Genomic DNA, 72,089 nt, shown 5'->3' on the forward strand with positions numbered 1-72,089 from the left:
ATTATTTGATGTAAGTTTCTCTCCTCAGAAAATAAACTATTTTCTCGCAACTATTAACTCGCAAAATTCCAAGCAATTTCATAAGTGGAGTGATTATTAGGCTTGTGTTCATCCATCTAGAGGAAAATCAGCAAATTTCGGTTGAAGGGCTTGAGCAACATTTGCTCAGAAAAAAAAGTTGCTGAGACGATTAAGCTGGACACATAAATTTCTCCAGGTTTTTCAAATTTTTCATCGTTTTTTTTGTAGCGGCCCACCCCCCACTCCCCCATACCAAAAGGCCCCCCTGGTAATGGGCGCTACTGTTCTCAGCAGCGTCTGGCAGCAGAAACAACAATAAAAAATCTAATACGCGAGACGCGAGCAAAACATTACTCGTGCTGAGAACTCAAAGTTTATAGTTTAATGCGAGGATATGTGGCGATAAAAGTTAAACTAATTTATACTTTGAATCTCAATGGAAAGAGATTTCCTTTAAAGAGATTCATTCGGCTTGATCCTCCATATGTCTTGAAAAGACTTTCGCAAGGGTAGCTCAGCATCTCAAATAGAAAAATTGTAAAACCTGGATGCCCGGTGAAGACAGCGCCTTTAAAATGCGGAATTACGAAAATCACACTACTTATTTCGCTTCTGGTCTCGGACCAGTTGATTCCTTTTCGGTTTGAACATATTTTAAAATACTCATCTCATAAAAATATGTTCTTTACAGCAATTTTCGGGCAAAATTAGTGAAGCTGCATATAAGAGAAGCAACGTCTGATCCCTCTTAAAATAAAATATGTGGCAACATCGCCGAAATCTTGGACAAAAAAATCACTGTATTCTGGCTCAATGTTCAAGCTCTAAAGTGAACGCTACTTTAATCCATTAAAACAACAATTCGATACCCGAAGGATCGCGATAAACGGTATGAATGACTTTAAACTTTTTAACAACCAGATAGTTTTCTAAATAGGAACACGATCCACCAAAGCAGTTAAAAAAATTGGACCTAATCATAAATTCATATGGCGAGCTTCAAAATTATCTGTTTGAACTACAACAACAATCACAACACTCTCCTTGATTGAGTTTTCAATAAGAAAGGTAAAAGCTCTACGACAAAAGCTCGGATCGATTGGAATCGATTTTGACAGTTCTTTTGTATCGATTGGAATTTTGTGCTTAGAGACGTCGCTTCTCTTACATGTATGTAGGTTCACTAGCCAAAATGTACCTCTTCTACGCGGTGTCCGTTTTACCCGACCATTAATGAAAAGTTTAGTTTGCAGGCATGTTTGAGATTGCTATGAAAACAGCCTTGATGAAGTAAATTTAAAGTAAATTAAATGGTTAATGCGATAGCAAACAACCTAAACTGCCTATCTGCAATAAAACTACCATTAAAATTAATAAATTTGGCTGATGATCTGTGGAAGATGCAAATCGAAGAGGTAACGATTGGCACATCTCACGGCTAAATATGCCGAAAAAATCCTACAAAAGCGACCGGATTTCTTCAATGGTACTTTCAAAGGTTTCTCAAAATTGATACTCTGTTATGAATGGATCTGGAACCGTGCCGGTAAGCGGAACCGGTGATGGAGTGAAAAAAGTAATAATGTAGTTTTCTTGCAGAAGGTAGACAATTTGCTTAATACCAAGTTCACTGGTGTTGGGAAAAAGTGGTAGAAATTTTGTCACTTTTAGCACATTTTGAAAATTTTACGACCGCAAAAACATTTTCAAGATCTGTGGCCTACAAGTTTTTTAACAACACGTGTTGTAGTTTCGCATGCTGTGATGCAAAAATAGCAATATTTTTATCACACTGGAATAGAAACAGAGCTGTAAAAAAAAAACAAAGCCCAAAGATCTTGAAAACATTTTTGTATGCTAGAATTTTCAAAATGCCAAAATTTCTACCACTTTTCCCAACACCAGTGAACTTGCTTTAACTTGTCATAATTTCGGTATAATAGAAAATTTATAGTTATTTAAATTTTTTTTTACGAATATTAAAAGGTTACTGATTTTCGAACTTTTTATCATTCTGCATTTTCTGATACTATTCTTACACCGAAATTCGACTTTGCCCTGGGTGTTGTGTATGTTAACGTAAGATGCCTTGAAACAATAAAACAAGGACGGCAATTTCATTCATCAAAATATGAACTAACGATCCAATTACCTGACAGCTAAATTTCTGATGATCCTCATCCAGGCGACGATTTTAAATTCTGTCTTTCTACCAAGCCAAATCGACAAATTTACAAAGCTTAAATCGAAAGAAAAATCAATATATTGTACAGTGTACACCGAATAATGAAGTCAATAATCAAAGATTGTTATCTTCCAAAACATTGGTCTTGTGTGATGAGCAAAATAACTCATGAAAACCGCAACACGTCGTTCAGTATTAAAAGGTTTAATTAAAGTCTTTACTTTTATTCCTGACGATCTTTAGGCCTGACGACCTTAAACTCGGGCTTACAAAAAGCCCTACGCCTTATAAACTAATGTATACTACAAGCATTGCAGAAAATCCGTATTAAAACAAGTATGTACTGACGCTTCATGCGAATTTTTCGGAAAATTCCACCACAAAGTGGAACCCATTCTATTCCAACGCGTACTCACCATCAAATCATGTGGCCACATGTATTTCGCTGAGTCAATATAAAACCCTGCTACTCCCATAGCGATAAGCTGGTTGAGAAAATCCACTATTCGCTGACGTACTCTGGCCAAACTTTGGTTTAAATCGGGCAGTCCCCTCAATTGACAGGTACGAATTTCATGAATATCATCATCCTCAACGATCGAGCAACCATAATTAAAGTCGGTACTGGTGAACGGCACTCCGGGATAGTCCAAAGAATCCGGAATAGCGTACGATCCACCGGTACCCATTATCCGACCACTTCCATCGGCCATGTTGTTCAGAACCACTTCGACAAACACCCGAACACCGGCATCATTGCAGTTGGATATCATCTTGCGCAGCTGCTGTTCGGTTCCAGATCGTCCAACCATTCTGTAGGAAACTGGTTGATAACGCTCCTGCCACGATCGCGGTTCCATGACGCGAACCTCGTTGACCGGAGAAATCTGAACCGCACCGAACCCATTCGGGCCCAGATAGTTGGTACATTCCGAGTCGATGTCCTCGTATCGCCACTCGACCAGATGTACGATTCCGGTCCTCCCGTCAGCAAAGTAGGGATCGAATTGTCCCACCGCTTTGTGGAATAGCGAACATATGATGAACCTATAGAAGATCCACATTGCACCAGAACTAATGAATCGCAACTATTAAAATTGAGTCGATGAAGCGCGCTAGCGTGATGAAATTATCATCTGCAAGGTTTCATCTGCCACTGGATCTAATTCAGATGATCTTGTGAGGTCGCTTAAGGTAAATGGTTCAATGTTTTTCTTTTTGATAAAGATATTTTTACTAAAGAGATGTTCGTTTGGGAATAACTAAGTGTTATTAAGTTTGATATTGTTATTTAGGAGTTTCATACTGCAAACATAACAATTGTAACAATTATGTAGTCAGTTACATCCGTTATATCTAAATGCTCAATAAATCAATTAACTTTATTATTTAGGCGCCACCCTGTCAGCTACCTGTCAGTTTTATGAAAAAAAATGTTTATCAATTGACATTTGTAGCAACCTGACTTACTACATTGCCCCTAATTAAAGGAGAAAATTCCATTTTCTATTGATATGTTTCCAAACAGTTGACGGTAGGTGATGCAAGTGAAGTAATAATAACTGCGAAATTCGACCAACCATGATAGGTAATTAATTGCAAAATCAGTGCGATGGTTTGACATGTGAGGGTTGAATTATGACATGGTATGTATTGATAAAATTTTTACCACTGGTTTCAACAAAGTTGTCACGCCCTGTTGTCGCTACGACAATGTTTTTACAAAAAGCCGCACAATGTTTTTCATTCAATTTTCATTTCCCATCGGATTTCTTCTAGCTAAAACAGGAAGAAATTAATCGTGCAGTATTAATATCATTCACTCATCATTGACTACCAACTTCGGTAATATTTTCTGTCGAAGAGTTAGGATTTTGGTCAAATCTTCGCGTCCTACTCGCGTGTATTTTGTGGATTAGGCCAAAACTGAAGAAAAGCAGTTTTAGTTCATTAACCGAGTGGGGAGAATCGAGACTAAGAATACGCAGTTTGCAAACTTATTAAATGTTGCTCTCAACTACGGTCCACCTTCGACCCTTCCTAGCCAGTGGCATAATGGTTACACTCCGTGACAGGTCCGAGATAATCAAAATTGCTCAATGGGCCAAATGAAAGATTGCTGGGAACAAGCAATAGTTTTGAGCGTCTCATACTTCAAATGAATCAATAACAATGCCGTTCAAATCCATGTAGTCTATAGGGGGACGAGAAAGGGAGCTTACGTGATGATTTGTTGCTCTGAGATCGGCTGTACGTTTTGCAACCGAAGCCCAATTACTCACATCAGGTAAAAGAAGAGTTGTTGAAATGAAAAGTGGTGACTTAAAAAACAATTAATGAGAAAAAAACGGGAAATATTTCAAAAATCGATAAAAACTGTGACGAAACATGTCTACATACATTTATTTTCTGAACGAAAAGATATATCTTTTCAGCTTTCGTTATTTTCTTCAACATGATTGACCAAAATTTTCTTCGCGAATTAAACTTTTTGTATATTTTCTGAGATTGACAGACAGGCGTGATTGAAGTAGGCGTGTGCCGAGAAAGACATGTTTTTTCATCTACCAAAATTAAGCAAGCGCAAAGTTAAACCTGAATTTTGATCTCCAAGCGAAGGTAATTTTCTCAAAAATTGGTTCCGTCATGGATGAACTGGACTCCCACGATATGCAGTTTTAAGGCTAGGATTCTGCCATGCAGTTTTTCTGTCCAAGGATAAGTACACATTAAGTTTTTTGATACTACCAAATAGGTATTTAACGAGGTGCATTTGTTTCTGTACTTATTTTTTCGGAAAATATGTGTCCTTTTCGCTCCACCCATTTTATCAATGCGAACGTAACTGATTTTTTTTGATTGACCTCGCGTTTCATGAATACTCGCTTCGTGAAATGTATTGACCAGTGTGGCATTAGCATATGGGGTTTATTTTTTATTATCTGACGGGTTTGCGCCGGGGGTCTTCAGATTTTCCCCAAAATTGAAAAATTGGTTCATTTTTGCGACTTAAAAACACATGTATTTCTTCAGATTTCTAACATTTTTATTTTTTGAGTTAGCTTCGGTTAGATTTTTTTGTCAATAAAAAATAACCATTTTTCAAAGCTACATAACTCTGTTATTTTTCAACGGAAATTATAAAATAGCACATCAAAATGCATTGAAATTTTATCAACTTTCCAAATAAAATAGTTGAAAAAAAATAAGTAAAGACCTTCAACATGAAAAGTTGTAAATAAACTTTAAATGGCGTGTAAAAGTATCGTCTACACCACCGAATATTTTGCAAAAAATACCATTGAATAGCTCAATTTATGATACAACTTTCATCTCAAGACACCAAAGTGGGCCATCAACTCCTTGAAGAGTTATGAAAGAAATAATGACAACAAATCTCTTTTTTGCATCGAAAACAAACAATGGTCGAACACCGGCACTCACGTATGGAGATAGCGCGCACTTCTAACATGGAAACAAAAGAACTTATCAAAGCAGATAAAAAACACTTTTTTGTGCTTTGTAGACTGCCCCTACTCGCATAACAGTCCCATATGAATTTTCGTCATTTTAGGTCAACATAGGGATTCAAAATAAAACACTAAAAAAAGAAGATTTGTTCTACAAATTTGGAAAAAAATATCAATTTGTGGCTGTCCTATATGAAATATACCCGAATAACAGTTCCATATGTGAAATACCACGGATTTGGTTACTTTTCAATGCTTCTTTCGGCGAAATAGTCTTTGATTTATTGCTTTGAATCATTTAAAAAAATTAACTCACTTGATGTCGAATGATGCACACGAGTTTCCGAAGGCAGGTCTGACTTTCTTAGGAATGACTTCCTGAGCGAAAAACTATCGGATGCAATCAAAAATCGTAAAAAGATTCAACTTATTTACAATGTGGAATTTACGATATTTTCCAAAAGTATGTTTCTTTTTCTTAAAATTGCATTTAGAAGTTCAAGAATGATCAAATTTAAGTCTTAGAAAGTAGCTTGGTGAGAAAAAAATATTCTGTATGGCACTGTTATGCGAGTTGATTTGAAAAAGGTTTCAAATATGGTCGATGAATTGTCCCATAATGGATAAAAATAGTGCTCTCGACCTTACCAATAACCCAATTTCAAAAAGTTCAGGTCTTACGATTTATTATGACAACCTAGAAACGATTTTCATTTATGCTGAAAGTGGTGATCACAATTTAAGAATGTATTCCAAAACAGGAAAAGCTGATTTTCTCGCTTGCTTGTTTTTGCACATGGGACTGTTATGAAAGTAGGGGCGGTAGAGTGTTGCAGCTAAACTGACTTCATATTATATCCAAAAAACTAATAACGTATTCGTTTATACCCAGTTTTGCACCAGGTCACAACAAGTTTTGCAAATTATACTGTTATTTTTAGAGCAAGTTCACTGGTTGAGATGGAGTTGGAAATTTCGAAGGTTTACATCACATCACAACACATTTGCCGTCCACGGGTGTTGGGAAAATCTGATATTCGAACAGTTTCGCGCTGCAAAATTTGTATCGTATAACACTTTTTGGCGGAGGGTGATAGAAAAACACGATGTTTTGCGACACCGAACCGAGTGATAGAGTCGGCGTTGCAATACAGTATTCGTGCATGAAACGCTTCGGTGCTTCCATCTAACTAATGCTCAAAACCTCAGTTGAGGGGAAAATAAAGGAAATTGAGCAATTTCAGGATTTAAACATAAAGTGATATTTTCTTTTTTTTTAATCTTTTATCACTTAAATTGATACGAATTGCAATGAAGTTAATCAACTCTTTCAAACTTACAGCCAATTTTTTTCATGCCCTTGCCAATCGAATACATTTTGAGGCGCAGAGATGCCAGATAGCTGGGAGAATAAATAAATTATGTTTGTTTGTTTTGTTTGAGCGGTTTTCGGGAGTAGGAAATTGTTTCGTTTTTTATTTGAAAAAGATATTCCGTCGGAATGTCCGATAACAAGTTCGGAACGCCGCCTTTAATGGATCCACCATCTTTAGAAAACGGAACCCTCGCTGTTAATTCGATAAGTGTCAATCAGATCAAACGTAGGCGTCGAATCGGGAGTAAAATTCAGCTTGTGTCTGAATTACCTATACTTTTTATACGTCACTTGCTTGATTATCACTTTGAAAATGATTTAGGAAGAGTTCAAAAACTTTATCAACTCGTGTAATCAAATGCACTCCAATACAAAACTCCTAATTCTGCAGAATACAGTTTAATATTGGAATGCATTATAACTTAAACAGCACTTGTTCATACATATAAATAATAAAATTTTCATATTTTTTTTTTTTTTAATAATTCGTTTATTTGACACGGCTCAAACCTTTCAGTATTACGGAGCCAAGTTTCCGTTTTGCTTAATACATCAATAGCTTAAATCTATTTTACATAGTATCATTTCACACTATTTTCATTGGGAAGGTTTATACTATTGATTTAAGGATTCTGGTTTTTTTTATCTACAGTTCATTATTTAAAGAAGAAGGAAAGTAGGAAAAAGATACTTAAATACGGAGATCGATAGATTTAAGGTAAAGAAATATTTCGGTCATATAGTCAAGGTCTACCGCAGCCAACACATCTCTCACTGGAACGTTGGGTGGTCTATTTCGGGCCCGAAGGGAGTCTATCAAATTCGCCCTGGCGATAAGATGGTCCTCACAAGACCATACAACATGCTCGATGTCATGGTAACCTTGGCCACAACGACACAAATTGCTGCTAGTGAGATTTACACGATAGAGTAACGCATTTAAGGAACAATGATTGCACATGAGACGGGAAAATGTTTTAATAAATTCCCGACTCAGGTCCAATCTATTGAACCAGGGTTTAAGGCTTACCGTTGGGATAATCGAGTGAAGCCACCGACCGAACTCATCCTCGTTCCATTTGCGTTGCCAGTTGACAAGAGCGTTTTTCCGGACCAAAAAGTAAAATTCGCTAAAGGCGATTTGACGCTGATAAATTTCGCCTTCAACCGCACCCACCTTTGCAAGTGAGTCTGCCTTCTCATTGCCCACTATTGAGCAATGAGAAGGGACCCAAACAAAGGTGATGATAAAGCAGCGTCTCGATAAAGCACTCAACGTTACCCGTATCTTCTCAAGGAAGTACGGCGAGTGCTTTCCTTGCCTTAATGAACGAATAGCCTCAATCGAGCTAAGACTGTCCGTTACGATATAGTAGTGTTCCACGGGTCGTGAGGTTATGTTGTCTAGAGCACAATGAATAGCTGCTAGCTCCGCAGTATACACTGAGCATGGAGATTGGAGGCTGTAGGAGGCACTATAAATTTGGTTGAACACTCCAAATCCGGTACATTCGTTTATCAGGGATCCATCAGTAAAGTACATTTGTTCAGCATTGACGTGTCCATATTTTGCATTAAATGTTCTCGGAATAAAAAGAGCACGATGTTGTTCCGGAACTCCAAGAATTTCATGCTGCATGGACAAGTCAAACTGGACAGAGGAAATGTCGTAATCAGTGTGTAAAACACGAATTGGAGAAAACGATGAAGGATTAATTTGCATAGACATGAATTCATGATATACAGCCATATATCTTGTTTGATGATTTTGCTCAAGTAGCTTCTCGAAATTTGCAATCACCAATGGGTTCATGACCTCACACCTGATGAGGAGCCGTAAAGATAATGAATAAAATCTATCTCTTAGAGGGAGTACGCCTGCCAAAACTTCGAGGCTCATGGTGTGTGTTGAGAGCATACAGCCCAGCGCTATTCGGAGACAACGATATTGAATACGCTCAAGTTTAATGATGTGCGATTTGGCAGCCGATTGAAAACAGAAACTTCCATATTCCATCACTGAAAGAATAGTTGATCGATATAATTTGATAAGATCTTCTGGATGGGCCCCCCACCAGGTGCCGGTAATTGAACGGAGAAAATTTATTCTTCTCTGACATTTTCCTTTCAGATACTCAATGTGAGCTCGCCAGGTGCACTTGGAATCAAACCAAACCCCAAGATACTTAAAACATCTTGATTGAGTGATCGTTCTGCCTAGGAGTTGAAGCTTAGGTTGAGCAGGTCTATGTTTCTTAGAGAAAACAACCATCTCCGTTTTCTGGGGGGAAAACTCAATCCCAAGCCCCAAAGCCCAGGAAGACAATCTGTCTAAAGTATCCTGTAAAGGTCTGTGCAGATGAGACTCAGTAGATCCTGTGACAGACACCACGCCGTCATCCGCAAATTGTCTTAGAGTGCAGCCTTCAGAGAGACAGCTGTCGATATCACTTACGTAAAAGTTGTACAAAAGTGGACTCAAACATGAACCCTGCGGGAGACCCATGTAAGAGGTTCTTCTAACTGCAATATCTCCGTGAGCAAAGTTCAAATGTTTCTCACAAAGCAAGCTGTATAAGATATTGTTCAATAGAGGAGGCAGACCTCTGGAATGCAACTTGTCTGACAACACCTCTATTGAGACTGCATCAAAAGCTCCCTTTATGTCTAGAAACACTGAAGCCATTTGCTCACGTTTTGCGTACGCCATTTGTATCTCTGAAGACAGCAAAGCAAGACAATCGTTTGTCCCTTTACCCCTGCGGAACCCAAATTGAGTATCTGAAAGGAGACTATTTGTTTCCACCCACTTATCTAATCGGAACAAAATCATTTTCTCCATCAATTTCCGTATACAAGACAGCATCGCTATAGGGCGGTACGAGTTGGATTCGGACGCAGGTTTCCCAGGCTTTTGAATAGCAATCACTCTCACTTGTCTCCAATCTTCAGGAACAATGCTATGCTCCAAGAATTGATTAAATAAATTCAACAAGCGAAATTTTCCAACGTCCGGGAGGTTTTTCAACAAGTTGAACTTAATTTGATCCACACCCGGTGCCGAATTGTTACAAGAGAGAAGAGCAAGTGAAAATTCTACCATTGAAAAGCTTGAATCTAGATCGTGTCTATTTGAAGGCGCATTCCGGATGATTTTTTGCACAGGTGCGGAATCTGGGCAAATTTTTCGTGCAAAATTAAAAATCCACTTATGGGTATGTTCTTCGCTTTCATTCGTTGAAGATCGATTACGCATGCGTCGTGCCACCTTCCACAATGTATTTAAGGACGTTTCACGCGACAAACCTCCCACAAAATTACGCCAATACGCCTGTTTTTTACCTTTGATCAATTTTTTGAATTGATTTTCTAGAGATAAATAAGATTGGAACTTGTCAAGTGTCCCATGCTTTCGGAAGACTTTAAATGCTTTCGATTTTTCGGCATGCAATTTGGAACACTGGCTGTCCCACCATACATTGGGAGGTGTTCGACGAATCGATTGATCTGGGATGGGTTTCGTTTGAGATCGAACTGCACTTTCATGTATCAAGCGAGCAAGGAAGTTATATTCCTCTAAAGGAGGTAGGCCATCTACAGAATCTAAAGCTGTCATAATCTCATCCGCATATTTTTTCCAGTCGATGTGCCTTGTAAGGTCATATGTCATATTTGTAGAAATCGAAGTGCTGACCCCATTGGTGATTGTAATTTGAATAGGCAAATGATCACTACCATTGAGATCAGGGATTACCTTCCACTGGCAATCCAATGATAGTGAATTTGAGCAGAGTGAGAGGTCAATTGCACTTTGTCTTGCAGGGGGTTTAGGTACTCGTGTTTTTTCACCCGTGTTCAAAAGTGTTAAACTGAAACTGTCGCAAATGTCATAGATAAGAGTAGAACGACTATCGTCAATTTGTTCTCCCCAGACAGTTCCATGTGAATTGAAGTCACCCAGGATCAACCTTGGCTCAGGCAAAACTGAACACAGGTCCTCCAGGTGATTTCGATCCACTGCAACTCTCGGAGGCCAGTACAAACTGACAACACATAAGTCCTTACCTCTTATAGTTGTATGACATGCAACAGCTTCAATTCCGCCTGATAAAGGAAGGTGGATTCTGTAAAAGGAGTGGCGCTTATTGATCCCCAAAAGCACCCCTCCATAAGAATCGTCACGATCCAGACGGATAATATTAAAATCGTGGAATGAGATGTTAGATTGAGAAGAAAGCCATGTTTCGGACAACGCAAAGATATCGGAATTAGTTTTATGAAGTAAATAATTGAACGCATCCATTTTTGGAATAAGACTACGACAATTCCACTGTAAAACAGTGATATCTCTGACCTCTCGTGCTAAATCAGCCATCGAGAGATATAAACACTGCAAGAAGGGGCCAAGTTTGCATCAGTTGCTGAACAAATGTCTTTACAATGGGAAGCATAGAAGTCACAATACTTCTGACAGAGTCAGAAACATTAAATGATGAAAATAATCCATTTATTATGTCAGACAATTTGAAAATCCCCGAATGGTTGATTGACGATGATGTTTCCACGTTGGATATTGGTGGATTTGATGTTCCTGCGGCTGCTGGGTCATTTTGTGATGATTTTTTTACACGGAAACCAGGAGGAATTCCTCCTTGTTTTTCTGATGTTGCGGTTGATTTATTTCCAAAACTAAACACAGGGGGGACCGGGGGGATTTTTCTTGGGATTTTGGCAGAAGACGCTCTGGTGCGCTTTCTGGAGTTTCCTGTTAAAACAAATGGACGCCCTTCATCGGCCGAATCAAAATCCTCAACATCAACTGGCAGCGCAGCAAAAACATTATTAGATGTTGGCTGGGTCGGGGGAGAAGCGCTCTTCAAAATGGCGGCATACGAACGATTGGATCGTTCTTTCAAAGAGCGCCTCTCCTTATCCCAGCGACTCTTAAATGCCTCGCACAGGGAAATATCATGAGGTGAGCCCCCGCAATAGACACATTTCTGTTCTATTGCTGAGCACGCTCCTTCCTCATGAGTTTCCCCGCAACGAGCGCAGCGTGCCTTGTTGCAGCAATGGGACTCCGTGTGCCCCATTTTGATGCACTTTTTGCAGCTCATTGGGCGAGGCACAAAGAGCCGCACGGGAAGCCTTAACATTCCGTCTAACAAAACATAGTGAGGGAGGGCGGTACCCTCGAAGGTCACCCGAAATGAGCTTGACGCTGAATACTTTTTATCTCCGTTAACAGTGGTGGCAAATGAGAGTTGGCGGCAATCCAGGATTTTGACCGAAGTCGAATCAAGGCCTCTGAATTTGCCTACCCCTTTAGATAATACGTATTCATTCGTCAAGCTCATTTCTGAGATCACGCCCTCTATCTCTACGTTTCGAGAGGGAACAAAAACGTGATACTCTAATCGGAAAAAATCACTAGCAACAATTTCATTTGTGGCCTTACGGTTTGCCACAACGACACGTAATTTATTTGGCCTGACCCGAGACACTTCGGTTACGGAGGGCCATCTTGCCAGATCTTTCATTATCTGAATGACATTCAACGGTTTCAATTTGGGCCGGAAATAGACCACCCAAGGACCAGCAAAAGTTGGGTCTTCTGGGTAGGCCCTGAGTCGGGAGGACTTCCCAACAGTTTTGACAGAGTTCTCCGAAACATCCATCAAAACTGCGGGGTTTGACCCCCCGCCTTCGCTCATATTTTACTACGGAGACTAGAAAGTCTGCCGTAATAAAATATGCGCGAAGCTATAAAATATCGAAAAAGATTAAAAAAAGAATGACAGAAATAGGGAAATGAAATATAGATGAGATAAATAATGAACTAATAAATAAAACTAACTTTAATTGCTTCACTTTCTTCCAATGGAGGTCCTTCTATTCTTCTGTTGAAGTAAAGCACAATGGCGGCTACCTCGTGGCGTGTCGGTAGAGATAAGTTTGGCCTTGATCGATTATCCAATGGAGTCGTGGTGTCTAGTGCCTCCGTTACCCGATAACGGCGTCCAAATCCAGATTCACCGGGAGCCCCGACGGTCCTCAAACCCGAATGTAGAGCGCACGAAGAGCACGTTTCTGCAGATTGAGGTGACCTTGGTGCTGGCTATGATGATAAAATCAATTTGCACCAATCGTTTTTTCTTTTCGGCTATTGACGACCGAAGCAGCAAAAAAAAACCTCACTCGGTGGAAGAACTGCACCATCCAACTTTGCTCGAAACAAAAGCACTCTTATACTGTGGCGAATAAAGAACGCGTCCGCACAAGCCGAACGACTGCGATCGAATGAAAATTTTCATATTGACACAAGGTACTATTTCAAGTTAATGATCAAGTAAAATAAATTTGATTTCAATTTTCAAACGGTGAATTCAAAATAAAAAAAAAGTCAGTAAAATTACTGAAAAGCAAATTCACTTGGCATCGCTGGTTGCTTTCGATTTTATACCTTCGTATTCTATCACACCGGTGGACGGCCAACATTTTTGGTCTATATTTCACGATAGAAAAATTCCCATCTGTGCTACAGCTGTCGAAATTCCTACCACTTTTTCCCAACACCATTGGACTTGCTCTTAGAAGTTTATGCGCTAAGTTTTGCATCCGTAATTCCCCAGATTTGATTTAAAATGGACGGTGGAACACTGTAGATTCGTGTGTGAGTGATCGAGGTAGCAAAACACTGACGACGAATTATGTTCGTTCTTGTATGGTAGACCTCGAAACTGGGCGAATGGAGAAAACGAATACGGTAAAAGTATCATATTTTCAATGTCATATTACCTACAATGGGAATGATGCTTTCTACAGCCTGGGCTGGCCATACTGAGCTCTTCGATTATTTCTACATTTGTGCCACACTCTTTGTTTTTGATCAATGGGAAAGGATTTTGATGTCAAGTGCTTAGCTCCCGATATAAAAACTATGTAAAGCACGTCTATATTTCATTTTTCAATCATATTTTTGCGATCCTTAACACAGGGACTGAACCTTCTACTATTGGCATTGATTATGCTTCACAATGATCTTTGATCGAAATGTTAATAAGTTATATAGCATATGACCAGGTTGTAAAAGCAACATTCCCATTATTTGTTATATCACAATTCGAAACTAAGAATTTTAATGTCAGTTATGCTGCAAACACTCTACAAAGCACGAAAAAGTATTGTTTTTTACCTGCTTTGATAAGTTCTTTTGTTTCCATTTTGTAAGAAGTGCGCGCTACCTCCATATGTGAGTGCAGTTGTTCGACCATTGTTTGTTTTCGTCGTAAAAAAGAGATTTATCGTCATTATTTCTTTCATAACTCTTCAAGGAGTTGATGGCCCACTTTGGTGTCTTCAGATGAAAATTGCATCATAAATTGAGCTATTCAATGGTATTTTTGCAAAATATTCGGTGGTGCAGACGGTACTTTTAGACGCCATTTAAAGTTTATTTACAACTTTTCATGTTGAAGGTCTTTACTTATTTTTTTCAACTATTTTATTTGGAAAGTTGATAAAATTTCAATGCATTTTGATGTGCTATTTTATAATTTCCGTTGAAAAATAACAGAGTTATGTAGCTTTGAAAAATGGTTATTTTTTATTGACAAAAAAATCTAACCGAAGCTAACTCGAAAAATAAAAATGTTAGAAATCTGAAAAAATACATGTGTTTTTAAGTCGCAAAAATGAACCAAATTTTCAAATTTGGGGAAAATCTGAAGACCCCTGGCGCAAATTGTCAGATAATAAAAAAAAATCCCCATATACACACTAAGATTGCATTTATTCCGCTCGGGACCATGATCGTCCGAACCACAGAAAAAGTGCTCAAATATCACGAAATTCGAATGAAAACTCACCCGAATCTCGTGAAGCTTCGTTTCTCCTGAAATATGGGATTGAATGTGTACGAGTGCACAGGTTCTCAAACAATTGTCCTGAACGTTGGGAGAGCAATCACCTGTACCATTGGGGCTTTTCAGCTGTCACGCGTTCCTTGTCATGCCGATTCTTTCTTTCCTTTTCTAGCGGATGAGAATTGTCGCATTCTGTCACATTTACTTTGTATGTAGTGCAGTTCTCGAAGCGAAGCTGAAAGTGGCGCTAAGCAGAGGTGAACATGTTGCTTGTGGAAGAATTACTGGACGCGCGGTGGCCTATTTGGAAAACGGTCATGGCCCCAATACAAATACCTGGAAGATGCGAATTCGAGGCTGTTTGGTCAATAAACGGCAAAGCTGCAGGATCTGCATCAGTCCAGATTCAACACACAAGCCGGGCATCATGGAAATCAAATTGAAAAACAAAATCACCCCAACGATCACAAACATTTCCTGCGTGGATTTTGTCAAAAAGCGTGAAAAATGAAGGCAGCTTATTTTCCCAATCGTGTGAAGTGAAGTTTTAAGTACGTATCAATTAATTAAAAAATAAATTTGTTTGAAAACTAAACGCATTTTTTATCAATCATGCATTCTTTTTCGAAAAAAAATCCCAAACCATAATCGATTATTACAGAATTCCCTTAAAATTTCGGGAGGCAACCGTTTCGAACTCACAGGACAGTATCAGAAATCCTCGTTAATCACAGGAGAACCCTGTTTCGAACCTACAGGATAATTTGACAGTTGTTTTCCTGAGCTATTTTTCTGTCCCGAGATCGTCCTGTAATTTCAGCTGTTGAAAATACAGGACGAAATCGTCCCGACCACAGGAGAAAAAATTAAGTGTGTACTTATGCTATATAGCCACTTTGGTGGGATCTATCCATCCGTTGGTTATTATCTTCATTTATATTGTTTCATGATTCCTTTATTCGCTTAGGATGCACATTATTATTAGGATGCACGAACGGGGCCTAGGATAGCAACAACAGTCAACAGATTATATCACTATTTGATTTATGAAGACTTTGTTGATTGTTTACCAACGGAGGGAAATTCCGCTGCATTTTATTGACATGTAACATCGGTTCTATAGCATAAGTTTATAATCTGTCATCCCTCTCTCTTATTTTTCACTCTATGGAATCCGCAATATTTAAGTGATGATGATGGAATGAATTATGAAAACATGAGAATGAAATCAGTTTTAGTTAATATTTCAGGCGGCATTTCAATGACTTGAGTTGGATGGGGGTAGTCAATCAAGCTAAGCTAAGCTATTTTCTTTTCAAGCGTACGGGTTTGATATCATGTTTTAAGACTCCATACATGATTCCAAAACAAAAAATCACTGGGAAACTGTGTTTTCGCTGATTCATTTGGCAACATTTCGGTTTCCTGAATACGTAACATTTGTCAGATTTTGCATACTGCATACAAACCACTTTGACTGTTATATATGTTGCATGTTGATCTGCATCCGCCATGGGTGCATGGATTCATCGCAATTTCTGCCTAAGTATGTGTTCACTCGTATTCTTTAAATAATTAGTTCGACAAATCTACCATGCATCTTACACAATACCCGGACCCACATGGTTTCGTGTGAGCTGTCATGAAATGAATGTACAATACGTGTTTATGTGAGTATATTTTGAAAGAATGAATCAATCAGATACAAAACCAGTAAAAAATTTACAACATCTTCAATGTTTTTACTACAGATATTCCGGCATCCGTGTACCTGGCCAGCTTGAACATGACTGAACAATCATAATAATTCGTTCAAAATGATTAAATACATGTTACCTGTTTGCCGATACATGGATACAAACCCTTCCCGGCTACCAACAATGGCAAAAATCTTGTATCTTCCTGATTTCGTTTCACTGACACCCAGATAATGAACCTTTTTTTCCTAAATGTGCCCCAATACTCAATTTTTCCCATTCACCGTGCTTTTTCATATCGAATTTCGATATCTGCAATGCACTTTCTTCGCCGAAAAAGGTATCAAGTATAATCTGGCAAGAACTTGCAAGTTTTGCAATTCATTTGAATCTATCATTTTTTCATTCTCCGTAGAAAGGCAGTGCAAACCACCATAATTTTTTCTCAACAAACGCAAGTATTTTACGGCTTTCTTTTCCAAGGTCAAATTATTGAAATATAAACATCTCATATTCATGCTCTTTGACCTTCTTCTATAAAATCTATAGTTCATCAAGGAATATTTAAAGGAGTTAGTGTCGAGGCAGCCCTGCTTTAGTATTAGTACATACTGCGACGTCACAATCACGAAAAATCTGTTAATATACTAGGAAATTTGCCTTTTTCGTTGATAATTTGAAGAATTTGCTGGAGATGTTTCACTTTTTATAACTGTTATTCCAGAAGGATTCTTGCTCTTCAAGATCGGTATGAAAAAAGTTGGATTTTCGAGTAATTTTTGTATGAAATAGACCATCGAAGTTAGGAAAAATGGTGGATTTTCCCTACTCAAATTTGCAAAACATTAAAATTTGTTCAAAGTCTTCCATGAAAATGATCAAGTCAGTGCAGTTTAAGATCCTTATTACAAAAAAATTATCAAAAACAAACTTTTATACAAAACCACAATTATTTATTGATACTTTAGTATATCGAGTTAACAATCATCAATTGATGTTAATTGTTCTACATAAGAATTGAATATGGTAAACCAATTAGATAAAAATCATGACAATCAGTTGAACACTCAATAACTACCAGCTAGACCTTTTTAAAGTAGATTTTTTCTTCGTTTTTGAACGTTTTAGCTTCAAGCTGACATTGCGTTCATTATTAAAATGAGAAAAAAAACATAATGCAATCTTTAAAGGACCAGAAAATTTCTTAACATAGTGAAATAGAGGTCTTAATACACAATCAAAATAAAATTGGAATTCATTTTCGTTCTAAAACATGTTTTTCTTCGAAATTTCTGCCATTCGCATATAAATTCTCGATACATTCGTTTTTGTGACGTCACAAAAAAAATCCAATATGGCTCTCGACACTACCTTATTTAAATATTCCTTGATAGTTCATATAGTCTGGCAAAGAGAATGAGGGGAGCCAAACGAACTGTCATTCGTGGGAGCCAATCGAGCAAACTTTCTAAATATTGGAAAATCATGGTCGAAGTATTGTGATTCACAAACCTTTGTTGGCTTTTTGGTAACATTAACTTAAATTATTTAGCATAATTTTCACTAGTTTTACTCTTATAGATTATATTATATTTTTCAAAAGCCATTTGGAGTTTAACTGACAAAAATAGTATATAATTTACGAATCTAATAAACTATTTTTTATTTTGCAACTGGAAAGAGTTATGAAGAGTTTGAACATTATCATAGAATGACAATTCGATTGGCTCCCGTCATTCTCTTTGCCAGACTATATGAAATTATAGTGTCTATACGAAACACCCACCACAAGCAGCAAGAAATTTTAGCAACTTCTTCGAAAAACCATCGCAGCAATCGCTGATTTTCGTGCATAGAAAATCCATAACTATGTCGCATGTTGCCCAGGCAACCATTTGCACACGCCTGGCAACATGCGATATGGCACCCGAACGTATGGACGAAATCTGGGAAATCATGTCCAGACTTGGTTGAAAGTTATGCACTTCGAATGGAAATTTTCATTTAGCAATTTTCGACAACACCTCGTAGAATCTTCTTTTTCCTCATTCGTTTTCACCATTTTCTCACAAACATTCATCAGATCAAAATAAAGCTTATTTCTCTGGTGCCACACAGTTGCAGCGACGACCTTTCCGTTAATAAATATTTTTTATTTGCACTTGGCTTGAAAAGGCTTCCGAATTTTCGAAGAATTTTCTTTTTTTACTTGTATTCTCTTGAATAAATTTCAGGATAAGGCTTCATCCTTTCATATCCATTACGATGACAGACTTATTGAAACTGACTTATTATTGAACCAAAATGTTTTGCAGAATGAAAAAATATAAAAAAAAATGTCACGATAAAAGAAGAAGATTTGTGCAGTATTATAATAATTCAGGCTTGGTTCCTCATATAGAGTCTATTTGAAGGCTGCAGAACTTTTGACCGTATTTGCTACAATATATAATTCTTCGAGAAAGGACATATTTAGGAACAAATGCCTTTTGCTGTTTTGCTCCACCTGCTTGGCAGAAATCAGATGGAACAGTTAATGAAACGCAATGATTGCTGTGATTGACAGAAAAAAAATTTCCAAATATATCTTGATATAGAGAATTCAGATAAATAGCTCTTTCACGTTTAATTTTTTTCACAGTTTTTCAACAAAGAATCGTACGATCATCAATCAAACGAATTAAGGGTTTACCTAACAGAAGAGTAATGAACGATAAACTGAAGAGTTTTCTGTTATGAGTTATTTTTATAATTTCTTTTTGATCAAAAACCATTTTTGAGATTTCAATATTTGGTAAGTTGTGCGATTTGAATGTTCATAGGAATTCTATATTGCGTGTGTTTAAATAATTGTCCCACATACTACATATAAGTGAAGTTAAGTAATTTTCTGAATGAATGTATTTTTTTTCTGGTTTTTTTCTCGCGAATCTATTTGGAAGTGTAAGTTCCAAATAGTTTTCGTGGTACATTAAAAAATATATATATCACCAACATTTTCATTGAGATATAAGCATAGCTATCTAAACGTAGATACTTAGCCAATGCAAATCGAGAAATAGAAATGTGAAAACAGTGGTCTGTTATTAACAAAGCGTGGAATTTCACATTCTGAATCATCATTCAAAGAGCTGTCGGTAGGTATTAGTACTCTCTCTCATCTCTTTTTATCCCATCTTTATTCTTTTCCATAATTTCAACGCTTTGTTCAGAGCACTGAGCGTGGGAGTCCAACAGCAATTGATAAAATTATACCTGTATCTGGACGTTTGCTTACTAGTAAATTGAACAGAAATATAATCATACCAATAGAAATAAATTTAGCCAGAAAGCAAACCTTAGAATCGAGTCAATTATTCGTTACTGTTTGGGAATTCCTCCACTGGTTTCGTTAGTAAACGTAAAAGTTGTTTCCAAGCAATGAAAAATAAATCAAAATTCAAACATTCCTTTAACTACAGATTAATTTTATTCACCCTAAGCTAAAGTTCAGTACTTGTTCACTGTGGACGGTTTGACTATGATTTTGGCTTGTTTATCAGTTGGGACTAAATATGGAAACATCGAGTTTCACAAACTCAACCATCCATTGCTGAGATTCCTTACCGGCTACACACTTTTCCATAACTAGCGTTTTCTCCAATCTGGCCTGGTAGGCATTCATATCCACCGCCAAACATTTCTCGTGTTTAATACTGTAAATTTGATTATTCTTCGGAAGAAACCTCCACGCCTGATTGCCCTTCGTCCGATGGCAACCGAACACATCCGGCAGGTCACCAATTCCAGTGTAATCGATACAATGCTTCCGGTTGTTCAGCTCCTGGTAGTAGTTATGGGCCCAAAACTGTCCCTCCTCTTTGTGATCGCAGGGCTTCATTGCGAGACTGTTCGTCTCAGTTAGATATTCCAGGCAGGTGTTGTTTCCGAGAGCTTTGTTTTTCATCTGAAAAAAAAAATCAAATCGAAACAAATACAAATCATTTATTTGAGAGTAACAATAAGATTCAGAACATGTCATACCTCTCCGCGGAATGCTCCTAAAACCAGAGGATTTTTCATCTCCGGGAAGGCAGTTTCTATGTAAGATCGAAACGTCTTACAGTCGGCCTTTCTCCTGATTTCCTTGCGACGAGAAACATCTCCCAATTCCTCAACCGGATATCTCGGCAGTCCATAGATATCGAAGATCACCTGCTTGTACTCATCCATCCAAACTTCAGCCAATCTCAGCGAGTTGCCCCGAACGACATCCTTCGTGGTGTGACTCAAATAAGGGTGACCAGTTTTCTGGATGTGAGCTACCCTCGAACAAGGAACCGTCACCATTTTCCCTCCACAAATCCAACTCTTCATCGACAGTTCAATATTCTCTATCCCGTAAATCTCGAAACCCTCATCGTACCACCCGAGCACCTCGAAGAACGTCCTGTTGATGGTGAACAATCCTCCGGCCATAGCAGGAGTATCAAACGGTTCCAGCTTGTTGGCAGGTTGGTTTTTCCGGGACCAGCGACCCCACCAGCCAAAGTTCAGATCCCAATCGTAGGCACCGAAATAGCTGGGTGCGTTTTCCGAACGAAGATGCATATCGTGCTCATCGATCCAATCGATCGTGGGAATGGCGATCGTTCTCCAGTTGCGCGCAACCTGATCGACGAGGGCCTCTAACCAACCTGCAAAAACACGTTTTGTAAGCTTCCAAATCAAAAAGTGGTATGTGATTTCAGTATTATAGAGTATAGAAACTAGATATGTAAAATTAACCTTAGCATTTCGGAACCGCCTCTGACTTATTCTTGCCCATTGTGATTGTATCCCAAAGCTCAAAAACATTTACCTACAATGATTTTTTCCCCAGAATGACAAAAACCCGAAATCAAACCCAATAATGAACCATTCCCCAGAAATTTTATTCCCAGAATGCATCATCTACCAGATTTCTTTCCCAGAATGGACAATTTCCCAGGTTTTTTTTCCTCAGGATGGTCGATTTACCAAAATTTGTTTCCCTAGAATGAAACATTTCATAGAATGCAAAAAAACTAGATTTTTTCCTGTGATTTTGTTTTCAATTTTAGTTTAATCTTATTTACTTTATACTCACAATTGTTTGAACATTTCCAACTTATTCAATTTTGAACCAGTATTGTAATTGGTTGTCGCGTGGCAGACGGAGCTAAGGGTTCACTCTTAGCTTTCACGCAGACCAAAGAAGCCACCGCACGTATTAGGGCCACCGCACGATGGGTCCAAATCAAAAAAGTTGGCAAAAACTGAAAAAAAAGCTTTTCAATAAAAAAGAGTATGCGGAAAGTTGAAAAAAATTAGAAACATTTTTTCTAAAATTTTCAAAACAGGTTCTGAGCCTCATAATTGAATATTTTTCAATTATTATATGAACATTCCTGTTAAAATTAAGCATGGGCTCCGAAATTCCTCTTTATCGTGACAAAATTAATTACGAAGATACTATAAGAGGTAGACAAATGGTGTGTGTCTTCAGCAAAAAAGCTCATCAAACCATGTGCTTTAATAATCTTAAATCAAATATTAGAATGTATCATTTCTGAATGATTTACACACAAAATTTTTTTCTAGTAAACAGATAGAGCAAAACTATCTTCTACAAAGTTGTAGCCAATGGTTTTTGAGGCAACTTAAACGAAGACACCACACACAAATGACGTTTTGAAAGAGAATTATGATTTTTTTAAATATTAAAATGTTAGTGTGTCGAAAAAACATTAAGCTGGATCTAACTTTTGTGAATGAACTCATACAATATAAATGTCTTCAAAGCATTTGTATGAAATAGAAATTCGAACATTTTTCTCTCAGCGCAAACTTGTATCTGGAGGCGTTTGTTAGTTATATGTTTTAAACTGCCATATCTTGGATTGGTGCAAACCAAAAAATATTTTATGACGGCATCATTTAGTTGAAATATCAAATATTTATCAAAATTACTCACCCTAATATTTGATTTAAGATTATTAAAGCACATGGTTTGGTGATCATTTGTGCTGAAGACACCATTTCTATTTACTATTGTTTTTTCGTAATTAATTTTGTCACGCTAAAGTTCCGTCCTGAACCAATTTGCAGTTGCGTTTCGACTCGGGATTTCCACGTATCAAATCCTTCCCCCGCAAACTGAACGATTCCAGTCTTCTTCGCACTGGTGGTTATGCTGGTGAGGAAAGATTTTATTACTCCTAAGAGCAAGTTCACTGGTGTTGTGGGAAAGTGGTAGAAATTTTGACACTTGTAGCACATTTCGAAAATTTTACCATGCAAAAATGTTTTCAAGATCTTTGGGTATTGTAGTTTTTACAGCACTGTTTCTATTCCAGGCATATGCGATAGAAATATTGCTATTTTTTCATCACAGCATGCAAGAATACAACACGTGTTGTAAAAACTCTTGAAAGCCACAGATCTTGAAATGTTTTCGCATGGTAAAGTTTTCAAAATGTGCTGAAAGTGTCAAAATTTCTACAACTTTCTCCTTTGCTCTAACGTGTTTCGGGAAAATTTCCACGAGCTGTTATTCTGTCGTCCTGGCTACGGCGCTGGGCCCATAACCTAAAGAAGGCTGTTGCTTGGACGAAGGTTTATTTAGGACTATCTTTGCAAAACTAGGAACTGCTACTTAGATTTCATCTTCAACAACTTTATAAGCTTACTAGCTGATCCGGTGTGCGTTGCAACACCTTCCAAAAATAAGTGAAATTTGAAGAAATTTTTTCAATTTTGTTTTTTTTTTTGTAGGTATCATAAGTGCTCGGTTTTTGCTAAAAAACTTGTATGAAGCCTCCCTTTCCCCTTCCCATCCGCAAAAGCTGGAAGGAGAGAGGGATTCTATGTTTTCGTAATTAAATACTCTTATATAAAATTTGATTATATTGGTTGATACATAAGTTTCAAGCAATAGGTACATCAACATTGATATGTCCCTCGCCTCTCCACACTGCAAGGCAGAAGGGTCTGTGAAATTCCATAGAAACATATCTTGTATTAAAATACCTTCCCAGGTTCAATTTGATGTTTTCCATGATTACAGATTATCAAATAATTATAGAACCATTTCTTGTACCCAAATGATTTCTCATGAAATATTTGGTCATCCCATTTGTTTGATAAGTTCTTGGTTTATGCAAAACAATTTTATGTGAGCTCCCCTCTTCCCTTACTTTATCCCCAGTTGAAGAAGACAGGGTTTCAAAAAAGCATATAACCATTTATCGTATCCAAATGCCCTCCCATATCAAATTAGTTTCCATTTGCTCGATAAGTTCTCGGGTTATGCAAAAAATTGTAACGGAGCCCCCTTTCTCTCCTTCCCCCACTGGAAGGAGGCAGTAGTACCAAATATTCATATAAATATTCCTCGTAACTACTCAAATACCCTGCGAAGCGAAATTTCATTTGCTGGATATGTTCTCGAGTGATGTAAAAATTGTATGAGTGCACCCTTCCACCTTAAATTTACCCACAGGAAGAACAGAGGGTTCTCAAAATATCATCACATTTCTCGTATTCAAATACCTTCCCACGCCAAGATACATATGCTTTATAAGTTTTCCAATTATGCTGGAAAATGTAAAGAAGCTCCCCCCCCCCCCACTTTCTATCTCTCCACAAAAAGAAGAGATGGGCATCAAATATTAATTACCCTTTCTCGTACCGAAATACTCCTCCAAGCCAAATTTGGTTCCATTTGCTCGAATAGTTCTTAAGTAATGTAATAAAAAATGTATAGAAGCACCTCCCTTTCTTGCCTATATCACCACTGAAAAAGGGGAGGGGGCAACAATAACCATAGAAACATTTCTGGTGTTCCAATACCCTCCCAGGCAATGTTTGGTTCCAATATCTTGATTAGTTCTCCAGTTATTTCAAAAAGTGTAAAAAGGCCCCCTCCCCCTTCCTATCTCCCCACTGAAAGGAGGGAGGGGTACCTAATATTCATAGAAATATTTCTCGTACCCAAATACCCTCCCATGTTAAGTTTGGTGCCATTTGCATGACCGGTTCTTCAGTTATACCATCATTAGTCTTTGCTTGGGAGACCCCCTCCCGCCTTCCAGTTAGGGGGATTGGTCTCAAACCATTATAGGAACCTTTCCCGGCCTCCGTTACCCCCACCTGCTAAATTTCACGTAAATCGGTTCAGTAGTTTTCGAATCTATAAGGAACAGACAGACAGAAATTAATTTTTATATTCGACCAGACCGAACTGAACGCCATCAGCATTTTTTCGAGACACTTGAGTTTAATGTACAAATATTTTCAAATATACTCAAAATCTGTTAAACTTAACGACCGGAATGAATAGTTTATAATCCAAGAAACACGTACCATCGAATTGTTTTAGTTTTGCCGGTCTCGCATAAGAATAACATGGGTTTCAAAATCTGCAGTTTTGAAATTTTCTCATGGCGTTCAGTTCGGTCTGTTCGAAGCAAGGTGATATCGAGGATAAAACCCGACGCAAGATGATATCGAGGATAAAACCCGACGTGGTCGGGTTCAAAAATCGCGAAATCGTTAAAAATGGTCAAATTAACCGTGTGTAGCGTCCTCAAACGTTTCCGTGAGATGCATACTACAGCAGGTTCAAGCGTCATACTTCACTAGCCACAATTTTGTAGGCAGTACCCACGTGCTCTCCAACGAATTGAAAAGCCGCAAATTCGACATCGTAGCGCTGCAGGAGGTATGCTGGAAGGGCTCCACGGTACGAACGTATCCAGATGGTCGTGCCATCTACCAGAGCTGCGGCAACACACACGAGCTTGGAACAGCTTTTATAGTGATGGGAAAGATGCAAAAGCGCGTGATCGGGTGGTGGCCGATCAACTCACGAATGTGCCGGTTGAGAATCAAGGGCCGGTTCTTCAACATCAGCATCATCAACGTGCACAGCCCCCACTTCGGAAGTACCGGTGACGACAAAGACGAATTCTACGCGCAGCTGGAGCGTGAATACGACCGTTGCCCAAAACATGATATCAAGATCGTCATCGGGGATTTCAATGCTCAGGTCGGCCAGGAGGAGGAATTTAAACCGACAAGTGGAAGGTTCAGCGCGCACCAGCTGACCAACGAAAACGGCCTCAGACTTATTGATTTCGCCGCCTCCAAACGAATGGCCGTACGTAGTACCTTTTTTCAGCACCGCCTCCCACACAAATACACCTGGAGATCACCGTACCAAACGCAATCACAGATCGACCACGTTTTGATCGACAGCCGGCACTTTTCGGACATCATCGACGTCAGATCCTGTCGGGGCGCCAACATCGAATCGGACCATTATCTGGTGATGGTGAAGATGCGCCCAAAACTCTCCGTAGTGAACAACAAGCGAAACCGGCGCCCGCCTCGGTTAAACATCGCGCGACTGAAGCAACCTGAGGTCGCGGCAGACTACGCGCAATCGGTCGAAGCAGCGCTGCCGGCAGAGGGCGAGCTTGACGAAGCCCCTCTCGAGGACTGTTGGGATACCATCAAAACAGCCATCAACAGTGCGGCGGAGAACGTCATCGGTTATGTGGAGCGATCTCGACGGAACGACTGGTTCGACGAGGAGTGTAGGAGGGTGATGGACGAAGAAAATGCCGCGCGGGCGGCAGTAGTGCAAAGAGGCACCCGTCGAAATGTGGAAAATCACCGACAGCGGAAGAGGCAGCGAGTCCGACTTTTCCAGGAAAAAAAGCGCCGCCTGGAGGAGGAGGAGCTCCAGGAGCTGGAGCAGCTGCATCGTTCCCAAGAAACACGAAAATTCTATCAGAAACTCAACGCATCCCGCAAAGGCTTCGTGCCGCAAGCCGAAATGTGCCGGGATAAGGACGGAGGCATCCTGACGGACAATCGTGAGGTGATCAAAAGGTGGAAGCAGCACTTCGATGAACACCTGAACGGCGCACATGCAGGAGATCAAGACGGCGGGGGAAGGTACATCGCCGGCGTAGCCAACGACGAAGAGGAGCCACTCCCAACGATGAGTGAAGTTAAGGAAGCCATTCGCCAGCTGAATAGAAACAAGTCGGCTGGGAAGGATGGCATCGCAGCTGAACTCATCAAAATGGGCCCGGACAGGTTGGCCGATTGCCTACATCGGTTGATAATCCGGATCTGGGACATAGAACAGCTACTGGAGGAGTGGAAGGAGGGGGTAATATGCCCCATCTACAAGAAGGGCGACAAATTGGACTGTGAGAACTACCGAGCGATCACTGTCCTCAATGCCGCCTACAAAGTGTTGTCCCGAATCCTACTCCGCCGCCTAACGCCACAAGCAAACAGATTCGTGGGAAGTCATCAGGCCGGCTTCATGGAGGGACGGTCTACGACGGACCAGATATTCACATTGCGGCAAATCCTCCAAAAATGCCGTGAACACCAAGTCCCTACGCATCATCTATTCATCGACTTCAAAGCCGCATACGACACGATCGACCGTAACGAGCTATGGAAAATCATGGACGAGAACGGCTTTTCCGGGAAGCTGATCAGACTGATCAAGGCGACGATGGATGGAACGCAGTGCTGTGTGCGGATTTCGGGTGAATTGTCGAGTTCATTCGAATCGCGCAGGGGGCTTCGACAAGGTGATGGTCTATCCTGCATGATGTTCAACGTGGCGCTAGAAGGTGTTATTCGACGAGCGGTGGGCGAAATGCGGGGCACGATTTTCAACAGATCCAGTCAACTTATCTGCTTTGCCGATGACATTGATATAGTCGGCAGATCATCTGCGGCGGTGGAGGAGATCTACCGCAAACTGAAACGCGAAGCAGGAAGGATTGGGTTGATGATTAATACGTCCAAGACGAAGTACATGCTGGCCTGCGGATCCGAGACCGACCGAACCCGCTTGTCCAGTAATAACAAGGTCACGATCGACGGCGACGAGCTGGAGATAGTCGAAGACTTTGTCTATCTCGGCTCACTGGTGACCGCAGGCAATGACACCAGCCGTGAGATCCGGAGGCGAATTATTAGCGGAAGTCGTGCCTACTATGGACTCCACAAGCAACTGCGGTCGAGAAGACTTAGCCCTCGCACGAAGTGTAACCTGTATATGACGCTCATTAGACCGGTTGTTCTCTACGGGCACGAGACATGGATATTGCTCGAGGAGGACCTGCGTACACTCGGAGTATTCGAGCGACGAGTGTTAAGAACCATCTTTGGCGGCGTACAGGAGAACGGAGTGTGGAGGCGAAGGATGAACCACGAGCTCGCGCGCCTCTACGGTGAACCCAGTATCCAGAAGGTGGTGAAGGCTGGTCGGATACGCTGGGCGGAACATGTTGCGAGAATGCCGGACGACTGTCCTGCAAAACAGGTGTTCGCTACGAATCCGGTAGGAACAAGACGAGCGGGGGCGCAACGAGCGAGGTGGTTAGACCAAGTGGAGCGTGATCTGGCGAACGTGGGGTGCCCGAGAAATTGGAGAACGGTTGCTATGAACCGAGTGAATTTTAGGAATTATGTTCGTCAAGTTATGTCGTGAGACGGAATACTATGTAAATAAAATAAATAAATAAATAAAATATCAAGCGTCATAGTGGAATTAAGGATCGGAGACTGCATTTGAAGGTATTAAGAACGATCAAGGCAAACACAGGGTAGTCGGACTACGACATCGCCAAGAAATCGCTCCGAGATAGACCAGTTTTAATGCGTCCAGATTTAACGTGATCCATGCTTTAAATTCATGAGTTATGCATAAACTTTAAAAGAAGTACCATCCCCCCTTCCGTTCTCCTAATTGAATGGAGGGGTGAGAACTTAAGTATTTTTTGTACTGAAATACTTTTTTATGTCAAAATGGGTTTCATTTGCTCGATTAAATCTTGAGCTATGCAAAACAATTGTATGGAATCCCCTCTTTATATCTTTCTATTGAAAAACGGTGGGGCTTCAATTAATCATAGAAACATTTCTCGAATTCAAATACTCTCACATGCCAAATATGGTTCCATTTGTTCGATCAGCTTTCAGTTATACTGAAAATTGTAATGGAAACCCCACCTCCCCCTTTTCATCCACCGCTTTGAAGGAGTGAGGGGTACCAAATATTTATAGAAGAAATTCTCGTACGTTGTTCTATGCCAAATTCTCGAGTTATGCAGTAAAAATTGTATGAAACTCCCCTCCCTCTTTCCTTTCTCCCCACTGAAAGAAGTAAGAGGTCTCAAACTATCATTAGAACTTGTCTCGTTCCCTAATACCCTTCCATGCTAAATTTGGTCCCATTTGCTTAATTAGTTCGCCAGTAGGTCCTCTTCGCCTATTATATCTTCCTATTGGAAAGAGGGAGGGTTCTCAAATAATCATTGAAATATTTTTCGTATCAAAATACCTTCGCATGCTTAATTTGGCTCCATTTACTTTATTAGTTTTTGAGTTATGTTAAAAATTATTAAAGTGGACCCTTCCCCTCTTTATATCTCCCTACTGGAAAGAGGGTCTCAAATATTCATTGGAATATTTTTCGTACAAAAATATCTTTCCATTCCAAATTTGGTTCCAATATCTTGGTTTGTTTTCAAGTTTTGTGAAAAATTTTAAGGTAGCCCCCCTCCCTCCTTTATATCATCCTACTGAGAGGAGGGAGGGGTACCTTATATTCATAGATATATTCTTTGTTCCCAAATACCACTCCATGCCGAATTTGGTACCATTTGCTTGATTGGTTCTCGAGTTATGCAAAAAATTGTCTTTTGTTTGGGAGGCCCCTCCCTCCTTTCATGAGAGAGGGAGGGGTATCAAACCATAAAAGGAACCTTCCCCTGCCTTCAATACCCCCATCTGCCAAATTTCACGCAAATCGGTTCAGTAGGTTCCGAGTCTATAGGGAACAGACAGACAGACAGTCAGAAATCCATTTTTATATATATAGATGGAATTATATAGTTTTTTTCCGTCAATTTGTTTATCATTTTCACAAATAATTCTTGGTCTCTCAAAAATCTCAGGTCTTCAGTATATTGGAACAAAGAATTAGATGATCTGAATGTGCGTTTCGGGTCATATTGACCCGAACATCTATGGAAGGTCAAAGGTGGAACGAACAAAAAGTGCGTAACTTCTACGAAGCATAAATCCCTAAATGAAATGTTAGAAAAACATTTAAAAAAAACTTATATTTTTGTTGTTACAGGTGGGTAGAATTATTTGCCAACTCTGTTTTCGGTTTTCATTGTTAAAATGGCCTCCATGCAAAGAAATCTGCGTTCAAACATTTTGCATGCGTACCAAGAATCTCCGTTTTTGTAGCATAATCAGTAGAGTGGCCCAAAATTGTACTATGTCTGGAATTTTGGGGGCTCAAGCCTCAAATGGTAGCTTAATGTGTAAGAAACAATATTTTATACGGCGGCAACTCAGAAAAATGATGTTTAGAGGTCGCACTGGTTCGATTTTTGGAAAAAGGCAATTTTTTCGACATCTGTCCTAATAACATTTTCAGATCTTGAAATAGTTTCAAACATGTGTCTCTAATATTTTTTAAATTTTTTTATAATGTACATTTTAAACTAAAAATTTATTGGGACTGTTTTGGACTCCCAATTTGTATATATGATTTTTTAAATAACGCAATACTATGAATTTTTGTAAAAAAAATAAATAAAATTAACAAAACAGTGTACTTTGGATTAAGATTTTTAATCAACATTGAATTCAAAAGATGCGCGACGTTATGATGTGCAACTTTGCAGAAAAAAGTGTATTGTATTTCAAAGTAATTCAAGTTTCACTGTGGAAAAAAGTCACAATTTTCAAATTTTTGCTAAGAATTGCTTTATATTATGCTGTGGATGAGTTTCGAGCAATATAAGAACCAATTAAACTCCTGATATCCGATTTTTTCATCCTTTTATCGATCCTTAAATCACCAGAAAGAACCATTCCAAGTTTCAAGATTTTTTATTGATTGAAGGTCGTGTTACCCTTAATTCGGTGACAGTTTGAGGAATGTTTTATGGCTACAACTCAAAATAAATTTAAAATTAAAATCTAGAAACTGTTTTGGTTGATTCAAGGATCGATAAAAGGATGAAAAAGTTTGATATCAGAAGTTTGGATTGCTCGAAACTCATCCACAGCATAATATAAAACAAGTTTTAGCAAAAATTTGAAAATCGTGACTTTTTTCCACAGTGAAACTTGAATTACTTTGAAACTACAAGTCATAGCTATACATTTTCTTCTGCAAAGTTGCACATCATAACGTCGCGCATCTTTTGAATTCAATGTTGATGAAAAATCTGAAGCCAAAGTACACTTTTTTGTTAATTTTAATTATTTTTTTTACCAGTATTCATAGTATTGCGTAGTTTAAAAAATCATACGTGCAAATTGAGAGTCCAAAACAGTCCCAATAAAATTTTAGCTTAAAATTTACATTATAAAGAAAATTTAAAAAATATTAGAGACACATATTTGATACTTTTTTAAGATCTGAAAATGTTATTAGGACAAAATGTCGAAAAAATGGAATTTTTCCATAAATCGAACCAGTGCGACCTCTAAACATCATTTTTCTGAGTCCCTGCCTTACAAAAGTTTGTTTCTTATACCCTTAGCTATCATTTGAAGCTTGAGCCCCCAAAATCCCAGACGTAGTACAATTTTGGGCCACCCTAATAATCAGTTACCGTCTGGCGAACAAGTCAAATTAATATCTAACACCGATTTCTTGATTCAAGAATTATACATGGAATCAAATTGCCTAAAAAAAATTATTATTTTAAAAAGATTAAAAGAACTGACTTTTATTCAGTGATTTACCTTATCAATTTCGGCTGATATTGCCTGTTAAAATTTGTTAAATTATGTGAAATGCATTCTTTTGATATTTACTTTTTTATTGCTGATTATCTGCAGTGTCATTTCAAATTCGGCCCGCCGACCAAAATTTTTTTAACTTAAATTGGCCCGTTAGCTCAAAAGGTTGCTCACCCCTGGTTTAGTGGAATTTTGTATGTATGTATGTTGGTAATCAACCATGGGTGCACGGATTCACCGCAGTTTTTGACTTATGGCTTCGTATGAACTGTTATGAAGTGAATGTATTGTGTGGGTGTAAGTATATTTTTGGAAGAACGAATCGATCGGGTGGGCTCTGCCGCCTTTCTTTTTCCCGTTGCCTATGAGTTATTCCCGAATAAAGTCTTTTGTCTTTTGTGGCAGATCGCTTAACGCTACAAAATTTGTATTGTGGGTGCAAAATTTTAAAATGTCTTTTCGTTTTCGTTAAGGCTATTTTTGACAACGGAAGAGCTAGCAAGTAAATAAAATAACAACATTTTTCTTCACACTGGTGGCAACAAAAATAGTAGTTTACACTTTTTCTAAAAATTTGAATATGGGATATATTTTTCATTCACATGATAACCATGCTTTTGTATTCGCAATTCCAAAATATTCAGATTGACAAGTCTTTTGCTCCAATGACACTGACAGAAAATCGGAAGTTTCAATTGTGACATTTCGTTTCTATGTTTACTTTATGCTCGTTAATGACTTCTATTCGTCTCCTATGGCGACCGTCATATATAGCTTTCGAAAAGTCTGTTTCAAAATAATAAGGTTCAGTTTCCATCTTGAGTTCACAGTTCACATTAAATCCACTTCACGGTTGTACTTTAACATAAATTTCAACTTACCCACGGTGACTTCCACGTGTGCATCCAGAAAAGTGATTAGCTGCGCAGTGGTATTCTTGGCCCCAAGCAACCTCGCCCTGATCAGTCCCTGCCTCTCGGTAGCCCTCAGAATCCGCACCTTCGGATGTGGCCGCAGGTATTCATCCAGTTGAGTTTTCAAATTCGCTGCAATGTGTACACACTATCATTAACACAGTTGCCACGTGGCTCTAGCATTTTGTGGTTAAACCTTACGCATAAACGAGTAATCATCCACCAACACGATTTCTTTGATGAGATAGGGAGGGGTGCGGTTCAGAATCGAGTGGATTGTCCGCACCAAAACCGACCAGGCCTCGTTGTAGAACACTATTACGATGGAAGTTTCCGGAAGGTGGGGAAGAAATCTCCCCGGCTCTTTACACCATTTGTCTCGTGTCTCTGGTAGCCTCCTGTTAACGGACATCATGTCTGACAAGAATTGATTAAGTCCCTGGGCATCGTATCCTGCTTTCACGAGGGCGGCCACTTGAGCATCGGTAACCCCTAAAGTAACAGCTGCCCCCAAATCACCCGGCGGAGTTGGCAGCCTTGGATCAAGGGTTTCAGACCGATAGGAAAAACTCTCCGTTGTTGGATGCTCTTGGCCATAGATGGGATAGTCAAGCGTAGTCGTCCTTCGAGATAGAATATTTGAACGAATCACCCCCGAAAAAGTGTAAGGCTCCCTGCTGTCAAAATCGAAAATCGTCACGATTCCGAGGACAGTCACCAAAATCAGTAATCCACCAAATAAACATTTCCGTCGACCTGGGGCAAACATCTGGAGATAATCATTCGGTTTATCACGGGCCAATCCACCCGAAATGAAAATGAGAGAAATAAAATGTGAACGTTACGGCGATAACACTTGCTGCTGCGAAGCATTAAGGTTTATCTCGCTGATTGGGAAATCGGCTAGTAATTCGGACAACTTCTATTGCGAGTGTTTCAGCTTTTTGGTTGCTCAACCAGCCCATTATAAGAGATTTTAGACGCTGAAGATGTAACTTGACAGAAGAAACTCCAAATACATTCCTTCTTCATTCAGTTCAAAGCAGTTAAATATATCAATCAGAAAATTTTGGAACTTGTCAATTCCTTGAAAAGTTCTTTTCATTTTTTTTTATAAAAATATAGTTAAAATTTTAAAAGTATTATTTTATTGGTTAAAAATGTATAAACCTAATAGCTGGACTTTTAAATCTCCCAAATGTAAAACATTAAACAAAAAATTCTTAAGTATCAGAAAACAAGAATTTGAAACACGATCAATCAAATTTCACTAGATTTCTTTACAACAAAACTTTGGTCTTGAATTCTGATTCTGATCCTGATCTTTAATTTTCAAATCTGATTCGTGGTTCTTGATTCTGATTCTAAAATCTTAATTTTTTTTACCAATTCACAATAAAAATTATTACATTTTTTTTTTCATTTTTACTTTGAGTTTTGAAACCAATGGCATTTTGCAATTGAAAAGATTTTTTTTCTCCATGTCAAATTTTTGATAATCCAAATTGTATTCTTTTTTCATGCACAGACGTTTTTATCACTTATTGAATTTTTTTTTTTTCTAATAACAAATTATGTCTCCGATTGACATGCTTTAACAGTTAAGTGCATATATTGAAATTCAAAATTCATTCTTCAGGATCACTCGCTCCACACAGTTTTCCGAATCTTATAATCCGTTTTAAGATGAATTCCCATCATTTTTCTGAACTAATTATTCACCCACCCTTTCTGAGTTTTTCACCTCCCGAATAGTATGGCGCGTTGCGTAGGCGGCAAATCGCAAATCGCTTTTGTAGGTACTACGATGTCAACTACTCCGAAGTGACTGCGAACAAGCTCGTCGACAAGCCATCATCGGACAACCTTATCGTCGTCGTCTTGGAGTACCCAATTCAAATATACCTACATTAGACGAGATAACAGAAGGTACGAAACGCCACGGCTCATGTCGTTTCATAATTTTCGCTTATTATTTGATACCATAACTTCCGAAAGGGCCCTTAGATTAATCATTTTGCGATCGCCCCTTTTATGGTTTTCTTAGTACAATTCGTCATCTATGGATGGTATATTTGTTCCAAGGAAAGAGAAAACATCTTTGTAAACTGTGTCGTGTTTGCTTGCCATCTGGCCAAACAAATCAACCCCCTTTTAATCTGGTTGAGGAAATGGCAGCCATACACGAGACACTTCTTCCATTCCCGGAAGAAAATGTCTCACATCATAGACTTCAAAAAGATGTTTTCAAGAACAACTATTTATGCATTGTGTTGCGATGCAATGCATCCCTTATCAATAGTAGGCCAATATTGAAAATGTTTGATCATAGAAGGCGACGTGATGAAAATGAATATTAGTGTGTCTAGATTCAGAATCTACTGGAACGATCGACGAGACATTTGGTACATACATGACCGTTTCCGGACCGGAGATGGTTTTTATAAAAGTTTCAGAGCCCTGCGACTTTGGAGAGTGGGATTCCCATACAAAAGTTACAACAAAAAAAAATGTGACAAAAATTTGAATAATTTACTAGTTAGATATTTTACGTACGTCTCGGTGGTTGAGTGGTTAGCTTGGTAAGACGGTAATCGCTGGTTCACTGATGGCATGGGTTCGATTCGGTACTGGGTGTTAAATGTTAATCTTAAGTTGTTCACGTCATTTATTCAGTCTGGAAAGCCTTAATCGGCTAAGAGGGTGTATGTCTTTAGTTAGATATTTTCATTAAAATTTCTACCCGAACAAAGGGTTGAGAGAAAATAGAGAATAGCTGTCTTGGAATCGTCGTTCAAATTTTGTTTTGCTCTTCTTTTTTTAACTTGATTCTTGATTTTTCAAACTCATATGCATTTTAAATATTTAAATAATGATTTTCCGAATATAGAAAAAAATAGAAACCATCCTGAATTTTGATTCTTATTAAGGTTTTTAAAAAATTTCAAATTTTTAGATCAATTCTTATTCAGAATTCCAACAAAACAAATCTTCGAAATGACGTCTCAGCATTGACAGATCAGAATCAGATTCATCATTCAAAGTTCATATTTAACTTCAGATTCACAAGTCGGATTACAACTAAATAAATAAAATGATGGATTCAAATTGAAACAAATAACATCAGAATTAAAATTGAAGATTCATGATTGAGGGCTCTTTATTTAATTTCAATTATTGGCTCATATTCGATATTCTGATCTGAAATCCATATTTCGAAATCTTTGTTTTTTGTACATACCGGATGTATTATTGAGAGTCAGAAACAAATACAACACTGAAGTTTTGAATTATGAATTATTATTCAAAAATCAGATTCAGCTCGTAAATGAGTTTCACAATCAAGATAAAACTATAAAGATTACTGTTGAGGAATTTAAATTAAAGTATACAGCTGGTTTATAACTTTTATTTTTTGTTCAATATCAAAATTTCAAATACTTAACCAAAGTCTGTTTGTTTTTCACAATCGACAAAAAATTAATTTTATTCGCCAGTTCTGTTATATAAAAAGTCCTGGTTTTTATTTATGAAAAACATCCGCAGGATTGTTATTATAGAATTGATTTTTAATGATAAAAATTTGCTTGGCGCGAGTCTGGTAATCCAGGCGTACTTGGTTCGATTCTCGGTATGGGGTAGAACACTTTTGGGTTCGAATCCCATCAGTGGCCGACAGGTAAGATGTGCTTCCACGTAATCCGGGTGATTTTATATAAAAACCTGGCAAAATTCGGGCATTTGATTTCAAATTGACGACCATAAATCCGGGCAATATCCAGGCAAATTTAGTTAAAACCCAAACATTACTTAACAAAAACCAAGAAAAAAATTGAAAAAAAGTTTCTTTCATCAAAACTTATCGACAGATATTAAATACCTAGTGTTTTAAGCTTCCAAAAAACCTTTCATGATTTTTTTGTAAAACTTTCTCAAGAAGATCGTTTTGGAGGTATAAATATAAAACAAAATTCAACACAATTTGTTTTTTTGTTTGATTTGCCAAATAAAGTGATAAAATCAGGCAAAATACGTGCTTTTTTCAATGTAACCTAGGCAACCGGGCCGGGCCGGCGTGTTTCCAAAATATGTATTAAATATCCGGGCAAACCCGGATAAAACCGGGCAGACTGGCAACCTTACGTATAATATATAATAAGGATGCCAGAATTTTATCATTACGTATGCGGGCCGGACAAACCGGGTCTCTGTTTTATAAAAACCTAGCAAAATCCGGGCAATCGATTTCAAATTGACGACCATAAATCCGGACAATATCCGGGCAAATTTTATCAAAACTCAGTAATTCCGCAACGAAAATCAAGAAAAAAATATAAAAAAAATTTTTTTTCATCATCAAAACTAATCGATAGATTTTAAACCGTATTCTAAGCTTCCAAAAAACTTTCATGATTATTTTTTTAAAACTTGCTCAATCAATTTCGTTTTGGAGGTGTTTTTAGTTTAATTTGCCTAATACAGTGAATAAATCCGGGCAAAATCCGGGCATTTTTCAATGAAATCCGTTCAACCGGGCCGGGCTGGCCTGTTTCCAAAATATGTATTAAATATTCGGGCAAACCCGGATAAGACCGGGCAATCTGGAAACCTCACGTATAATATATAAGATTGATTAGTTAGTTGCCAGCTGGTATACTTACATCAACACACGAAATACAAACATTCACTCAATAACAGCTCATAGGAAGCCATGAGTTTTATGAGTTCATGTTGCAGTTTTTTCATTTATTTATTTTATTTCATTCATGCAAGTTAATAAATAAAGGTAATTTATCGATGAAAGTAGGCTTCGTTTTTTGTTACTGAAGGATGCCTCATACAAATCTCGCTTACTATTTCAAATATTTAAGGGGGTATTTTGAAAAGATTCTTTTTTATACGATACTCACATTCACCTTGAATCGTGAAACCTGAAATTTATGGTTTTAGAAATTGTATATATGTAACAAGTACCAAAATCGGATTATGATTACAATTATTCAAAGTTCCACGATCGCCAGCGTGGCTCAATATTTAGAACAAGTTCTACATCGCCAATGGTTGCTACTTCGTGAATAACCGAGGCCATTCAATTGTTTAGAGGTCAAATTATGTGATTAGCAGCTCATTCACACTGCACTAAACTGATGCTCTCTCTTTGAACGTCAATAACGGTGCTGGCCACGTCCTAGCAGTCATTGGATAGATTGGAGAAGAACTTAAAAATGAATAATGAGCTTGTATTTATAGTAATTATTTTTCATTCATGCATTGCATCGTTCGAGCAAACATATCATACAAAAATGTCTCCAAAACACACCCTCCTCATGAAGCGGTTCTTCGTAAAGCCCTGACTATACTTTATCAAGCAAAAGAAAGCAAATTTTCCATGGGAAGATACAGGAAACATTTCTATGATGATTTGAGGTCCCCCTCATTCATATAGAGGATAGAAAGTACTCATACAAGGCATCTATCCCTTGCTTCACAAGGGAGATGAGAGAAACAGGAGGGCTTTTTAATATATTTTTTGCATAACTTGAAAACTAAAGAAGCAAATAAATCCAAATGATACATGTGATGCTATATAGTTACGAAAAATGTTTGTATGTTCATTTGAAACCTGCTCTACATTTGCAAGGTGAGGAGAGGGGAATTCCATACAGGTAAAATATACTGAACTGAAGTGGGTTTGAAGTAAATATAGGCATAGCACTAATTTTATACAAATTTTAGATAAGGTTTTAAGAACAGTAAAAAAATATTCAAGAAAAATAAGAATAAATCTTCATTTTCAAATTTTTAAAGGTGTTGCAAAGCACATCGGGTTAGCTAGTATGATATAACACAAATAATAATTTTGTTTGATAGAAGTTTCAATGAGGCAATGAAACAGGTTAAGCACCACTGGTTTTCAGTGTGTGCTGCACGGCTAACTAAATCCCAAAACACAAACACTCAAAACCCAAAACTTGTAGCAATTTACATTTTTACTTATACGACACATTAAAAACCTAGGCTAGCTTAACACAATTTCTACTCACGGGCCCGTTTCCTACCATAACATCCAAACAATAACAACAATCATATCACAGCTCGGACGGCACAGGTGTATCACAGCTTAATATCTCGGATTTTCTGGCAACCCTGCCTGGTTGCACTGCTCCACGGGCACGCACCACTGCCCGGAGCACTTCCGCTGTCTGCTTCCAGCTGGTTCTGTTGCGACTTGGCCAAACGAGCACTAATAGTGCGTTGTGCTCCCGAACAATGACACTCGGCTCTGCAACAACGGCCCTGTAGAAAACAAACATTGTTTCTTCTATTCTCAAAGGTTTCCTTTCCTATTTTATCACTCACCCTGTTGGGGCCGTTTGCAATGATAAACCGGTTCTACCAGCACCGTCTGCATCTTTCGGCTCTGTTTGGCTTGACGTGTTCATCTTCGGGGCCGGATGTTGTAGCGTGATGTTCAGCACGTTGCCTGGGTGTTAAGATAATGGATGTTTATCCGATCTGCTTTCAACCAAATTGTTTTCGCTCACCTTCCGCCGATGCGGACCTACCCGGTCCTTTAAAGGTTACGGTTTCGGTATGCAACGGCTTACGCCACACCAAAAGAAACGGTGAATTGTTTTGCTGTGCAATGTTGTTTTGTTTTTTCTTTGTTCACGTGCACATGTGTTTTCGTTTGACAGGTTACACTCTTAATACTAAACAGTTAATTTTGGCTCGAATTAATACAATTACTGCACGCTCATTACTTAATAATCACAAATACTTAATTATAACGCTACAGCAATGTTAAGCATACTTAAACAAAATAGCTGCACCATGTCATGTAAGAATATCGCAGGAAATTGAATGCTGTGCCCCAAAGAACGGTTTGGAAGATGATTTGAAGAAGATTTTGAGTTTTATTTTGAATGTTGAAGAAATTTCCTATACCTACTTAAAAATTATTAGCAAGTGGATCCTATCTTTCATAATACAAATCGTTCACGCTCGAAATTCATTAACCAGTTATGGTTCAAAAGTAACCATTTTCACACCTTTCCAGGTTAAGTGATTTTTGATTTCTTCCATAGGAGTCATGTTTTACCTTCTCTTGAGAAGTGATAATGTAGTTAATTTTCAACCGCAAGAAGTTATAGGGAAAAAGTTGAAATGGTTATTTTTCAACCAAAGCGCAAAATGGAAAAGAAGCGGGTAAATTTGTTCTTAAAAATTCTAGAATCGGTATATTTTCTACTAGCATTAGAAATATATTTCGGATTTCAGAGCAGTTTATTTGCAAATGCTGTTGAGAGCAGGAGAGGGTCAGTTTAATGGAAACCGAGCCGGACAAAAATTTGCTGCTTAAAATCGTCGAAAAAGAAGGTATCAAGCAGATAGGGTAAAGGACCCTAAGACAACGGCTTAAGGAAGCTTTTTTCATTATTTCAATAGAATTGCCTTTCACGTTGTTTTAAAACTGATGTTTAGTAATTGAACTATATTTCTAATACTGTTTTATGAAACTATGAAGGAAATAGATCGATCCATTATGTACTTTTTAGTCAATCTATGATTTATTTTCCTCATTCAAGTTCCTTCATTGTCGTAGCAGGTTCCTAATTCCGTCGTACAAGGAGACCGAAATTGTCTCAATTTATTCCACCCTCTTCAGAAATACATTTTATATTATGCGGTTGCGGTTCATGCAATTGGCATTAGCTTACATCGAACGGATCAACCGCACAGGATAACAGGAGAGGTTCTTTTAAGTAACCAGTAGCAATAAGCCATGAAACTAGGATAGCTTTATTGTAAACAGGTCTACCATTGCTTGGCTAATACATCTGCAGGCAGCAAAATATTATACCTTCTATTCAATTATACCGACATTGTCTCAAACTATTCCTCCCTCATGAGGTATAGATTTGAAATTTTGCGGTTGCGGTTCATGCAAATGCTACTATTTACTTCGCACGAAACAACCGCGCAGAATAACGGTCAAGTTCGAATGAGCTCTAAGTCGCAATAAAATGGTCTTGCCAAGAAATCTCAAGGTAGCGTTATTGTAGCTAGGTACCATTGCTTGGCTAAGGCAATTGCAGCACAATATTAGACCTTACAAATTGAATCCACCCTGCAAATGTATTTTCTACCAACACACTCTCCAACGGACAGGGCTGCTATGATCCAGGACTTGTCTGTAAGATAAAATTTCATAACATTCATACAGACATTTAACACAAATTACAATGCACAAATTTACACAGAAACTACCCATATTTAAAGAACATCAACATTTTTAATAGAACTATATGTTTTTCTACGTAATGAGACTGAATAGTAAGACATTTGAGGAGAGGCAGAATCACATTTGCGTTTTGTCAACATGTGTATAATTTTACATGTGGGAACCCTGGCGAAGGATATCGAAACAAAGCAACTCCACGTTGATGCGTGTAATGCGCATTAGATTGGTTCAGCTCATCTATTCGAGTTTTTTTACGAAAAACTTTTCGACTTTTTCATTCAAACTGTAATATGTCAAAAATGACAAAACATTATTTGTTGAACATTCACTGAGAATTTATAAAATATGAAGCAAACATGAGTCAAGTTTTAAAACTTATATGGTAGGAATCAGCATAAAAAAGGGGTTCGATTTTGTTTTATTTTGAACGACTTTATGTACAAAAATCATATCTTCCGATTTTTTTATCCAAACTTGTATTGAGATCCAAACCAGAGACTCGTGAACTCTTATTTCAAAGTTTAAATTATTCATTCATCTAAATTCTTTTGTCATTTTGAACTTCAACGGGAGTTTTTTTTTGCATAGATTTTCCATGCATCGTCAAAATTCAATAGAAACCGAGGTTATCGGTCCAGGAATTGATTTTTTTTCCTCGAGTAGTTATTGATTCCCATTTAGATAATTTCTGAAAACTGGAGAAGTTTAAGTTTTAGTTTTCAAGGATCTCTCAGTGAACATTCTGTAGAGCAAAGCGTTTGGTCGTATGTAAGATATTGCAGTTTGAATGAGATAAGTTGAAAAAGTCTAATTTTCATATAATTGATGTATCTAATGTTTCAAATACTTGAGAGAGGTTTAGTGTCATCAGATAATCGAACCAAAAATAATCAAATCTTAAAATATAAAATTATGAAGAAACAATGTCATTGGAGTTGAACGATAGAAATGTGTAAAGTTGGAGATATTCTTGCGTGCACTCAAACGTCTATTAAATTATGCACGGTACTGGTAGTAAATAATTGGTAAAACACCAACCACTTAGCTAAAAAAGCCATCAATTCTGTGTTCATTTAAAACCATGCATTATGCATGCAAACCATGACGAATTATGGGGGCCGAGCGATTCGATTTCAATCGAATATTAACAAATTTATATAGTTCAGATTAGTTTGAAATCATTTTTCTAATTTTATTTCAACACTTTTCTGTTGAATTTGATGATTTTGATTGTTATATGCATTGACAGGAAGCGTTAAAACAAAGAAACACGTTGGGGGGTTCACTAAGTTCGTCTTTCAATATGGCGGAGTGTGCCAATAATTAATTTCACTTCGAGATTTCAAAATCAAATATCTCAAAAAATAGTTTTAAAAGTGACAAATTTGTGACAGAAAATAAATTCACAGGCGTAAGTTTATCATGTGAAGTAGCCTTTTAAAGTGGAAAGTGATTTTTCGACTCTAAAACATGCATTCATGAATTAAGACGAATAAGAGGGATTCGACGGAGGAGGATACACCTACCCTACTACTAGTTTTACAATTCAACTGGTGCCGTTGCCGTCCACCAACGAGGATATTGTATCAATGGAACCGATTTGCTTCCGCATTTCGTCGATCATGTTGTCCTGATCCCGGCTGAGCATCCTGCAAACAAAATGTATTCTTTAAATTCTTAAAAAAAATACTGCCGGAAGACCAGACGCTACTGGCTGGCAACATCCGCCGAAAGAATAAAACTTCCAGGATAAGTGGAAAGATCTTCCGTTAGTAATTCGGTATCAAAGTAAATTCAATGCAAAGAAAAAACTTACCTTCCCGTAGAATGGGTCTTTTCGGATCGGACCACAGTATCTTCAGTAGTACTTTATGAGAATAATGCACTGCAATTAGATATTTTAGAAAACAAACATGAGGCCACTGAAAAGGTCTGGTGGCGAAATCAAAATGCAGCAAATTATTTCTCATTTCAATTCAAGGGTCGATTTTGTAACCATATTTTTGGCTATTTCTCGCGAACTAGTAACATGATTAAAATCGCTCTCAAAAAATTGTTAAAAAATAACCATATTGGCAGTTCTGAAGAAAAAACCAAAAAATGATTATTTTTGAACCAAAAATGGTTAAAAAAATGAGCCTGTTTGAAATTTTGTCATTAGGAGTGGGACGGCAAAAACTACTTAGATTGGAAATATTTTGAATGGTTTTAAAAACAGCATACTTTGCGTTGTGTTTAAATCAGGTCATCAAAAAGAGCATGGTATGGCGACCCCTCCCAAACAACAAGGAGCCGGGAGAAAACAGTACTGTTATCGGTTCGGCTTCCGAGTGCAATCCTAATCACGCCACACTCGTTATCCGAGTTTTCACGGGCTGGGCTGTAAGTGACTCAGACAGCCAGGGTTGCCATCATTTTTTTTTTTCAGAAATATATTGAACCTCGAGTACAAAAATCAAGGTAAAAATCAGGCTCCAATAAAATAAACGAACTGATCACCCCACCTCACAACGTACAAAAAATAACAACAATTTCTTCCTCGTTGTCAACGTTGCCACATTCAAATCTATACTCTCATTGGAGAAAAAGTGAAAAATCTGCACCGAAATGTGCACAAACAACCAAAAAGTTCATCAGTAGAAAATATTAAAAAAAAGTCTGTTTTTTTTATTCGACTGTTGATACCATTTCTGTGCTCTCAAAATTTCAAAGCATAAATTACTAGTTAAAATAATTTTTTTTTTTGGGATTTTAAACCAATTAGTTGTTTCATCCCCACACAGAAAAAATTTTTGACTATCACGTGTCACTGAAAACTGCAACCTTTAAAATAAATCACCTGTAATTAACAAAACCTGTAATTTTAAATTGTTAACGAAGATTCATTTATTATTACAGAAAATGTTCTGTAAAAAATTTGTACACTAAAAATCAAATCATGTTTTCGACCTGTAAAATTACGGTAAATGTCCTGCTCCTTTTTGTTACAAGACATTTGCGTAATTTTACAGGAAATAATTTTTGCTGTGCAGGATTAAAATTAATTAATTTCCTAAAAGATGTTGTGAAATTCGGAAGCTACCTCCAACTGTGATATGTTTTTTCTCATAATTGACCACCTTCATATGAATCTGAATTCTGTTGAATCAAAGCAATCGAAAGATTTTCTTTAATTCAACCACGGTATAAAAAAAGTTCAGATACCGGTATTTCGATGGCAACTCACTATCTTCTTCAGTGAGCGTTTTCGATTCGAATCTGTACGGATAGTATCTGTACCAAAAAGTCATGCGAAAACCAGTACTTTTCTAGAAAATCTATACTTGTGGCAACCAAAACCTACTGCTGTTCAAGATTTTTTTTTTTTGAAAAAATAACTGTCAAAGGTAGCCAGAGGTGCCAGGTTGTTTTTTCAAAAATCAAGACATCGTGAAGAAAAAAATCGAAATTTTTCAATATACCCATAGATTAGTGGATATTATAAGCAGCTCTGCTCTAATTGCATAAATGAAGCCGAACTACATGTGCTATAAATGCCTTAATTTATGCAACAGAAGTGGGCAGGCTCTTAGCTGGCTAGCAGTTTATATCGAAAAACATCAATTTGTTCGATGTTTTCTTCATTTAACAACAAATTCCATAATAATTGAGATATTTAGTTGAGAATCAGGACAATTCAGGACATTTTTATGATCATTTTTCAAAATTCAGGACAATTCAATAGATTTTGGAAAATCCGGACAAATCCTGAAAAATCAGGACACCTGCACGTCATGAGGCAGCGTTCAGAATGCAGCGTCTTCTCTCGTAAACGTACCAAAAAACTGAGTTAGCTCTCAGATTTCTTCTCAACACAATGCGCTTTTAGGTGTTGACAATCTCACTTTTGTCTACAGTGTGATTTATCTCTCCCCGCACATTTTGGGGGGAGCAGATGAAAAAAATTGACCTTTCCTTCACTGGACAAGACGAATTGAGGAGTTTTGCCATCCATGAAGAAGAGTATACAAATCAACAAAATATTTCGAATCTTAGACTATTTAATAATGTTGAAAAACGCAGGTTTCAGTGGTGGAATAGAGTTATCTTTATTCATGTTTCGTCTATGAGGTCATTAGATTACAACTATATTAATTAGCGATAGCTAATTGTCACTTCCACATCTTATATTCCCTAACCGGGAAAGTACTCATTTCTCAATGAGTACTTTGATATTCTTACCCAGAATAACTGGCAACACTGTTGTGTTACCACAAACCCAATTTGAGTTGTTTGGCTTCGCAGTGTGATGATGTAAACATTTATACCGTGTTTACCATCATCAGCTGTCATCATCAATCATCACCGCTATTGTTTCAATTGCGAATTGACTCAAAGCATGCGGAACCGAAACAAACTGTTTTGGTTCTGCTCGTGGCAGCAGAAGTTGCTGCTTGCTGCTACCAAAGAAAACCGTAAGTTTCAACAAATAACGTGTTCGAGAAACTGCTAGTCATGGTTTTTTTTATTATGAAAGAATATTTCCGAATAATCCGAATGTATGCGGAAAAAATCTTAAATGCTTAACTTATAGTATAGCTTATTAGCAAAGTTTGTTTCTAAGAAGAATCACACATTTAGTAGCTAACAGAAAACTAGCTATGAAAGAGTGTCTCATACAGCCATAAAGCTCTTGGAACCTCAACATTTTTCCCCTTTAAGAAAAGAAATATGAACATATGGTTAAGTGTGCAAATTTATCGATACTAAAATATTCAAATTTTTGATAGAATTTTTATATTCTGCCTGTTAAAAAAGCCGATTTATTAGCTGTGTCCCGTTTTTTTTTCTTCAAAATAATAAGCTTTTACAGAAATGTGTAAGGCAAACTTTTAAGGTGCTCTACCAAGAGTCCAGGAGACTCAATAAAGCCTTTTGGTGTAGGGGATGTGCTGAATTACCATGACAAATATTCTAAAGCTGCTCCCGGGTATTGAACAAACAAACAGCCACCGCAGTGTACAAATCAAAATAAATAGGACGATTATTTTTCAATGACATTTCGAATATTCTAAGATATCAATCAATCAAGGTATTAAAATAAATGAATCGCCAAATATTTTATTCAATAAAATAAACTTATCGAGGAATCGCAACTTTGACATTACTGGCATTGAAGTGTTCCATAACCCAAATTTGTCGTTTATTGTCACTATCACAAATATCCATCACCAAGTGAGTCTCACCCCATCCAAGACACAAACCGGATAGAGAATGTTTGAACTGTTGAAATGGCTTGCTATACCGGAATTCCTGATTTCCTCTCATTCCATGGCATCGTATCATTTCCAGCTTCTTCCCGTCATAATCGAGGCAGTGATCTTCCCGAGTCACTTCTCCTTCGGGGGTATAGAACCAAAGCTGATGGTTCCCTCGCCCGCGGCATCGATCGACACCTTGCCTCTTCAAATCGGGTGGCCACTCCAAACATCGAATTTCTCCGGGATTGATTTCGACTCTAAACTCCCCTCGGCCGATTGCCCGCTCGGGATTGAACTGCTCCGGAAATACCGTGTCCAAGTACCACCGGAACGATTTACAGTTGAGATTCTTCCTTAGCAGTTTCCTTGAAGACACGTCCCCGAATTCACCGAGAAACCTTCGCCCTCCAAACGATTCGTAGTAGTAATCGGCGTATTCGTCCAGCCACACTTCCGCTAGACGGATGGTATTTTTCTGAACCGATCCGTATCCTGAGTACTGAAAGAAACATAGCATCAAAAACTCGATTGATAGAATTATTTAAAATTTACAACTTACTTTCATATAAGGATGACCTCGTTTTTGGATGTGAGCAACTCGCGAACACGGTACGATCTTCATGGAACCACCGCACATCCACGCCTTGAAGGAAAGTTCCAAGTTCTCGGCACCGTAAACCTCGAATCCTTCATCGTACCAGCCTAGCCACTCGAAGAACGTTCGATTAATCGTAAACAGACCCCCGGCCATCACCGGAGTATCGAACGGCGCTACGGGGTTTTCCGCCCGCACCTTTTTGACCGATCGGGACTTCCACTGAAAGTTGAGGGTCCAATCGAACGATCCGAAGTATTGCTGTGAATCTCGAGCGTTGAGGGCCATTGTGTCCTCGTGAATCCAATCGATCGACGGAACGGCTATTGCGGTGGGATTTTTCACCACCAAATCGAGCTGGGCTTCCAGCCATCCTGACAACGGATTATGAAAAAAAGATAATTTAATTGAAATTTTTGGTAAGATGATTTAAATGCGAAGGAAAATCACTGTATTGTCGAATTCAACAAATATTCGTTTCTCCATTGAACTTGGAAGACAACTTCCTCGAATATGTCGGATGTTTAGAACTCCTACGATATTCATGAGCAAGATGGAGAGTGAAAATTTCAGTAGTTATTTCAACAAAATGTAGCAACAGCAATAACTGATCTATCCTAAATCACATTACTCTTGCCTTATTTTTTTTTTTGTTTACACAATTTTCGACCTTTATAAATATTATCTATACTTAAATTAATCTAGAATCCGTAAAACTTTTAATAACCCTTAATTTGATTTTTATTAAACTAAATCCTTTATGTAACTCGTTGTATCTCCGCAGTTTCCATTCCAATTTTCGATCAAATATTCATAGGACTGGACTTAATCAATAAAATTTCTAACGAGGTGGAACTTCGTGGGTGGAACATCTTAGATGGTTTTTAAATTTTAAATTCGTATTATTAACCTATTTATGCTCAGAATTTTGCGTTTTACAAAAAAAAAAGAATCGTACTCACGGTCAGGGCCGGATAACGCCATCGGGTCCGGGGCAATTTTAACGGGGAACTCCTATGAATCATTTTTTCATATGCTGTTTCAGAGCACACAATATTTTAAACATACAAAGAAACTACAATAATGCATACACATACATCCAATAATTGTTAATCCATCACTTGCGAACGTCGCGGAAGAATTAATCAACTGATTGCAAATGAAAAAGCTGAAAAGAGCTGTTAAATGCAACATTCAATAGATCACTGGAAATTGTTTATTTTCCGAGTGGAGTCGCCACTAGGGCTCAGAGCTGTCAAACCTCATGATCATCTCTGTATCATAGAGATCACAGAAATATCAACAAAACATGGCAGCGTGTTGCACTATGAGAAATAACCTGGATAAAAACCGAAAAAAAATCCTCTAAATATTCCTTGAAATTAAACAGTTTGTTTAAGGAAAGCTTGAATTTCAGAACTGAAAAAAAGAAGAAAAACTAACCAAATATGTATCTGTTTAAAAAAAAAGAACGAAAAAAGCAAGTTTTGATCATTGATAACAAAAAACTGCGTATAATATATTTCTGCGTATAATATATTAGGCTGGAACAAATGGTAGCAAAGTTGGCCTTGCTCGAGAACGGTTGTTTTTTCTTCGCGGCGCATTTTCCTCGACAGGCCCTTAATTACTTATTTTTTTTCCTTTATTAATTAATTAATTTTTTCGAAGTTAGCCATTGTAGTGAATTATTGTCCTCAAAATAATGAAAATTCTTGGTGTGTTGGTTAGATAGTTTTTCGTGAATACTGGTAATAGAAACCGATTTCGATCCGTGAATTTTTGATGATTTGTCGAGTGAAGATGTCGTTTGAGATCTGGGAAAGAATTTTGTTCGATTTAAATTAAAGATTTGTACAAAGTTATTTTGAATCAGTGTTGAAGATGAAGAAATTTAAGTAATTTTGAAAAAGTTCATTATCTTTTTCGAAAGGGAAAATTTCTATAATAAAGACAGGGGATCAAACGAGCGGAAAATTGATATACAATGGAATGTGGGTTCAAGCCAGCCGGAGTATCTCGGCAAATTTGGGATCTTGAGAAGGTAGCTTCAGTACCTTTCCAGGTTTCTTCATTTGTTTCGAGCAGTTTGAAGGGAGTGAGATGAGTCCAACCTGTCCCAAGCCAGTGGTAACGGACCCCTTGTGTTGTGCTGCAAATATAGTTGATGAGTTAAGCATGAACAATATTTGGATATGCGATCGAGACTTCCCGTACCGACTCGGGTCGAAAGACCTATCAGCCACTGGTGGGTCCAACATACATACCATACATACATAATATATTAGGCTGGAACAAAGCTGAAGCTCTGCGACGTAGTTCCACCTCCCCGTGGTGCAGAGTGGAAACGTGTCTGCAAGTCCGGCGTATTGCAGATGTACGGCCAAGAGAACTACACCAAACCCACTAGAGGCCGTCGACGGGTCCCGCCAAACCCGCGCGGAAGAAGTGGTGCACCCGGGTACTTTGGTACCAGTACTTGGGTGTGAGCGTGATGGTCCAACACGCTTTCGGGGGGTCATGACCCTGATATGCGGATGCGACCGGAGGGAGAGCGATCGCCAATTGTTTTGTGCTTCGGTGGGTATAGACCCGTCTCGCAAAATGAGTAGATGCGCAAAGTGGTGGCCAATGGTGGGCCGATCACTTAGGGACGTGTTTACACGTCAGTGTCCGAGAGGCACGTTCTGCCGGAGGTGTCAGGGTTCGACACGCGTTTCGGGAAATGTTGCACCCGAACCGCGAGTGTGACCTGATGAGGGCGTTCTATAGCTCGATCTGCGCTTCGGGTGGTCAAGCGCCCGACTTGAAGATCGGGTAGTTGCGCTGAGTGGTGACTTAAGTCAACACTATTTGTGAGTTCGGAGGAGTCTGAGTCCTACACGTGGCCTAGGGGGCTTACCCCCCCTACCCGCGTGTTTGAACAGAGAAAGTGCCGTCGACAACTCGCTTTGTGTTTCTGGATCTTGGACTGGATTCACAAAGTTAGTAGTTGCGCTACGTGGGGACCTCATTCACACGATGAGATGTCGGGTCCTAACTCGTCAGAGGAGGGGTCGCGCATCGAGTTGTGTTAGAATGAGGCTATGCTATTAGAGGGTTCGGAAACGAGTATTGCCTTGGAGCGCACTAGCGCGAAATGACCTCCCACTATTGAAGCAAAGTGTGTCAAACAGTTCGAGGTGGGAACAAAGGTCAGTGGCCCCAGGTGGACTTTATGGCGTAGGGGGTACAGTGTTCCTTAGCATTGTATCATGAGTCGTCCAATTGCACCCATGGACCCAGAGTAGCAAACTGGGGGGACGCGGTGGCTCGCCGTGCCTTGGAATGCAATCCGTAAAATGGATTTACCACCTGGGTTAACAACTAATAAAAAAAAGGCTGGAACAAATATCAATTTCTTCTTTTGTCAACCCCCCTTCCCCCCCCTCCTTCGAAATTTTCAAAAACCCGAAGGGGGAAATAAATAAAGTTGGAAGTATTTAATTTAAATTTCGAAAAAAAAATTCAAGAATCCAAAAGATCACAAGAATAAGAAAACAAATTTTGGAAGATGGAAGTTATTTCACCTTTTATATTCTTGATTTTATTGAATTTTTCGATAAAAAATTACTTGTTTTTTAGATTTTGTGCAATGATATTGTATGCAACTTGGTTGCATACAAGCTTTCGTGCAATTTATACCAATTTATTTGTTTTCGCATTATTTTTAATTAGATTTTTTGATAATTTATCAAATTTTGTGAATACCGGACAAAAACCGAGCAATTTTTAAAAAGATCCAGGCAAACGGGCTGATTGGAACTCGCCTCGATATTTTCCTTAAATTTCTGGACACGCCCGGATAAAACCGGGAAATCTATAATTTCTAAGAACCGTCGATGTTGTTGAAAAAAATAATAATCGTATTCATCCCAATGAAGTAATTCCTACGTTCTTCAACAGTTGTGGAATAAAATTCTTAGGCCGTTCATTTGTTTATAATACTTGCATTTAATTTACAGTTTAATTTATCTAAAATATAAATGATTTCAAGTCACCATAACCTAATTTTGATTCAGTACCGCCATCTTCTAAAAATAAAAAGGCTTTTTAGAAAAACGATAAATGGCAGATTTTATCTCTTTAGCGGAAAACTACGCAGGAAGTGCTTAAAGTGATCCATTCACAATTTCCTTGATAACTCTATCACCACTAAAAATCTCTGCATCGAAAGCAAAGTTAATATTTCCCTCATGACTACTGGGAAGTAACATCAGGACTTCAGACAAAGAATCTAAAATTTAAAAAAAAAACACAGTATTAAACTCAAATTTCAAGTAGATACAAACAGTTCAACAGTGAAATTCAAAATCAAAAAATCGGCTTTAATACAAGCCCACAATTAAAAGTCTGAAGTTAAAATTACGAATGAAATTCAAATACAAAATTAGATTAAAGTTACAATCAAAGAAGAGCAGGAATTACAAAACTTTTAATTCATAAAAATATAACGAAATATTTAAATTCCCAATTTCTTCTTGTCTTTGTTCATGCATTTTATCATTTTAACATAAACACATTTAAATGATAAAAAAAAACATTAAATGGTTGAGCTTACCATGGAACAAAGAACGCAGAGACATCTGGAACACTGGAACAGAAGAAGCGTGGACCACCAGTACCATACGTTTCAAAAGGGCATTATCGTCGGAAACACGCTAAGAAAAATGCTCTTTGATGGAAAAACCACGCGTTATTTGAAGCAACTCCACAATTCACTAGGACAATTCTTCAGTGGCTGGAAATGATTTATTTTGTACACAGAATTCAAAAAACCTAAGAATAAATGCATTAAAAAAAAACGAACACACACATAAAGGATCTCAGTGAAACTTCATGGTTCTTTGAAGAGATCTAATTTACTTAACTCCAAGGCGTACATCTTTCAAGGATAAGATGGCTAGCATCTTACAAATGCTAAAACCACCGACCCACAGAAAGTGTACTATGAATGCCGTGACCGGGATTTGATCTCATGACCTCTGGCTTGGAAGACTTGAACGCTATCCTCTAGGCCACGGTCGGCGGCAAAGCTGTTATGTAGTAAATACAATTTTTTCAAAATGAAAAAACTTTTTTTTCCAAATATTTTGGATTTCGATGTACAATCATTTCTGGTCATAGGTCAAGGATAAAGCTCCTTTACTCACTCCTAATTGGTCGAATAATTCAATTGAATCAAAGCAATCGAAAGACTGATCTTTCGATTGCTTTGATTCAGTAGTAAAACATAAACCCATTCGAGGTCTGTTAAGAACTGTAAAGGTTTTTTGAAAATAAACCCTTTGATAATAATCTCCAAATTCAAAACTTTCAAATTGTTCAGTTTCTGTCCTGATCACCAAAACTCAAAATTGAACTTCTTAAAATAATCGGTAAAAATTAAACGTAATGATATAACACACTCAATCATGAGAGTATAGAATTCGGGAAAATGCTGAGCCAAAAATTTTAGGGATCGATTCCCCGTAGTGAATAACCTTTAAATTAAGCCTAAATCTGGAGAATAAAGGGTTTAAACCCCCAGAATCTTTTTAACCCTTATTTTAACTTCATGCAAGTAAAATAATCATCATGGAACGAACTCACCAAATAAAAATAAAACATTTAAACTGTGGTGATTCATGAATTTCTCTTTCCAGTCTGCTCTCCATGATATCCAGTCCAGTTGAATATTGATTGATTGATTGAAGTGCGTTTAATTGTGAGGGTGCCGTGCGCCAAGCGATTAAGCACCCTTACACTTGAATATTGGTTTTCAAAATTTTCATCTGAGGAGAAGAATGAACGGCCAAAAAAAAAAATTGGTCGCAGCAAGCTGAACAAATGCATCGTGGTCAAGGCACTGTTTACAATTTTCAATACTACTTATCCAATTTATGCCAATTTTTTAAATTCCCGGTCACCGTTATCATAAATTTTCAATTCTCATTTGCTACCGTTGAGAATATTTACAAGTAATATTCACAATATTGTCATGATTTACACATACACTAGAAAATCCTTTTCGGCATTTTCTCGAGGGACACCCAAAGTCGAACCACGAAGAGTTTTCTTCAAATCGAAGAACAAAGACGACGACACAAAAAATAAGCCGTCATTTCTCGATCACCGTTTTCACACAATCAACACAATTTCACAAGAAACACTCAATTTTCTGAAAAATTAGACGGACGAAATGAAAAACGCGTGTACTGCGGTCAAGCCAAGGCCTACTCTCGACGTTTCATGCTAAGTCAGCATCGAAACTAGATTTCTTTTTTCCGAATTTCCCTTGGTCTCCTCCACTTTGATAGTTTTTAAAATTTTAAAGTCGATTTTTAGCAAAAAAAAAATTATTTTAGATAAGATGTAGCAAAAAAAACAAAGTCCCCGAAAAATTTCCAACGAGCTAAGTCTATTACGAATAAGTGTACGAATAAATCATCTTCGTGAATAAGGTACAGTGAGCGAAATAAGAATAGCACCACTATGTTTTTGCTTGTTAAAATATGAATGATTGAAAATTACGAAAATTTTCTTCCACAGTTTGTTCTGAATTGCTTAACCGATAAATCAAGCATAAGTTTACTTTTTTTAGACGTAGCAATTGGCGTTGAGGACCAAAAATGTGAAAAAAGGGGTGCGAAATAAGAATAGCACCACTTGAGTTTTTCAACAAAAACAAGAATATTTTTCAAAAGTTACTGTGTAAAAGTGCTCCTACGAATTATTTGAATAGATAACTGCATTTTAAGGAGTTTTCCAGAATTCCAGAAAGGAGGTTTTAAGAGATGCTCCTCTAGCTTTAAGGAATTTGATATTTGAGCTTTAAATCTTTATGAAACTGCTTGATTCCTTCATTAACATTCATTAGTATGATTTAAAATGATGAAACAAAGATTTGAGGCTGAGTTTGAATCAAAAACCCAGGTTGGAATTCAAAAATACTAATGATTATTAATAGTCAAACACTTCTTCTCTAGTTTTTAGTCATAGATGGCAGCACTATCTTGCCATTTAATCAAATTCATGTGTTTGAGTGTAATCTCGCACATTTCGCACCGCTCACTAGTGGTAGTAGGACAGCTAAAAACATCGCAAATGTCAAAGTCAGATCCATCCGAAAGTGATCTAAAAAGACTTTCGGATGGATAATAAGCTCTGTTCACTGCTCGAATAGAAGCTTTCAGAAACACGAGAATCAACACTTATATAAAATGAAGTTGTGTGAATTGTATGCAAATAGGGAAGTTTTGTTGTATTCTTTTCTATCATATTCTCCACTTTTTACACAACACAGCTGACCAATCCGCCGTGAAGTTTAGATCGCCCAAATAAATTACCCCCCAAGTCGAATCGAATAAAGTGTTTTGATTAAGTAAAATCAAAAGTGATTTCCGGGTTTCTTATCGCGTCCGAAAAGTGTTCCGGTGCCTAAACATCATGCTTATTTTCGAGTATCCAGGATTAAATAATTAGGGAGTGCTGGATGATTTTGGTCAAGAAATAAATACATATACCGTGTGAACGCTTTAGAAATTCTAAGATCACTAAATCCAAAAAAAAATAAGGATTGCATCAAGGTCACTAAAAGTGAATTTTTTGGACCGTTAACAGAATAAAGTTATGCTTCGCGATGGAGCTTGATAGACCAGGCGGCTAGCAGTATTATTGGTGTGATTTGCAATTGAATCGGAAGTTGAGATGAGCAGGAATTTTGGCGGTTGTACTTTTTTGTGCTGGTGATTCTTTTGCAAATCCGGAAAAGCTTTCTGCAGCGTGAACTTCCACAAAACTGTGATGGGAAAACACCTCAAAATGATGAATATGTGCCTAAATAAACCTGAAAAATCAATATTGGGACTAAATTTCGTTATAACTGCAGGATAGTGCTGCCATCTACGACTTGAAACTTGAAAAAGTGTGGTTCACCGAACAAAATCAAAATTTTTGATTTCCAATCTATTGTTTCTCATTCAAAATTAATTCTGAAAGTTTGTTTCATCATTTCACGTCATTTTAATGAAGAGAGTAAGTAGTTTGGTAAAGAATTACAGCTCAAATATCAAATTCCTTAACGCTAGAGGAGCATCTCTAAAAACCCCCTTTTAAAACCTTTGGAAACCTTTGGAATTCTGGAAAACTCCTTGAAATGCAGTTATCTATTCAAATCGTTCGTAGAAGCATTAAAAAAGAAAAGAAAGTAGAAGCATTATTATTCTCTTTTACACAGTAAATTTTGAAGAAATAATCTTGTTTTTGTTGAAAAACTCAAGTGGTGCTATTCTTATTTCGCACCCCTTTTTTCACATTTTTGATCCTCAACGCCAATTGCTACGACCAAAAAAAGTAAACTTATGCTTGATTTATCGGTTAAGCAACTCAGAACAAACTGTGGAAGAAAATTTTCGAAATTTTCAATCATGCATATTGCAACAAGCAAAACACATAGTGGTGCTATTCTTATTTCGCTCACTATAGTAAAACTCATTGATCATAAACATGTCTTTCATTCCTAATAAGAAAAAATATGTGAAAATACACGTACACTGGTGTCTTTTTCCAATTTTCCACAGATCTGAGTCAAAAAAATATTCAAAAAAATATCAAGATCTTATTTTAAACATCAAATTCAGAATTCAGTTCCCTAAACATTGAAACCTGAACTTCAACTCAAGGGGTGATCAACTCAAACGAAAAATATAGCTTGAAACTACAGAAATCAATGAGAATAAAACAGATGTAACTAGAATCGTTTAGCTTTTCAGTACATTACCAACAATCACCTCACAGTGGGCATCGAGGAAGGTTATAATCTGTGATCGCGCGCTTTTGGCGCCCAAAATCCTTGCCCGGATCAATCCTTGTCTTTCTTTGGCGCGAATAATTCTCACCAGCTTGTACGGTCGAAAGTAGTCATCGAGCTGGGTCTTCAGATGAGCCATCGTCGAGCAATCATCAACCAGAATGATTTCCTCTATTAGTTCCGAGGGCGTTCGACTTAGAATCGATTGAACTGTTCGAACTAGCACTGACCAGGCTTCGTTGAAGAATACGATCACTATCGAAGCCGGTGGTAGATCTTCCTGGAAGCGATTCGGAACCTTACACCAAGGATCGCGAATGTCTGGCAATCTGCGGAAAACTGATACCAGATCGGAAGCATACTGGTTGAGTCCTTGAGTGTCCCAGCCGAGTTGAATTTGCAACTGCAGATCATTGCTTCTGTTTGTGTTAATAATCACCGGATTTCCCATATCTCCGGGTGGCGGTTCATCCAGAACAGCCAAAAAGTCATCATTGAGTTTGTTGTAACGCACCAGTTTGAACGGAACTTGACACGAGTCATTCCACAGACCGAAGTAGGCGTAGAAAAATACTAGACAGAGCGCCAGCCACAACAAAACACCGAAAAAGTTTTTCAATGAAAACAACGGAGCCCGCGGCAGCAGTGGTGTCTGGAAGAATTTTCAAGGTTTTGTATAAAAAAAACAAGGGTTTGTTCTAGTTGATCGAATCTAACCTTCATTTCTCGTGTCTTACTGTACTGGATATAAGGCTACACTCGACACGACTAGCCCTAAAAGGTGTGCACAGTCAAACGATTTCGACAAGACTGATAAGCGCCCAAATTTCTTCTTGCCAAACACCGACTGCTGCGTTAAATGCGTATAAACAACAAACCGGCCCACCTAAAGTGGGAGGAAATCACCGGAAAATTGATACAACATACAAACAGTTACGCTTTTTTCGGGATTCATTTCAATACACAGCCTATAATCAACACCCACAATTGCATTGTTATGGCGGTGTAAAACTAAAATCACCCACAACACACTGCAGTTACACCGAAACGACGGATTCCTCTAGTTTAGTCAATCAATCCGCGCGGTTGGGCAACGTGGTTTTTCTTTGCTCACCTAGATAGAACACTCTCATTGTGGCACCAAGCGAACCTACATATGTCATCACGCGTAGATCCATCATCATCAACAACGTCTCTTTGAAGTTCGCAGTTGTACAAACGTCTGAGATCTGTCCCCAAGCAAAGCTCAAAATGACGACAACCTGACAAATTAACGACACTTGTGTTGTGATACCAGCTAGCTAGTTAGCTCTGCACAGAACATGGACCCGCTTATCTTTCTAGGTTTGTCAGATAGGAAGAATGAAAGGCGCACATTGGGAGCTGAATAAGTTATCTGATGGTGTTTGAACAAATTTAATAAATACTTACGGGTGACTTTGCATTCTTTCAGAACTAAATCTTTTCTTGGAACTGCAATTTTGTGAACAATTCATTTGTTAATATTTTGAAGCTCTACCAAACGAGAAACCGTTAAAATCCGTAGCTTTATTCATTGAGTAACTCTTGTGTACCGTTCTACTTTTGCCAGCATAATAAACAGATAAGATAAACGAAAAACGACAAAAAAAAAAAACAAATTGGCAATTGACGAATATTAAATATACAGCAGGGTGGCTGGAGTTAAAACGGCATGTGAACTGTTGTTGGGGTGCTGGGGTACCTTGGGTGGACTGTATGTTCCTTGGGCGATTCTGGGTGGCGAATTGGTAGGGCTTCCTTCAGGTAAGTACTCGTTCCGTACGGGGGGTTTTATCGGTGCCAATTCCGTAATGAAAATCCGTGGGTTTAACAATCACACAATTTATTGATCACAACTTTATTTGGGTTTTGGTACTATTTATTCACAACACATTATTTAGGAAAAATCAACGCTGAACTTTAACATTTATTACTACAATTTTACTGACTACATTTAACGATCATCTATTTCGAATGGCGAATCTACTTATTACTAAAGGACTGGATACAATACAAAAATGGTGTTGTTGGTAAGGGACAAAATAATACAATTTGATACATTTTCGTTTTCTATCTCATCAGACAGGTGCAGCGATCAGCTGCTAATTAGAGATGTTGACAGTTCCCAAATGAATCTCCCTTAATCGTCCGTCTTCCTCAGTGACTCAGTGTTGTAAGAAGGGTCTTCGATACGCTCTCTAGTAACCCAACATCCTCGCCCATCCTGAAACCGCTTGCGTTTCTGAAAATAAAAGAACAATCTCACGAACACAAGGGGGTGGTCTGATCTGTCTGGTTTTCGTAGGAACGTGGGTCATCTTCTTGAGGCTGAAACGCTTCTGGTAGTATGCAAAGTTTCTCAATTGGTCGCGTAGAAGGTCCTGTAGCGGTCTTCAGAGTTACTACTCTCACAACACCGTCTGATCCTGGATGCAGCTTCTCAACTCGTCCCATCTTCCAGCGGCAGGGTGGTAGATTATCGTCTTTGATGATGACTAGTCTCCCAACAGATATTTTAACCGGTGACTTCCATCTCTTATACCGTCCTTGCAGCTGCGTAAGATACTCAACACTCCATCTATCCCAGAAATGCTGAAGTTTCTTCTGTAGAACTTGGCTCTGATTTAGTCGATTCATCGGTATCTCACTGTAGTCTCTTTCTGGTAGTTGTTGAAACGCCTCACCAATTAAGAAATGCCCGGGTGTCAATGGTTGAAGATTATTTGGGTCATCGCTTAACGCAGCGATTGGTCTCGAGTTCAAACAGTTCTCTACTTGAACTAGAATCGTGGTCATATCTTCGAAGGTAACAGCGTTTTCTCCAAGAACCTTGAGAAGATGCTTCTTGGCCGATCGAACTGCTGCTTCCCAAAGGCCTCCAAAGTGAGGAGCTGCTGGAGGGATGAAATGCCATTGTATATGGTTTGTTGCACACTCCTTGGACACCTTCTCCTGATGTTGACGATTACGCAAAAGATTTAGCAATTCTCGTAGAAAGTTGCGAGCTCCAACGAAGTTAGTCCCATTATCTGAATAAATATCCGAACAATGTCCTCTTCTCCCAGTGAATCGTCGCAATGCTTGTAAGAAACGGTCCGTTGAAAGGTCTGAGACTAGCTCGAGGTGTACCGCCTTTGTGCAAAGACAGATGAAAACTGCTACGTATGCCTTGATTGCTGGTCGTCTTGGTGCTAAGCGAACGTATACTGGTCCAAAGTAGTCCACGCCGGTCTTGGAAAACGGTCTGGATCTTGTTACACGTGCTAAAGGTAGTTCACCCATGAACTGCTGAATGGGACTCGGCTTGGAGCGGAAACACTGCTTACAGTTGTGTACAATCTGTCGGGGAACATTCCGACCTCCAAGTGGCCAATACTTCAAACGAACGGAACTAAGCAACAACTGTGATCCAGCGTGCATCAACTTCTGATGATAGTGTTCGTACAACATAACTGTAAAAGGGTGTTTCGCTGGTAAGACTATAGGGTGTTTGGTATCTTCTGACGCCTCCGATTTCCCTAATCGGCCGCCAACTCGTATCAAATTCTCCAAAGAAATTCGAGGAACGAACCATCTTAGGGGTGAACTTCGATGAACATCCTTCCCTTCGGCTAGGCACTTCCATTCTTCGGGAAACGTCTCCTGCTGTATTTGGCGGATTACGGCGTATTCGGCATCTCTAAGCTCCACCACCGTTAGAAAACTGTTGGGATTTGTTTCGTTTTTCCTCAAAATTCGCATCAGTCGCATCCAGTATGCGGTGCTGCGTATAAGCTTGTTGAACGACGAGAATTTGCTAACGTATTCCATTCCGAAATCGGTCTGACTTGTTGTCAGGTTCGCTGCAACATGCCGAACTTCTGAATCTGCTACCTCAGTGTAAAAGCTGCTGGGTTGTTCCGGATAATAATTTCTCAGGAGCCATTCGGGACCATTCCACCAAAGTTTGTTCACCTGGATCTGATCGGGATTTAAGCCACGGGAAATTAGATCTGCTGGATTCTGTACCCCTGGAACATGTCTCCAAACACAGTTCTCCGTCGCTTATTGGATTTTCGCTACACGGTTTGCAACGAACGTAGCCCACGTCGTAGGAATCGCCTTCAACCACTGCAGTACGCATGTTGAATCCGTCCAGAAAAACATCTCCGTTTCGACCTTCAACGCCTCTCGTACCTTTCCGGATAATTCAGCTGATAAAAGTGCTCCGCACAGCTCCAACCTGGGTATCGACTGGCATTTCAGAGGGGCGACCTTCGATTTCGACGCTAGTAGATGCACGAAAATCTTTCCTTGTGGATCGATGCTTTTAATGTATGCGCAGGCACCATACGCCTTCTCCGATGCGTCTGAGAAGAAATGCAGCTCCATCTTAACGGAATTTGGGATGATTGCACAACGCTGTATCTTCAACTCGTTCATCAAGTGGAGCTGCCGATGGAAATTATGCCATTCTCGTTCAACTTCAGGTGGAACCGGATGATCCCAGCCAAGCCTTTCTCCTTTCTCGTTCAATTTCCACAGCCTCTGCATGAAAATTTTGGCAGTTGTGGTGACAGCTCCTACCATACCAAGCGGGTCGAATAACATTGCTATTGCCGACAGAATTTTTCGTTTCGTTAGCCTTTCGTTTTCCGGGGTATCCAATATGGTGAAGTTGAATCGCAAGATGTCAGTTCGGGGTTGCCACACAAGTCCTAGGGTTTTGACTGCCGGGTCTGGATCCAATAGTATTTCGGTCGTATGCGGCAACGCAAGGTCTTCCTCGTCTACTAATCGCAAGGCCGTTGGCGAATTGGATGCGAACTTTCTTAGTCGAAACCCTCCACGTTTCGTTAGGCTGATAAGTTGTTCGCAGAGTATCGAAGCCGCTTCTTCGTTATCCGTTCCAGTCAAAACGTCATCCATGTAGACGTCTTCCATGATTGCCTTGGATCCCATTGGATATGATTCCTGCTCATCTGTGGCCAACTGCTTCAGTGTTCTGGTAGCGAGAAACGGTGCCGGTTTTGTACCGTATGTAACGGTGGTGAGTTCATACGTTTCCACGTTCTCCGATGAATCTTTCCTCCACAGAATGCTTTGAAGTGGCATGTCTGCTCTATCGATACCTATTTGTCGGAACATTTTCTCGACATCTGCGACAATCATTATCCGCTTCATTCGGCAACGCATGATAAGGGCTCGTAGCTCGTCTTGGATCACAGGTCCTGCCAGGAGTGCATCGTTCAGGGAAACGCCACTGCTGCTCTTACACGATGCATCAAATACCACTCGAACCTTGGTTGTTGTGCTTGCCTGTTTGATGACCGGATGGTGTGGTAAATAACAACGCTTCTCTGGGCCCACATGCGCCCTACGCATGTGCCCTAGGTCCACGTACTCCTCCATAAACTGGTTGTATTGGTTTCGCAACTCGGGATCTCTCGCCAATCTACGTTCCAAGCCATGCAGTCGCTGAAGTGCTATGCCTCGCGACTCGCCCATCGTCGAAAATACATGGTCGTTCTTCGGTAAACCCACAGTATATCGCCCATCAGAACTCCTCTGGATTGTGCGAACAAACTGCGCCTCGCAGCGTTGTTCTTCCGGGGAAAATATGTTCGGAGACCCTATCTCCTCACACGACCAAAACTTGGTGAGAAGTTCATCTAGATGTACTGTAGAAGCCGTATTGCAAACGATGCGCCGAGTTGAACCCTGGTGTTCAACTGCTCCGGTGACTAACCAACCAAATACTGAATCTATCAGCATGGGCAATCCATTGCCTAGCGGGATTTTGTTGTCGGTTTGGAAGAACGAAAAGAAATGCTGTATACCAAGTAGCATATCTATCGCCTTCGATTGGAAAAAACCTGGATCTGCTAGTTCCACACCCTGTGGGAACTTCCATAATGATACTGTAACGCTGGTTGTAGGCAGATCTGCGGTAACCGTTGGTAGAAGTAGAAACTCCATATTTTTAACAAAACTAGTTGTGCGTGACCTGACAACTGCTGAAATCTGGTACTTCACAGTTGTGTTTGCGTTGCCGATCCCAAGCACCGAGATATTGGAACGCCTTCGGGAGATCTTCATCCGCTGACAGAGCCTCTCTGTCATGAAGTTGCTTTCTGATCCGGAGTCTAGTAAAGCCCTTGCGTGGAAAGCCTTTCCTGTGTCATCTTCAACCAAAACGACTGCTGTGGCGAGAATTATCGTCGATGAATGGTTCCTGGCAACATTTGACGAGACTGTTCCTGCTGATGTATCTGTTGGCTGAGATGATTGTTGACCTCTTCTGGGGGGTGTTGCTGTTCGTGGGTTCCGATAGACTCCTTCATCTTCTCTGAAGCACACTAAAGTGTGGTGCTTTCCTCTGCATTTACGACACACTTGCATGGATCTGCATTCTGTAGCTTGGTGACCACGTCGGAAACAATTTCTGCATAGAGAATGCTGCCTCAATAGTTTATCGCGAGCGGATGGACTCAACCTTAAAAACGTCGGACACGTGTAAAGCAGATGAGACTCTGGGCAAGCAATACACGTTACGGATGACACCTGAGCTGCGCTGTAGCTCGTTCTAGAGGCGAAGTTCTTTTTAAGAGGTTTTGAGGGTTCCAGCTTCGTATCCTGAGCCTTTGATGGTAATGAGGCAAGGATTTTGACTCGCGTTTGTAGAAATTGGGTGAGATCTTTTACGGTATCCTGGGTCTGCAGCGCGCTGTGCTCCTCCCACGCACGACGAGTTACGGGATCCAACCTAGCGCACAATACCTCCAACAGCAATAGATCTTTGTAATCCTCGGTCTTCACCAGTTGATCCAAAGTTTGCACCACTCGCTCGAAGCCTTCCAGTAATACCTGAATTTCCGATGACGATTCCTTTGTAACCTTTGGGAGTTTGAATAGGTTTGCCACTTGTCTGCGTTTCAAGACCTTACTATCGTTGTATCTCGTCATCAGTGTTTCCCAGGCGATGGTGTAGTTGGCCCTTGTCAATGCCAAAGGGTCGATGAGAGCTCTGGCTTCTCCGGCTAGGCATCCCTTCAGATAATGGAATTTTTCAACATCCGGTAAGTCCACCTTGGAATGGATCAGCGACAGGAAAAGATCCCGGAAACTTAACCACTGATCTATGTTGCCGTCGAACGTCTGGAGCCTAATTTGGGGTAACCTCACGTGCTCCGTTACTGGCTGAATGGATGAATCCATGATGCGGGTGGACTGCAGAACACAGGTGTTCGCTGCGTTGCCTTCTAACTCCTTGATCCGGTCTAACATGCTCGCCTTAGCATCGTAGAAGCGTGTGGTGAAGTCCAACCTAATGCTTGGACATGTGCCTTCCTTTGCCGAATACTCATCATGCATTTCTACATCCATGAGCATCGTTGACCTTGTCCCATAAATCATTCAGCTTTTCCAACCTCACTTGGATTTGTTGAATCGATGTTACCTCCCCCAGAGTATTCGAGAAAATGGTTAGTGCTTTGAACATCTCCAGCATCGCCTTTAATCGAGTCTGAAGATTCCTCAGCGGTGGGTTCCTAGTAGATGATGAGGCGCCGGAAGTAGCCATGGTTCTCGTTGAACGGTTGCACGCAGTGATTCACAATAATACAAACAACAGGTGAGTATTCGAACTAATTTCAAGCTTCGGCAATGGACATATACACTGTAGAGCTTAACTTACTTTAAAGAAACTAAAGTTGCACTCCTCTACAGGTATCGATCGACTCCCGAAAGCGTTGACGTGGACACGTGTGCGTTGTCTTCAAAAAACGTGGGTACGCGCCTCAATATGCGCCTCAACATGCGCCCCAATATACGCCTCAATATGCGCCGCGGTGGTGATGATTTGTTCTCAGACCAGATCAGTTAACAGGATACATACGAGAAAATATCGATGTAATATTCAAATTCGACCAAGCTTCGGCAAAGAACATATACTGTAAAGCTTAACTTACTTTTAAAAAAATAAGGCTGAACACCTTTACAGGTATGCTCGTCCAGGCCTCAAATTCCGAGTCGAGGAAAACTTCACGCCTCGTTTCCGTGTTTAAATTTGTAAATGACCAACTCGTCGATGTCCTGATCGAAAACTTGTTGAACGGATTCAATTCCAAAATTTTCGAATCCAAAATTTTGTTGACCGGTGTATGATGTTCGATTTGCACACAGTACCGTTAGTGCATCATACAAAATACCGTTGCTCCAAATCAATAGCCAAACAGAAACTCATTCATATGGGGATACAATTTGTGTTCGTGAGACGAAAGAAAATTTCATGTGGGTTTGTATGGGTACGGTACAGCTTCAGCTGGCAGTAATATTCGGGCGATGGGATTAAGTGCGTGGTTTTTTACTCACCTCCGCGATCGGGTGTGCGTTTTTCGGTCGAAAAGGTGTTTTCCGTCGATAATTTGGCCGGGTGATGACAAGCGGGTGTTGTTCGGCCGGTACCGTTGTTCGTCGAACCAAACAACAGCGATTTCAACAGGATTTTTTTTGGTAAGTTCAAGGTTGAGATGTGACCTTGAAAATCTCAAGCGACAGCAACAATGGCTCCTCGATTTAATCAGCCCCCCTGTGATGATGAACAACTTGTGCCCAATTATTGGACTAGGCCCATACAACTGGCTTTCTTAATTGAGCTGGATTCGGGAGATGATTTGGAAATTGCGGTGGGGTGATTATTATAGTGCCGAAAAGTGTTTGGGAAAGGTGATGTGGTGACGTCTGGGCCGTTTGCAATCAGTAATGATCGCAAATTGATGATTGCTGATATGACGTCAACGCTGCCAGTAGTATTGGTGTTCGTTTCTCCCAAAGCTCCAAGCCGTGGGTAGTGGTGAGATTCGCGAGATTCGGATGCAGTATTGGTGATGATCGATGTAGCGTGTTGGTGAGATGTCTCATGTGCGATGTTTACGAATGAGATGGGTGGAAAAACAACGTTGTAGTAAACCGAAATATCCAAGGCTTCGACTGAACATAAACTATTCTCATGTAATTTACCTGAGAACCGTTTTTAGCGGCTAAATCGTGGATATCCTGCGCTGACCGGGTGGGTTGATGGGTAGATGGGCTCGTGTATGATGGTTCCAGGTGATATTCAGTGCCGATTCCAAGTGACGTTCAGTTTCGAAGATTTTCCGAAGATTCCAAAGGCATCAATCAACAGAAGAAGTGCTAAACGCAACGTTTGAGTTTTAAACGGCGATAGCTGACTTCTGTTGCACGGAGGTGGCTGAAGTCTACCAGCTAATAGTGAGCTGGTGACTTGGGTGATGAGCGTTGATTGATTGTGAAGTAATTGTGCTGATTGGGGACCTTCTTCTAGTGCCAATTTTTCGGAGCAATGGCGATCGAAGTTGTGATTTCTTGGTGGTGTTATCGGGTTGGGCTGGCTGATCCGGTTCGGATGGACCAAAATGTTGGGGTGCTGGGGTACCTTGGGTGGACTGTATGTTCCTTGGGCGATTCTGGGTGGCGAATTGGTAGGGCTACCTTCAGGTAAGTACTCGTTCCGTACGGGGGGTTTTATCGGTGCCAATTCCGTAATGAAAATCCGTGGGTTTAACAATCACACAATTTATTGATCACAACTTTATTTGGGTTTTGGTACTATTTATTCACAACACATTATTTAGGAAAAATCAACGCTGAACTTTAACATTTATTACTACAATTTTACTGACTACATTTAACGATCATCTATTTCGAATGGCGAATCTACTTATTACTAAAGGACTGGATACAATACAAAAATGGTGTTGTTGGTAAGGGACAAAATAATACAATTTGATACATTTTCGTTTTCTATCTCATCAGACAGGTGCAGCGATCAGCTGCTAATTAGAGATGTTGACAGTTCCCAAATGAATCTCCCTTAATCGTCCGTCTTCCTCAGTGACTCAGTGTTGTAAGAAGGGTCTTCGATACGCTCTCTAGTTACCCAACAACTGTTTAAAGTGCAATAAGAATTTTTAAGTAACGTTTACAGGAGTAAATTTGAACTTTAAGGTTTGTATGGAATAATTGAATATTTTGTACGGATAAATCAACATAATTTTTCTTTCTTCTGTGGAACCGAGCCTGCTAATGGGTTTTGTGTCATTTAATAAATTCTCTTAAGGAAGTTTTCCAATAAGACCGTAACTTCTTATCTTATTACAGAAAAAAGTTATTCGGTGTTGAATGGAGGCACCTCTTTTGACATTGAAAAACAATGAATTCAATTGACAACACTGCTGGGTGTCTAGCGAGGTATTGCATGAATACTTTTCATGCAATACTTCTCGAGCATCAGCAGTGATGTCAATTGAATTTATTGTTTTTCAATGACAAAAGACAGACCCTGTGTTAAACACCTAATAAATATTTTGCCTAATATGATACGAACTTATGGGTTTCGACAAAGTTGTCCCGGAAAAATTTCACACGCTACACAGAAGAAAGAAAAATGATGTTGATTTTTCAGTGCAAATTATTAAATTTTCCCATACAAAGATAAAAGTTCTAATTTACTCATGTAAACGTTACTTAAAAAATTCTGTAAAATATCATTAATAAGTTTTGAACCAAAACAAAGCTTTTTTGACTACAGGGTTTGAGAAGTTTGAAAATGACCCCAAGTCGACCTAGTTTATTGTAACAACGTGGCCGTTGTCGATATTGCCAGTAAACTCATTCCATAAAACGGAACATCCCGAAAGTAAGCAGCATAAAAGAAGACATAAAAGAATTCCAAAATTGTTTATATTGTTCATCTCCACTGTTTGAAATTTGCTTTTTTGCTGGTGGATCGCTTTAGTTGGAGCAGATGCTTGACGAGGACGAAAGATGTGCGATACAACACAGTCACGATTTGTCGATTCTATCTTTCTCTGCTTGGATGGGCTGTATATTGAGATTCTTGGGGATCCTTCCCAGAGTTATCCTTCCTCCCCTCGTCGAGCTACAGGAGCGTCGGCACCTCCTTCAAAACAACCGGCTGGCTTCGGAGGCAGCTTCTAGGAATCGGAAGCAACAGGTTTTGCTATTTTGTTTTTATAATTCGTTTATTTGAACCGGTTCAAACCAGTTTACGGAGCCGGGATTATTTTTTTTGTACAAAAAATATCACATTGTTGTCCATTTATTCGTTTTAAGGATTCAAGTATTGAGTTCATCGTTCATTATCCAAAACTATGATAGACAAAAACGAAAAAAGGAAAAAGGGGAAAGGGATTCTTAAACGCGGAGATCGATAAATTTAAGATAATGGTATAATTCGAACATATAGTCTAGGTCTACCACAGCCAACACATCCCTCACTGGAACATTAGGTGGTTTACCTCGTGCCCGAAAGGAATCAATCAAATTCGCTCTGGCGATAAGATTGTCCTCACACGACCAAAAATATGCTCGATGTCATGGTAGTCCTGACCACAACGACACAAATTACTGTTAGCGAGATTCACACGACAGAGTAACGCGTCCAAAGCACAATGATTGGACATAAGACGGGGAAATGTTTTTATAAAATCCCGACTCAGGCCCAATCTATTAAGCCATGGTTTAAGGCTTACCATTGGGATAATCGAGTGAAGCCACCGACCCAACTCAACCTCGTGCCATTTGCGCTGCCAGTTGAAGAGTGCGTTTGTACGGACCAAAGAGTAAAATTCGCTGAAGGCGATTTGACGCTGATAAATTACACCTTCAACTGCACCCACCTTTGCTAACGAGTCGGCCTTCTCATTGCGCACTATTGAACACTGTGATGGCACCCAAACAAAGGTGAAAGAAAAGCAGCGTCTAGATAAAGTACTCAACTATACCCGTATTTTCTCAAGGATACTTGAAACAACTCAATTTAATGATCACTCTGCCTAGGAGTTGAAGCTGAGGTAGAGCAGGTCTATGTTTCTTGGAGAAAACAACCATCTCCGCTTTCTGTGGAGAGAACTCAATCCAAAGCCCCAACGCCCAGGTTGACAATCTGTCTAAAGTATCTTGTAAAGGTCTGTACAGATGTGACTCAGTATCACCTGTTACAGATACTACGCAGTCATCTGCAAATTGTCTTGAAGTGCAGCCTTCAGAGAGACCACTGTCGATATCACTACGTAAAGGTTGTACAAAAGTGGACTCAAACATGAACCCTGCGGGAGGCACATGTAAGAGATCCTCCTCACTACAATATCTTCGTGAGCAAAGTTCAGATGTTTCTCACAAAGAAAGATGTATAAGATGTTGTTCAATAGAGGAGGCAGACCCTGGGAGTGCAATTTGTCTGACAAAACCTCTATTGAAACTGCATCAAAAGCTCTCTTTATGTCCAGAAACAATGAAGTAATTTGTTCACGTTTTGCGTATGCCGTTTGTATCTCTCAAGACAGCAAGGCAAGACAATCGTTTGTTGATTTGCCCTGTGAAACCCAAATTGAGTATCTGAAAGGAGACCATTTGTTTCCACCCATTTATCCAATCAGAACAAAATCATCTCTTCCATCAATTTCCGAATGCAAGACAACATCGCTATTGGACGGTACGAATTAAAATCGGACGCAGCTTTCCCATGCTTTTGGATAGCAATAACTCTCACTTGTCTCCAATTTTCAGGAACAATGTTATGCTCTAAGAGTTGATTAAATAAATTCAATAAGCGAAATATGGCGGCATCCGAGAGGTTTTTCAAAAAGTTGAATTTTTTTTATGAACTTCCGAAGCTGGATTGTTATAAAAGAGCAGGGCATGTGCGAATTCCATCATTGAAAAGCTGGAATCCTAATCACATCTATTCGGAGGTACACTTTGGATGATTTTTTTAAGAGATGTGGAATCTGAACAGATGTCCCGTGCAAAATTGAAAATCCATTTATGCGAATGCTCTTCATTTTCGTTCGTTGAAGAACGATTACGCATGCTCCGTGCCACATTCCACAAAGCGCTTAAGGATGTTTCCCGCGATGAATCTCCCACAAAATTACGCCAATGCGCACGGTTTTTCCCTTGATCAGGTTTTTAAATTGCTGCTCAAGAGAAAAATACGCGTTGAAGTTATCCAAGCTTCCATGTTTCCGAAAAACTTTAAAAGCGTTCGATTTGTCCACGTAAAGTTTAGTACACTGACTGTCCCAACATGGATTGGGTGGCTTTCGACGAACAGAGTATCTGGGATGGAATTCGTTTGAGCACCAACCGCACAATCAAAAATCAAATGAGAAATAAAATTATATTCCTCCAACGGAGGTAACACACCCACAGAAACTATTGCGTCCGAGTACTTTTTCCAGTCGATGTGTCTTGTGAGTTCAAACGCCATATTTGTTGAATTTAAAGTGTTGACCCCATTGGATATTGTAATTTTGATAGGCAAGTGATCACTACCATTGGGATCAAGGATTACCTCTCACTGGCAATCCAATGATAGTTAATTTGAGCAGAGTGAGAGGTCAATTGCCTATGTCTTGCAGGAGGTTTAGGCACCATGGTTCAAAATTGTTAAATTGAAACCGTCACAAATGTCATAGTTAAAAATAGAACGACTATCGTCAACTTATTCTCACCAGACAGTTCCATGCGAATTGAAATCACCCAGGATCAACCTTGGCTCAGGTAGCACTGAACAGCACTGAAGCACTGAACTCTGTTTCCGTTTTTCGAAAACCGATTCAAGATTTCTGGAAGCTAGGCAATGTCGCCACCAGGATGCACTATTCTGAATATTAAAACTTTCCCATCGTAGCAGCCATGGCCGTAGGAACGGGGGGGGTTTTGGGGGTTAAACCCCCCCCCATGAGTGTCCAAAAAAGCAAGCGAGGTATTCTACTCTACACTCAAAATTTTAAATTCATACTCAAATTATGATAGTAGAGCAAAGATATTCAAGAGTAACTATCTGGACTAAAAACTAATACAAAAACCTCAAAAACCCATTTCAAGTACAAAATTCTGCTACAGTTTTTCAAAATTTTCTCACTTGTGCATAGAATAAGATTGTCAGATTTTTTTACAGCATGTATCCAGGCCGAACAAATGTTTTGAATCCGTGTACTCGATTTAAAAATTGTTGACCAAATCCAGGCAAAACCGGGCAATTTTGGTCAAAACCCAGAAATTACCCATAAAAAATCTAGAATGATTATTCTTTCAAACTTGATGCAATAATTTTGAACACATAAAAAAAATTACAATACTATTTGTTTTTTTCTAAGTTTCATTTGAGAATGAGAATGAGGACAATCCCGGGCAAAATCCGGGCATTTCCAATGAAATCTGGACAATCGGGTCGGATCGGACTTTTCCCTTATTCAATAATAAATATCCGGGCCAATCTTGGCAACCTCTTCATAGAAATTCAGGTCTGAATATTAAATTTTAAATTTAACCCATTTTGGAGGTTCTGGTTCCATATTCCTATAACCAGAATTGTATTTCTACATATTTTCGTATTTCTTATGGTGTATCAAGCTTGGGATTCTTGATTTTCAGTTCGAATAATTATAAGAAAGTAGGAAACCCGTGTTCGATTTCGGTTTTGCATTCATATGAAATTTGAATCATGTTTTTCGAAGATCAAATGCATTTTCAATATTTTGATAATAGTTTTCCGAATGTGGAAAAAGAAGAGATTTGTTCTATATTCAAATTCGAAGTTCTTAAATTTTTTTCTAACACAAAATTTCAACATTAAAAGCTTCTAAGCGGCGATTCAAAATTGAAAACCAGATTCAGATTCATCATTAGAAATTCTCATTTTCAATCAGATTCATAAAACAGATTAAAAATAAATGATTAAAATAATGAATTAAGATTAAAGTAGGACTAGAGAATTTCAATAATAGATCCATGAATGAGGGCTCTAAGATTTGGCTCATGAAATTCTAATCTGGAATTAAGATTCTTAAATCGTATTTTTTGTACATTTCGAAAATCGTATAGAAATTCAGAAACAGATTCAAAGTTTAATTTTTGGATTCAGGTTTAAATTCAGATTTAAAATTCAGAAAAAGATTCAGCTTGTGAATGCGTTTTTCAATCAACATAAAATTGTTGAGAAATTCAAGAGAACATTAACTTAAAAAATTGTCAATTCAATTTCCAGATTTCAAAGTTTTTAATCAGAATTAGTATGTACACACAATTCAGCTGAAAATCACAAATATAAAATAGAATTTGAATTAATTTTCTAAGTTTTGATTCATGCAAAATATTCCAAATTATATTTAAAAAAAATCAAACATTTATTCTTTATGAAAAATATTTCCTGTTTCAGAAACAAGAACCTGAGATAACTTAAAAATCTGCACAATTTTTTTTATTTTCATGGTGTATTGTTTAACATTATGAATATAGTAGCTTTTTTAAACCCAAATTCCAAACTAAAATCATTAACTTAGTTCAAATTTGCATCAAGCTAATTTTATTCGAATTTTTTTTTCTCTTCCTGTTTTTTTTTTGGAAAATTGTATTTATTTTCATCAAAGGTTAGAATTTTGGAATTTGCAAAAGAGTTTAGAAGATTGGGCTTGTTTGATTTGAGTATTGAATAAGTCTATTTTTAAGAAATTGAGGGCTACCCTTAAAAGAACTTATTTTATGATCAAATCATACAACTTTGATCTAAAAGACTTTTAAATAAATTCAAAAAAATTATCCATCGATGGAAGCAAATTTCATATTTTGTTTTTAGAGGTTTAAAAAAAATATAGCTCACCCTTTAGGCTAAGACCACTTTTCTAAAGCTACTTTTTTTTAAAGGTTTTGTCAATGACACTATATTAATGAGTACTTAATAATGTATAATCATATAGTTACAAACATAATTTGTTTTAATTTTTTTTATTCCTGAGTTGTTAAGTAAAAAATCATAGGTAAACATTTGTCACCAAAACCCCCCCCATGAGTCGGTTCTTCCTACGGCCCTGGTAGCAGCTGTTTGTTTTTAATATCCCCATGGAATATTACATACATCAAACTTTAAGGTAAATTAAGTACGTAGTATGTATGTAGATAATCCATCATGGGTGCACGGATTCACCGCAGTTTCGTATGCGCTTAATTGCATTATTCAGATTATTAATTCGACCAATCTGCAATGCAAACAAACGCATACCCGACACCATGGCTTCGTATGAACTGTCATGAAATGAATGCATAAATGTAGATATATGTGTCATTTAGAAGAATGATTCAATCAGATGCACAGCTGTTTTAAGATTTATAATATTTAGTTTTTAAATATGATGAATTTTTGACAGGTTCCGCACGTGTGTATCATCTACCTGCGCAACTGTCAACTAATTGATCATTCATAAAATACATTTAGTTATAGAATTAAATCAAGTATGACGTTGTATCATCCTTACCTTCTTATCAATCTTACCTTTATAACCAATTATACCTTTTTTCTTATCTTACCTTAATTTTTTCTAACCTTACCGACTAAACATAATCATAACCTCCTATGATGAATGTGATGATGAAATATAACAAATCGATAAACGAAGCAAAACAAGATTTGCAATCACGAAACCTGCGATCCGTATTTTCAACCCGTAAATCGCATTACACCGGAGTTTCAAAAAGTAAGCCAATTTCTACCGGAGCAATTTAAATTGGATCAGTATGCTATGTTTTTACTACATCGCCAACGTATATTTTCTTCACTTTTGAACGATTTTTTTTATACAAACGCTTATTGCCATGTTGCGAGATTAATTTTAATTATTAATTAATCACAAATCATGTCCTAACATGCTGTTCCGATCAGATATTCTGGTTTATTCCCCCTTACGCTTTTGAGTATCATTCCTACATCCGATTGGTACCGGTGAGAAATATTAATTATT

General features: G+C 38.6%; 4 protein-coding genes across 5 annotated transcripts in view; all 4 read right to left on the reverse strand.

The window, feature by feature from the left end:
* Positions 1-3,275, reverse strand: part of LOC129743857 (alpha-amylase 4N-like) — an 8,698-nt gene extending 5,423 nt beyond the window's left edge. Inside the window, exon 1 of the mRNA XM_055736067.1 lies at positions 2,623-3,275. Within this exon, the coding sequence (XP_055592042.1) occupies positions 2,623-3,270 (648 nt within the window). The 5' untranslated portion in view covers positions 3,271-3,275. The remainder of the gene's footprint in view (positions 1-2,622) is intronic.
* Positions 3,276-20,059: 16,784 nt separating this feature from the next.
* LOC129743855 (putative polypeptide N-acetylgalactosaminyltransferase 9) lies at positions 20,060-34,187 on the reverse strand. The gene is made up of 5 exons (XM_055736064.1): positions 34,062-34,187; positions 32,537-33,104; positions 32,303-32,467; positions 20,637-21,289; positions 20,060-20,559 (listed from the first exon to the last, which is right to left on the reverse strand). Exons 2-5 carry the CDS (start codon positions 33,102-33,104, stop codon positions 20,152-20,154), a joined length of 1,794 nt encoding a protein of 597 aa, XP_055592039.1. The 5' UTR covers positions 34,062-34,187; the 3' UTR covers positions 20,060-20,151.
* Positions 34,188-45,676: 11,489 nt separating this feature from the next.
* LOC129743856 (putative polypeptide N-acetylgalactosaminyltransferase 9) lies at positions 45,677-56,348 on the reverse strand. Of its 2 annotated transcripts, none has more exons than XM_055736066.1 (4): positions 56,173-56,348; positions 55,216-55,773; positions 46,380-46,789; positions 45,677-46,319 (listed from the first exon to the last, which is right to left on the reverse strand). In XM_055736066.1, exons 1-4 carry the CDS (start codon positions 56,198-56,200, stop codon positions 45,699-45,701), a joined length of 1,617 nt encoding a protein of 538 aa, XP_055592041.1. In that variant the 5' UTR covers positions 56,201-56,348; the 3' UTR covers positions 45,677-45,698. The 2 variants fall into 2 exon arrangements, with proteins under 2 accessions (XP_055592041.1, XP_055592040.1); XM_055736065.1 differs by having other exon boundaries at positions 55,216-55,897; positions 55,963-56,345.
* A 1,180-nt stretch (positions 56,349-57,528) lies between these two features.
* Positions 57,529-62,637, reverse strand: LOC129743515 (uncharacterized). Its single transcript, XM_055735551.1, has 2 exons — positions 59,329-62,637; positions 57,529-59,226 (listed from the first exon to the last, which is right to left on the reverse strand). The coding sequence occupies exons 1-2, from the start codon at positions 62,635-62,637 to the stop codon at positions 57,529-57,531; spliced, it is 5,007 nt and encodes a 1,668-aa protein (XP_055591526.1).
* Between the last annotated feature and the right edge of the window lie 9,452 nt (positions 62,638-72,089).

This window comes from Uranotaenia lowii, chromosome 2 (assembly GCF_029784155.1).
Source record: "Uranotaenia lowii strain MFRU-FL chromosome 2, ASM2978415v1, whole genome shotgun sequence".
NCBI classification, from domain to species: domain Eukaryota; kingdom Metazoa; phylum Arthropoda; class Insecta; order Diptera; family Culicidae; genus Uranotaenia; species Uranotaenia lowii.

Bases quoted from the DNA above. Each gene is read 5' to 3' on its own strand.
- LOC129743855 (XM_055736064.1), bottom strand. From the start codon at position 33,104: ATGTTTGCCCCAGGTCGACGGAAATGTTTATTTGGTGGATTACTGATT. The intron at 21,290-32,302 runs GTAAGTTGAAAT...GTGTTTTTGCAG, and splicing joins ACACGTGGAAGTCACCGTGG to GTTGGTTAGAGGCCCTCGTC. The intron at 20,560-20,636 runs GTATGACATGTT...TTTTTTTTTCAG, and splicing joins TAGGAGCATTCCGCGGAGAG to ATGAAAAACAAAGCTCTCGG.
- LOC129743856 (XM_055736065.1), bottom strand. The intron at 46,790-55,215 runs GTAATGTACTGA...ATCCGTTGTCAG, and splicing joins CCACTGTGAGGTGATTGTTG to GATGGCTGGAAGCCCAGCTC. The intron at 46,320-46,379 runs GTAAGTTGTAAA...TGTTTCTTTCAG, and splicing joins GAGGTCATCCTTATATGAAA to TACTCAGGATACGGATCGGT.
- LOC129743515 (XM_055735551.1), bottom strand. From the start codon at position 62,637: ATGCTCATGGATGTAGAAATGCATGATGAGTATTCGGCAAAGGAAGGC. The intron at 59,227-59,328 runs GTAGCGAAAATC...AATCCCGATCAG, and splicing joins CTACGTTCGTTGCAAACCGT to ATCCAGGTGAACAAACTTTG.